Consider the following 72,089-nt stretch of genomic DNA (forward strand, 5'->3'; position numbering starts at 1 on the left):
TGTCTCTCTGTGTCCCTTTAAAAAAAATCCCACGAAAGACTGTTAACTGTGAGTGGATGACCCAATTAAGCATTACACTTGTTCTCAAGGGGAGGCGTACTATCATCCGAGGTGCGCTGCGGGTCGGGAGAGGGTTGCGGTTAGGTTTAGGTGTCTGCCCCGGGGGAGGTTAGGGTTAGGGTGAGGGAGGAGGTAGGTTGTCAACAGAACAGGAATTCATCATAAAGGAAGCAAAAAGGGAAAAGAAACATACAGTGAGGGGAAAAGGGGGGGGGGATTCAGATTTTACGGGAGCCAGTTTCGAATTGCAGCCGTCCGTAGTAGATGCCCTTTGAGAGCGGTTTTGAAAGAGTCAAGGGATTCACATGTCTTAATGACTGTTGGTAGGGCGTTCCACATTTTGGTGGCATAGGAGCGAAAAGAATTTAGTCCCTTGTTTGTGCCGAATTATTGTACATGGTTTGTTGCACTCCCTCTGGTGTTGTGGGTGTGGACGTTAACATTAAGGAAGTATTTAGACAGGTAGGGCTTACATGGGTATCTTGGTGGTGTATCGATTCATCGAACCAGACCCATTGCAAGATGCTGTACTCTGTCGTCGTGATCTGCATGCGCTCAGCTCAGCAGGGAAACTCTTTGTTTTCCGTCCTTGGGAACTTTGCATAGATAACATATCTGCGCTTCCGGATCTGTTTTTATTAGGCCTACAGCCTACTGCCATGCCTATAGTCTACAATGCAAGTGAACTTTTACTTCCTTCTACACTCCAATAGAGGAACTGACTGTCGTGCCGTAGCCTACTGCAGTACTGCTGCTTCATGCTGGAACTAGGCTACTGTTTATTTGAAAACTCTTCAAACATGCATCATTGACACCATCCCGTGAGGAGCCTGAGCAGATGACCAATAATTTACGTTCAATAGGGTAAGTATTTATTTTTATATAGGCTATGTAATTTGCCTGTCAGTTGTATTTGATACATTTAATGTGATGTGTAACAAAGACTGCCTGTTGTGTTGTTACACATGTTGTATAGCCTAAGTGACAAGGGGGGAAATCCGCTTTTTGTTGGCAGGCTATCTGTTGAGCTACAGTGAGCGTCAGTTTGGTGTTGAATATCCCATTGTTTATGTAGTGCTATGCAGCTGTATGGTATACCCGGTGTTGTAATTTTAATTTAGATATGTTAGGCTATATCATAGCGTAGTATTGAAACAAAATACTCATAATTAAGAGTCTTTTCAATGAAGCTTACCACCAAGATGATTCTATTCATATCTATACTAAATTCCAGTAATCTTCCATTTGGCATTGACTAAACCATCATTTGCATAGTAGTTTGTGACAGAATGATCATACCATACCCAACTGAGTTTGACTAGAAATTCTGGTTCCACTTAATTACCCGGTCCTGGCCCACAAACTGCAGAGCAAGGAAATAAGTCATATAGGACATACTGATCCAGGGTAGGCGATTGGGGTTGATTAAGCATTTGAATGTCTAATACATTTTTTTTAATACAATGTAAACAATAACATGTGTATCTTGCACTTAATTGTTTTCTTGCATTCCTAAGTGCATGTGCCATGGGCGTCAGTTCGTTGCCGGTAGCCTATAATATGAGGAAGCAGTATAAATCATATATGACATATGCTGGCTTACCGTACAGGAGAGAGATGAACTGGGTTGGTGATTTACTGTATGTCTAAGTAACTTATTAACTTCCCTTTAGAGTGATCTTCTATATTTTTACACATGAGACATTTTTTAAATTTGTAACTATAAAGAACTATATAGACTCCTTATAAAACATCTGTTAAGTAAGTCAATAATGTGGTATTTCCAGCATCATGTTTCTAGAGTGCTTTCTATTACGGTATATGTATGAGGAATAATCCAATGTTACTTTTATTTTTGAACTATAACAATTCATTACTGACCGAGCCAAACGGTCCTCAGCCGCAAGACCCTTCTAAAAGTGAAACACTCAAAGATGTGGGTCCCTCTGCTATACAGTTACAATAACTTATTATGGCTGTAAATGGTGCATTTTTATAGCGCTTTTATCCAAAGAGCTTTACATAGATTGTGCATTACATTCACACACATTCATATACTGTACACTGATAGCAGAGGAAACCATGCAAGGCACCAACCAGCACATCGGGAGCAATTAGTGGTCCAGTGTCTTTCTCAAGGACACTTTGACACCAACTCTGGGGGAGCCCGGGATCGAACAGGCAACCTTGCGGTTACCATCCAGCCACTCTACCCCTGAGCCACCGTCGCCCGTATCTTTTTTTAAATCGCTATATTATCGGTATAATCGTGAATATCCACACATATCCTCAGTGTGAATGCGTGTCTTGAAGAGTTTAGTGCCAGTGGGCACATTATAACACCACAACTAAAGCCAGAAAAGTGATGTTTTTGCACCTCTGACTATATGAATTAAGCTTATACTTTTTACAGAAAAATGCCACAGTGCTGTTTCCTTCTTTGGTCTACTCCACAAGACCCAATAGAGTGCAGTTTTGAGTGTAAAGTCGATCAAATTAAGAGATTCTCCAGGACCGGATCGGCTCGCTCCAAATGGATCGACATTAAAAGCGTATATATCTCGTGAACCACTCAGCGGATTGACCCAACTGCCCAACCATTGACTTCCCACTTGACACTGACTGCACACTGCATGACACTGCATGACACTGCATGACACTGCATGACACTGCATGACACTGCATGACAGCCATGTGTGAAACTAGAATAGTCGTAACGCCACGCATTCCGTGTTGTTTTATATTAGGGATGTCCCGATCACATTTTTTTGCTCCCGATCCGATTCCGATCATTTGATTTTGAGCATCTGCCGATACCGATTTAGTACAGTACAATATCCCAAATCACAGACAATTTCCAGTCTAATATCATGATGATATGGATTGGATATAATATTGATACTAGGGATGACCCCATCATGTTTTTTGGCTCCCGATGTGAAAATGACATGATCGGCACCGATTTCCGATTACCCGATCTGATCGGGACAACCATACTTTAAATATATAGCACATATGTGGGCGATGGTCCGTCCCTAAAGTTTTACTCAAAAAACGATGACTAGAACTAAATCAAAATATGCTGGCAAAATCAACACTGCCTCCTCCTCATTCTCTGTCTGTCTCCCTCCCTCTCTCCCTGTACCGTCTCCTCCTGCAGCAGAGGTAATGGCGTCTCGCGTCCAGCAGGGGGAGATGACGGAGTACAAGAAGAGCCTGATCAAGCGGGACCTGGAGATGGGCATCGTCATGACGGTGTTCCTCCAGAAGGTGGAGCGCCTCACCGTGCAGGTCATCATGGAGACGCGGCAGGTGGCGTGGACGCGCACCGCGGACAAGACCGACGGCGTCAGTGAGTGAAATACACACACGCACCCAGTTATACGCGACAATGGGCGGTAAAAAGGCCGCGAGCAGCAGGAGTCTCTTCATGGTTTTTTGACAGCTAGCTGGTAGATGGAAATGAAGCTCCACCCCCGCTGCAACTTGGCCGACGCAGCCCCCTGGTGCCCAAGAGCCCCTGGGAACGTGCCCAAAGTGCCCCATATAGTAGATCCGGCCCAGAACTCGACTATTGTAACTCCCTCCTTACTGGCCTACAAGCATGCGCACTTAAGCCTCTCCAGCGGATCCAAAATGCTGCAGCTCGCTTGGTCTTCAACCAGCCAAAATTCTCACATGTCTCCCCCCTGCTCCGCTCCCTCCACTGGCTCCCGGTCGCTGCCCGCACAGAATATAAAACTCTGATGCTGGCATTCAAAGCAACCAAAGGTATGGCTCCCCCATATCTTGCAAGTATGATTGAACCCTACAAACCCTCCCGCGCACTCAGATCAGCCAACGCAGGGAAGCTGGAAGTACCCTCACTAAAAACGCCGGGACGACGCTCCACACGTCCCAGACTCTTCTCCCTTCTGGCTCCAAAACTGTGGAATGCACTTCCCATTGCAGTCAGAACTGCAGCATCACTCCCAATCTTCCGCCGTAGTCTGAAAACCCACCTTTTCAGACTCCATCATGGCCCATAGCACTTACTCTACCCCCTTAGATAGCACTTCCGTAGACTTAGATAGCATTTGATACAGACTTATAGCATGTTATGTAGACAGCACTATAATTGCATTGTATATAGTCATAGCACGCCATAGTACATATGTATAGCATAGTAGTATATATGTATAGTTTCATTATATAGATATTCCACTGTTACTTTCTTAGCTTACGCATGTTTCATGATAAATGCTTTTATGTGATGTATTCCCATGCTTTTGTTCTTGCTTAATGTAAGTCGCTCTGGATTAAGAGCGTCTGCTAATTGCCTAAATTGTAATTGTAATTGCTCACACGTTGCCCCCATCCATAGTATCAGTCTGGACTTCGATCTATAGGCAGAGAGTATGAGACATCAGAAAATGATCGGGGCCAATCAGTGACTGCGTTTCAACTGCTGACCGTAAAAAAGCGAAAAGCAGAAAAAAAATTCTGATTTACTATACTATACTCTCTGCCTATAGGCCAAAGTCCAGACTGGTAGCGTGGGGCACCGTGTGAGTGAATCCACGTTATCATCAGTCAGGCTAATGACAGCTAGGCTACGAATGTACAATTCTTTACACTCTGTTAGATTGGTGGTGGTACTGGTAATGAGATGCGAAGCACCTCATGCACTTGTAGAAGTCACTTTATTGTGCTAATTGAAGGTGAACTTGCGAGAAACTCCATAAAGATGAAGTCAAAAATGTGTCAATGGGTCTCTAAAGTTCAAATGTGCTCAGTGAGTCGCTGAAGATAAATGAAACCACTGAAATCTTCAGAACTCTTTGAGAAGCAAAGTGAAAATGAAAATAACTGCCCCCAACCTGACTTCCTCGTGTGAGTCAGACCATGTGTCCCAACAAACAGGCAGCAAAGCCACATGGCTACTGAACTGAACTCATATTGAACATTGTTGACAATGCAAACTGACCTTATTGCCTTTTTACTCAAAACTGTTTTAGCTTCATTCATATATAGGACACTGTGTTATAATTATAATTCCCTTACATTTTGAACAAGTTGCCTGATGCCTGTCATATTGTACCCTGGTCTTGACATTTATTCAAACGTTTAGAGCTTCAAATCAGCCCACTGGTCGTGCACAGGCATTTTGGGAGGAAGAAAAATAAGGGCACCCCTCTCATAATTATTTGCAAATGAATTGTGTTACAGACAGTAAGTTTTACTTACTTAAAAATGTATTTATTTCAATAGCCCTACACTTAATGCAGATGCTCTTAACACAACTTCAGATTGCATTCCACCTCTTGCACTACATAAACCACTCAGACAATTTGTGTAGTAAGGATTCCGGAACCAAAGTCCTGGACAAGGGGTACACCTTGTTCTTTACTCTAAATGTATCAAAACGCTGATACTAATTTCTGACTTCAGCAAGCATCTCGTTTGGAATATAAACGCTTCTAGAGAGAGTTTAGATGTGACAGGGCGACATAATAATGGATTATACCTCCCGGTTTTGGGGGGTAATGGAAGGCGGGGCTTTTCAGAGTAAAATCTGCCTCATCTGCTTGGCACTCTAGCGCCGTATGAAAGTGTTTTGTGTTTTGAAGAAATGATGAAACTGTTGACAGCCTAATAATTGATGACGGGGCGGCAGTGGCTCAGGGGTAGAGTGGCCGGTAGAGCAGCCTTATGTATGGGAACTGCAAGGTCCCCATTCGATCCCCGGGCTCCCCCAGAGTTAGTGTCGAGGTGTCCTTGAGCAAGACGCTGAACCCCTATAGTTGCTCCTGGTGTGCAGGTCGGTGCCTTGCATGGTTTCCACCGCCATCGGTGTGTGAATGGGTGAATGTAATGCACATCTATGCATCTATGTAAATCGCTTTGGATTTGAAAAAAAGCACTATATACATGCACCATTTACTAAGGGGAGGAGCTCATTGTTGATTTTGCAGAAGTTGGGTTTTAGATGTTTAGGCGTAGTTAAGTACACCACTCAACTAGTGAGGCAACACAGGAGATCAGACCCGTCATTTGAGTCGTGCGATGCTGTCACACATAGTTGTTCAGATAAACGTCCCAAACAGCATGCTGTCTAAGCAATGCACATTCTGTATGCTATTGTTAAACACATTTTAGGGCATTTATTCCATTTTACAAATGCAATCATGTATCTTTTTCAGTGGACCTGTTTGAGATCAGGGAGGTCCGTCGAGGTAGAAACTCGAAAGACTTTGAACGCTTCCACTTCAAGGACAGACATGAAAATGAAAATACCTGTTTCACAATCTTCTACGGCTCCCAGTTTGTACTGAACACACTGAGTCTCGGAGGTGGGTATATGTTGTGTACTGTATGCAGACACAGTGATAATACTGTATGTTATTTCACACCGCACAATAATGGCTTCTAGTATAGGATATTTGATGAAGAAATAAAGAGAGTTTGAAATGTTCCTAAATTAATGACTGAGACGAAATGAAATGAAATGCTGGTTAAATGTCTGGATTCCCCAGCTGATTCAGTGGAGGATGCAGACAAATGGCTGATAGGACTGGAGTTACTGAGACAAGAGACACTGGCAGCCTCTACTCCAGACATCATAGAGAGGTACTGAGTCATACACGCTAATGCAGAAACCAACATGCCATGAATGATATTATGTTCATCTTACACTTGTTATTTCTGTACTTCTAGTTGGTTGAGGAAACAGATGTATTCTATCAATCAGACCAAAAAGAACAGGTAAAGTATTAAACCTCTTGCTTGTCTCAGCCTTGCGTCACCTATTTTGAACCGTATATTCATATAATTCGTCCTCAGTAATGCTCGATTCCCTTCTACTCTAAGTACTCAAAGTCTCATAGGCTTTGAACGGTTCAGAAACACCATTACCAATGACATCATCGATGGAAAGTCAGCATGCTAAAATAGAACCCATTGCTCTTGCGTTAATAAAATATAAATGAATTGAAAAAAAAAAAAGACCAAACCTGCCTACCGATTATAATTTGTATTTATGGAATTTAATAGGTTTCTTCTGTTTCTCTCCCACTGTCCTACAGCATCAGCTTGAAGGAGCTGAAATCCCTCTTACCTCAGCTTAACTACAAGGCCCCAAACACAAAGGCCCTCAAAGAGAAGCTCTCGGTACTGTGTCTTATTCATGTATCTTTACCTTACCTCATTTACAATGCATTTTAATGCACTTATAAGGCATTATAACACATTTATCTTTACCTTGTCCTCACTGCATGTATGGCACAATGTTTCACTTTTGATTCAGGGAAGCTGTATATTGTAATTTCTATTTCCTTGGGGACCGCTGCTATATGGCATAGAAAGCCCATTCATTATTCCCGCAGAGATTTCCCAAAATATAGTTACAAGTTATTTGAATCCTGCCATCCATCCTGCCATCCAACCAAGCCACCCAGGCTCCTGGTGAAACATAACCATAAAACAATTGAAGAAAATATTTGAATATTTAATTATACTATATTTATACCCTATAGATATAGATACCCTTTGTTTGTCTTCTTTTTCTCAGAATCAAATGTTTTATGGTCATGATTCACCAGGTAGCCTGGATGGTTTGCTTCCAGGCTTAAAATAATTAATATAAATATTCTTGGACATCTCTATGGGGAAAAACATGTATGTCGTATGCTGCATTCACACGGGCAGATGCAAAGATACACTCGGATGCAAAGATGCATCTGACGTTTGTAGCTCTGCAAAAGCTACAAACCTACAAATTGAAGCTGAGCTGGGTTCAACTTCCAGATGCAAAGCTACTTAAACTAAAGCTACAACTGTAGCTGCGATGACACGCGTCACTACGGACACACACTTGATGAAGTCACGACTAGGGATGGAGCTCGTTAATTTTTATTGATAACGATCACCTTATCGATCAGGCTTATCGAGCCGGGTTCTTATCGAGCCCACTATCGAGCATTTTCTATTATTTTGTGGAAAGACAGGAGACAATAAATTCAGAACAGAACCAGTATCTTTTACTAGGGCCATCAAATACAGTACATTTCTAACAGACAATTGACCTTTTTACCAATAAAATAATATTAAAGAAACTGTTAAACCCTGACAGCGCTGTTTGGCAGGTATCAATACACTTTTAGACCGACATGTTTGTGCCAGCATGGATGATTACATTTATTTCTTGATCGCCTCTTGCCATGATTGTTTGAACATGACGTCATGCTCAATAACAGGCTTGAGCCCAAAGCTTATTGATAACGGGTACTCAATAATAATAATAATAATAATGGATTTTATTTATAATGCACTTTACATTCTAGTGAACCTCAAAGTGCTACAATGAAATTAAAACAAAACAAAAATCAATAAAAGGAAAACATAACATATAGGCTAAGGCAGAGGGCAGTTAACAACAAATTTATGGAAAAGCTTTACTAAAAAGGTGAGTTTTAAGTCCTCTCTTAAAAGTGTCTGTAGACTGTGGTGCTCTGAGCTGTTCCGGAAGAGCATTCCATAGGTCAGGGGCCACTGAACAAAAGGCCCGGTCGCCCATGGTTCGCAATTTGGTTTTGACGGGTTTGAGGAGGTTGGTGTTCGAAGAGCGGAGGTTGCGTGATGATGACTGAAGGGATATGAGTTCTTTGAGGTAGGGGGGGGCGGTACCATGGATGCACTGATGTGTCAGCAGGGAAATCTTGTACTCGGTCCGGGATGCGATGGGGAGCCAGTGAAGTGATTTGAGGATGGGTGTGATGTGTTCTCTCTTACGCACCCTCATCAGGATCCTGGCAGCGCTGTTTTGTATGTATTGGAGCTTGTTATCGGATTTTATCGGGTATCGGTTATCGAGCTCCATCTCTAGTCACGACTGTGTGAACAACAGATTTTACCAAACAACAATGCAACAAATTATGCTGTGATCTTTGCATCTTTGCATCTTTTGCATCTGCCCGTGTGAACGCAGCCTTATGAGACAAGACCACACTTACCTGTACAAGCAGGCAGATGTCGCACTTTATTCTATATTAAAGGTGAAATAAATTGTGCATTGTAAATGTTTCTGAATTGACCCACTGAATGTGCTATGAATCAAATCAAATCAAATCAAACTTTATTTATATAGCACTTTTAAAACAACAGAAGCTGACCAAAGTGCTGTACAGGTTAAAACTAAAACAGAACATCAACAGCGCCCATCAGCGCACAAACAAGTAGGGAAGCATGAAGCATGACAGCATTTTGTTTCCCCCTGTTCCTCTTTCACAGGAAGTGGGAGCAAAAAAAGACCAGTTGGACTTCGAGCAGTTTCATAAATTGTACAACAACATAATGTTTGAACAGAAAGAAGTGAGTCTGAAATGACTATTATTAATCATGTTGTTGTTTTTAGGAAAGCACTGAACATTCATTCTAGTGGTTGTTATTGTATAATTCATGCTATCCTTATCCAATGTTAGATCCTTGAGGAGTTTAAATCAGAATCGTGTGCTTTCATCATGGGGTAAGCATCCTATTTCTTTGTGTGATATTTACGGATTTCTCCTAGCTGTGGCTTTGAATTGGATAGAGTGTTTAATAGCCTTAGAATTATTTAAATTACATTGTGCTTAAACATCATGGTCTGGGGCTTGCTAGATATTGCGATAGCTGACTTGAAAGTGCTCTGTTGAATGTCTTAAGGCTGCAAGTGCAACATACTCCAACGGAACAAGAGTTATTTTCCGGTTTCGGAAGGGCTTGTATTTTCTACATTGCAGATCTGATACTTTTACTTAAGTAAAATGTAGTACTTTTTCCACCATTGGTACGGAGTTGTGAGACTAGTACCTAACATTCCTAACCTCATCGGACATCGTCTCTTCAAATCTGTCGGTTGGAGTTTTCTGCACCATCTGCTTCATGTCTGTCTACATGCTAAATAAAGCAATAAAGAACAGAGAAATCACCTGTGTGAAGTGAGGGGCACATGTATTTATATTGGCCATATATGGGGTCTTACATCGTCATTTACTGGCCTAAACAAAGTCCATAGACTTGGCTGCCATATGACGTAGTCTTCAATAGCCTGTAGTGGAGGGGCTAAAACAGTGCTAGTAAGTGATATCAATATGTTATTGACTTTCACTGTACCTATCATTCTGCTGTTGTTGTGGCATTGGAGGACAGATTAGACAGATTCATGTGACAGTGTATTGGGTCTTTTCTATCTTGTAGGTGCACAGATAAGGCTCATTCCTCAGAGGTTCTGCTCCATGACTTCCAACAATTTCTCCTCCACCAGCAGCAGGTACCGTACATGCATTGTTATAACTAGACCTGTACGTGCCACTGGCACCAGCGGCTACTGGCCTACTTGAGAACGATGCTACTTGGGAACCTAATAATACCCGTTGTCAACTTATCATATAGCACCCGTTTTAACTGTCTGTCTGTGTCCCAAATGGAGACTGACTGATTGTGAAAAGTGGACTGGTTAAGTAGGCTAATCAATTGTCAAGTGTGGGGTTGCCATGGCAATCAATTGGCTGAGGCGGAGGCTGGAAATTGCACAGGTGAGGGGCTGATTAGGCCCACTGGCAGAGCCTGAGCAGAGCCTTTTGTGGGGGGGGGGGGGAACGTGTGTGTCGAATATGAAGTAGGTGGGGCAAACGGTTCTCGAGTTTCAATACCAAAAACACCAAAACAGCCCTACACTCACTTACACGTTACTACTGCCCTTTCTCTCTTTATCCCACTGTCTCCATCTCTCTTTATCCCACTGTCTCCATCTCTCTTTCTCCCACTGTCTCCATCTCTCTTCCTCACCGTGTCCGTCTCCCTCCTCCTCTCATCGTCCAGGAGTGGTGGGCCACTGATCAGAACAAGGTCAGAGAGCTGATGACCACCTTCATCGATGACACCATGCGGAAAACCAATGAACCCAAGTTCACCGTCAGCGAGGTGCTGTTGTATTTGTATTATTCGTATTATTTATGTGTCTTAAATTCAAAGAGCTTGTGTGTGTGTGTGTGTGTGTGTGTGAGTGTGTGAGTGCGTGCGTGCGCGCATGCGTGCGTGAGAATTTTCAAATATTCGACTATCAAGTGCATTAACAGAATACCGGTATTCAAATATTCGACTATCAAAACGCTATTCGACACTGTAAATTAAAATCTGATTATTCGCTAATAACTAAGTACTAATCCACACGCCATTTCGCCTGCCGAGTACTTTTCATTGCGCACACACACATGCACACGCACACACACACACACACACACACACACACACACACACACACAGGAATAGCCGTGCAGCCTATACACGGCGCCAGCGACACAGGACGTTATAATCTTGAGTTTAATTAAATAACTGTCTTTCTCCGCACGTGCACGTGCGCACACAACATTATTCAACTGAAATGCGTAACGCCAATATTGGGTTAATATAGGTAATATGCTACCAATATGTGGGTAGCCTACAACCAGGGATTTACCCACGGAATGAATATATATATAAAATCATCTATACCAGGGCTGCCCACACTTTTTTTACTTCAGAGCTACTTTCAAAACGACCAGCAAAATAAAACTATCATCCCATTGGTTTTTATTTTTGGTATTTGACTTTGCTACTGATGATTGTACGCAACAACAAGTATTGCATTGTGTGTTTGAGCTGACAGGCCCTTTTTGATGTCAATCAATCAAGTCATCTCAGGTCATCTCAAGTGGCAGATGCAAAAATCGTTTTTTATATTAAAATTATATATATTTTTAGGGCCATGTCATGTGGTCTACCTACAAAACCTTTGTGATCTATACTGGTAGATCCTGATCTACCTTTTGGGCACCGCTTAACGTCAGATCAGCCGTTTTGTCGGTCAGCGCCAACAATGCTCCCCGACAGCATAATCGGAGCAAATACCGGGCAGTGTGTATGAGCCATAAAGTGTTGACTACACTACACTAATAAGGACACATAATAATAACTAATAACCCATCCGTTACTACATGTGGAGTCAACTCCCGCAATTTCCTTCTTCCCATAGTGCGCGGCAAGGTAACTCTGGGATGAGCGGCCGCAAAGCGGCCGCGAAATTCTAGTATATAATATAAGCCTATACTGTACGTGGGTTTTGCCATCGCCGCCCGTCACTCAATGTAGGTTGAATCCAGTCTTCTCTTCTCATTCACAGTTTTTAAGTTTCCTGTTTTCTAAGGAGAACGGAATCTGGGATGAGAAGTTCTCAGAGATCAGCAACCTGGAAATGAACAACCCCCTGTCTCACTACTGGATCAACTCTTCACACAACACGTCAGTAGTACGCACGCACGCACGCATGCACGCACACACACAGTATATATTGTGTGTGTGCATGGGGCACGTGTGTGTTAGCAGCAGCCACCAGGCTTTGCCAACTGTCACTGCCTCTCTGTATAAGTACTTAATAATTGTAATTTACCGACGGCACGGGTGGGCGGCTGTGGGCCCCAAATGCCTCTGGGGCCGTTGTCTGCGTCACGGTACTTACGCGCCTGCTTCACAGGTGTTACCGATGATACTAATGAGGACTCTGTTCCATTCTGCTCAAACAGAGTCAGGGTGCTGCTATTGTGCATGTAGGCTCACTGGAAACAGTCTGCTAACACCATTGGGTCTCAACGTGTCCTTGAGTGGGTTCCAAATGGCCCCGTACGGGTTTGTAACTCTGTGCTCCTATACGCTGCGCAGCCTGTGTGTGTTGCCCTTAACTCTTCCATCCATCTTCAACCGCTTATCCGTAGTCGGGTCGCGGGGGAACAGCTCCACCAGAGAGCTCCAGACTTCCCTCTCCAGAGCAACATTAGTGACTTCCTCCTGGGGGATTCCGAGACGTTCCAAGGCCAGTGAGTCGATGTGTTTCCTCCAACTGCGCCTTGGTCTGCGCCACGGGGTCTCCTCCCAGTGGGACGTGCGTCGAGGACCTCCCTAGGGAGGTGCCCGAGAGGCATCCTAACCAGATGCCCGAACCACCTCAGCAGACTCCTTTCCAGGCGAAGGAGCAGCGGTTCTACTCCGAGTCTCTCTCGTGTGACTGAACTTAACTCTTCCTTAACTCTTCCTGAAATTAAATAGCTTGAGAACCACTGCAAGCTAAACGGAACAGAGCCTTATAGTATCATCGGTAACACCTGTGAAGGAAGTAGGGAAGCGGCCCGGAAGTAGGCAGAGTTAAGGGCAACACGTAGCGTAGCAGCACAGTATCGACGTGCCCATATAAAGCACCAGCAGGCCGTGTGGCTGCCACGTTTGTAGTAACAAAATAAAAACATGTATCACCGCGCGGCAACGCCTGGAAATAGAACAGTGGCGCATCGGAGCGCCGGGCGAGGCGTGATACGGTGGTTAGGTTATCCGGTGTGGGATAGGTTCATTGAAATGAATGGAGGTGGCTGTTTTGATGCGCAGCGTTTGCAGCCTGTGTGTTTCCCTTCATTCTGTGTGCACATAGAGCCCATGTCACATGTTCCCTGTGTTCCATCCAGGTATCTGACAGGCGACCAGCTTCGCAGCGAGTCCTCCCCAGAAGCCTACATACGCTGCCTGCGTCTTGGATGTCGCTGCGTTGAATGTCAGTGGGAATGGTTCAAATTCAAACGTTAAAACAAATGGTTCAACCAATCAGATTGCGTGATTTAACCTATAAAGTACCTGTTGCATTCTTCCAGTGGATTGCTGGGATGGCCCCGATCGGGAGCCGATCATCTACCACGGATGGACCAGGACGACTAAAATCAAGTTTGACGATGTGGTTAAGGCCATCAACGAGCATGCCTTCGTCACCTCAGAGTTAGTGTCGGAATAATCATCTCTAAATGTATTGTTATTGGCAGCACCCATCATCACACACACAAACACACACACACACACACACACGCACACACGCACACACGCACAGGTGACTTATTGCTGCTATTCTTCTGTTGTTTCAGTTACCCACTGATCCTGTCCATAGAGGAGCATTGCAAACTTGAGCAGCAGCGTCACATGGCTCGTGTCTTTAAGGAGGTGTTTGGGGACAAACTGCTGACAGTATCTGTTGAAGAGATGGCTGAACAACTTCCCTCTCCAGCACAACTCAAGGGCAAGATTATACTCAAGGTACAGTCTCTCTCTCCTACTCAGTCTCTCACTGTCTTTACTTCACTAGTCAATCTATACCCGAAATATACTTCTGGTGATATTATTACTTCGTAATTACATGTACGTGGATATTAGCCTCGCAGTGGCCAGACGCGTATCTGCCGGTGCAAAACAAACGTTGCCCTCGCCGGATATTAGTATGGCCAAGTCAGGCTACGTGGATATATATATACTGTATATATAGGCTATCAACACGGAACACTGTTTGAGGCAAATTACAGTATACACAGTCTCAGCCAGCCTATATAACAGCATTTGCTAATTATAACTACTATTGAATATTTATTAATCTTATCTATTAGCAGTGAAATATTTACAGCAAAAATCAGGCATCTGTTTTTTGGTATACATCCCAGTCGTCGGTGTGCAAAAGTGTGCCAGAGTGAAGCAGAAGTCATTAACCCATTTTGGGGGCGGGAACCCCATTTGCACTATGTTATGCTTTAGCTATTGAAAAATAGCAGATCTACAAGCTCATAGCGCGCCACCGAGTGTGCACACTATGAGCTTGTAGGTCTGCTATTTTTGAAAAATCGAAGAACGACTGCCATAGAAACATAGCTTTTTCAGAAAACTGTCAGGATGTAGAAGACATTTTTTAGAATCTGATCTCAGGTCAGAATGGGTTAAGAACAGCACGGAACGTGTAGGGTCTTGGCTGAGCTTGATGACTCCTAGAGCACAAAGTTTTGACGGAGCCCAGGATCACATTCAATTAAATAATTAAATAATTGACACAGGGGTGAAAAATGGGTTACAAAATCGTAAAAAAAAAGAACGCTATGGGACTTTCGAGCCTGTGCACACGTCACAGGCTGCACTAGCCCCTGAAAAAATATATAAAAGTACACGTTTCGCTACTCAACAAAAAACGTCTAAAATAAAGTTTTGGGCAAAAAATTTAAAATAATCCTACCTGGAGCAGGTAGACCAAGGCCACATTCACACCAATATATATTTGCCTGATAAGCCAAACCTCAGGCGGTCAAGGGAGTCACTGACCTGCATGGTGTCCTCTTGCAGCACAAGACGCTAAGCATGGACACTGGGATCGTAAGGAAGGAGTTCAAGAAGGGAGACAAAATGGGCGACCTGGAGATCTGGGACCCCGTAGACCAGGTACAGTTACCCCGTAGACCAGGTACTGTAAAGTTGTGATCTTTATTAACAACCTCTGAACCTCCCCAAAGTGCCTCGAGGGATGTAGGAACACCTAGTGCAGCACATTAGTGACACAATCGTTCACTTTGTTTTTCAAGCATCAAATTTGGCATGAATAATGAACATTTTAATGATCTAGTTATCAAAATGTATGTATTTTGTCAAATACAAATTCAATATGGCTTTTAGATTTCAAGATGGCAGCCATTTTTTACTAAAAATTAATAGTTTTCTGCCGTAATCATATAAGAAATTAAGTTTCCACCAGATTAGATAGAGTTGTCCAAGGTCTATAATGTTCAGACTACCGGTAATTGAGAAACCTGTGTGAACATTCCCACTTCAGAAGATCACACTTCTTGAGAAAGCTTTGCCTTTCTTTCATCCTATCATGACTCCTGCTCAGTCATCTCTGGTGATGGACGCATTGTGAAATGCATTGCGAGCTTGCATCAGTCAATAAGTCTCATGCATCAGCTATACATCAGTCTGTTGTGAAGGTGTGAGTCAGGCCTTACTGTGACAGACTGGGACTCAAATGGCCTGGTCAAATTATTTTATTCAAACTTGCAGTGGTGCACAGTCTCAGTATACTGTAAGTACACATGATGAGTACTGTACGTGAAGGAGTCATTTTCTATTAATTACACACCCCATAAAGCCTTGAATTCATCCTTTTACCACCTTCAAACTTGCAGTGGTGGACAGTCAGTCACAGCTGAAACAATTATAACACTTTATTGAAAGGGAATTTTGTTGAAAATGTTGATTGTATACAAACATTACTTTAGACTAGAGAGGAATGAAACGAGTGAGGTTTCTGTATTTTAATCTGTGTTGGATTTCCTCCGCAGCGGTGGAATAAGCACTACTGTCACATCTCAAACGGCAAACTGTATTATGCAGAGGAGAATGAGGACGAGGAGCAGGACCCCGGAGAGGTAAAGCAGTGGCCAGAATGCCTGAGTGCATCTCATCACAGTTATCAGTTGTTCACAGATAAAGAATATAGTATTTGTTTAATTCTTCGTTTAATGGTTGCACACTGGACATTTCTTCGCTCACCAACACTCCACTAGACCCCACTGGACAGCTGCGGAAAACGGAACAATTCAAACCCCGTCAAAAAAAATAGAAAACCTTATACGGACGAAATATTCTATGGCAGTGTGCAAACATGATTGACATAAAGAGATCAATTATTATTATTTTTTTTTTACAACCTCCGAAATTCGTTCTGCTATTCGTCTGGGGTAAAATAACTCACCAGAGTGAAAACACCTTTACAGTAGTTAAAGTAACTGTGTTCCATGCTTGTCTATGATGTTCTCTCCAGTCACAGATGATCTGTCCTTCACTAAAGCCTTCTTCGTCCACTCATCTGTTATTCTGTTCTACATATCCCTTTCCCTTCTTTTCACCCCTCCTCCTGTTCACGCGTGTAGCAACTCATAATGTAATAACTGCTCATAATGTAATAAGGGCTCATAATTGCTATGTGTTCGTTCATAATGTAACAAGTTATTACATTATTACATTATAGAAAAATCTGTTATTACGTTATGCACTGATTATTACATTATGAGTTTTTATTACCTTTAAATTATTACATTATGAGCCCTGAGTTGCTACAGGGTCCCCAGTTGAAAATGTTGAGGACCACTGCTCTACATCAATGGTTCTCAAACCTTTTAATTTCATTTCAAGCAGCCCCATCCAACAAAAGGAACCAAATGGACCTGTTTTAAGTTAAATTGAACCGTCCATTTGCGCGCACTCAGAGTTACAGAACTGTCACGGTCCATTTGGAACCCCCCCAAGGAACCCTGTTCCTCAAGGTCCCTGGACTCGCCTCCACTTTGAGAACCGCTGGTATACATAATAACTTTGCTATAAACTGCTATTAGTTAGATATGAACATATCTAAGATGGAAAATTAACACTAGAAGAATGAAAAACAACTGAAAAGAAATCTGTGGTGATCACTTATTATTTTACTTCAAAGAGCTGCAATATGGATGTTCAATTGACTCAATAGTTTATTGCTATGTCAAGCAAGATAGTTTAGGATATTCACTGTACTGGAAGTACATTCAAGAACCCACAGTAAATACCCTTTTGGCAGATGTATATTATTTCACTCTACACAAATTGATTAGACAAAAATAGCGCATTGTGAGCTTGTAGATGCAAATTGTTGGCAAAACGTTTGCCCCAGAATAGGGATAATTAAGTTTTAAGCATATTATGATTATTATTTTTGCCACAATAATTTAAAACAATATGATTGTTGTAACTGTATGAATAGAGCCCTGCACAGCATAATCAGATTTCTCAACTGGCTACCCCAAAGATCAGTTTAATATGGAATATCAGGAAAATGTCAGTCGCCCGCGGAAGATGGCTGTAAGTGAGAAAGTAATATAACACTTCTTTCTTGGCCAACGTCTGGTGCAATGTCCCCTCTCTCTCTCAGAGGCTTAATAGGGTAATTAGAGCTCTTCTTCCCCCTCCAACTTTGAGAGCTGAGTCACCGGTTCAGCCTGTCAAGAGGTGCAGGTTTGTCCTTTCCCTGATGCTTGTTGGATAAGTGTTGAGTGTGAGAGAGGTGGCACCTGTGTGCATGTGAACGGTGAAGTGAAACGTATCTGTCAAACGTGTGCAGCTTCTCTTGAAAACACATTACCGTATTCACAGCAATGAAGGTCAGCCGCCAGCTGTGTTGAGTTCATCGACTAAAACTGTGACGAGAAATGTTTGTCGACTACCTTTTTTCACTGACAAACTACATGAAAAATAAATTCAAACGAAGCTGTGATGACTTAGACTAAATATTGACAATTTTGACAACAAATATAAACTAGACTAAAATGTTAGGGACGCTGTAGCAACTCATAATGTAATAATTTAAATGTAATGAAAACTCAATGTAATAATCAGCGCATAACGTAATAACATACTTTTCTATAATGTAATAATGTGTTACATTATGAATTAACACATTTACGCAATTATGAGCCCTTATTACATTATGAGCAGTTATTACATTATGAGTTGCTACAACTCGCCCTACCATTCGTCACCTCCGACCCTCCATTTTACTCAATTTCGGTCCCACTCCCACACTAACTCAGTGGTTTCCAAACCTTTCAAGTCTGGACCCGAAAGAGAGATTCAGGACTCAGACTAGTGAAAATAGCATATCTACAAGCTCACTTGTAGATCGGCTATTTTCACTACACATTATTAATATTTATTTATGGACTTTCTTAGTGTTTCTTTTATTGTTTTTCTTTAATTTATTTAAAATGTATTTATTAACCCATTTTGGGCGGGAACCCCTTTTGGTGTTAGCATTATGTTATGCTTTAGCTATTGAAAAATAGCAGATCTACAAGCTCATAGCGCCCTACGAGCTTGTAGGTCTGCTATTTTTTTTAAATCGGCTTTTTCAGAAAACTGTCAGGATGTAGAAGACATTTTTTTTAATCTGATCTCAGGTCAGAATGGGTGAGTGACACATAAAACATGTTCTGTGAGTGACCCACAAATGGGACCCACAGTTATCGGAAACGGTGCTCTAACTCGTCTCCCTCTTTCTCCCTCATCTCTGCCTGGATCCCTCCGTCCTGATTGGCCTCTGCCTCCATCCCTCCATCCTGATTGGCCTCTGTCTTCACGCCTCCAGCTCCTGGTCTCGGAGCCGTGGTTCCACGGCCGCATGCCGGAGGGCCGACAGATGGCCGAGAGGCTCCTCCAGGAGTTCTGCGCCGAGTCCGGAGGCAGAGACGGCACCTTCCTGGTCCGGGAGAGTGACAGATTTGTCTCAGACTACACTCTCACCTTCTGGTATACTATGTCCAGTTGATTCATATTATGTTAGAGAGAGCACAACTCCACCTGGACATTTGAGTGATTGATATGGGAAAACTTTAGTTGAGTCAGGGCAGATGGGACTCAGATGGGGATCAGAATAAATTATGTCCTGTTTCAAACTGCTTTGGGGTTGCCAACCCTTTCCATGCCAAGGACCCCAAATAGCCATTGCCTCTGGATAGCGGATTTGAGTGTTATCAACCCATATCAACCGGTAGCTTACTTATCAAGCCCATTTAATGGAGCCAGTAGGCTCTACTGGAGCGGAGACATTGTTGTTGTTGTTGTCAGCCATCTTGAAAACATTGTCGTGTCTGACTATTACTAACCCTAAATCGAATCCCTAATCCTAACCCTTAACCGCCCAAGTAAATCCTCTAACCCTCTTTGTAATAATAATACTCAAAATCTACAAAGTCACTAGAGTAATTAAGTTTTCAAATAGTCGTAGTGGAGTAAAAGTACAATAATTGGATCCCAAAAGTTAAAGTATTGGAAATCGGAAACAGCCAAGTAAAGTACAAACACCTAAAAACTGTACTTACAGCACTGCAGCTTTGAATTGTAACTGTCATCTGGGTCCAATAATACCTGTACTGTACCTACACTAGGCGCGGCGGGCGAGTCCTACACTGTCGCATCCGCTCCGATACCGACGGAGAGAACTCGTACTACTACCTGACGCCTCAGTTCCACTTCCCCAACGTCTACACCCTGATCCAGCACTACAGAGACAGCCCGCTGCGCTGCCAGGAGTTTGAGCTGCGGCTCACGGACTCCGTGCCTCAGCCCGATCCACACCTGCAGCAGGGGTCCGTCTTATTATTATTATTATGTGTATTATATGCCACATGGACTGATCGTTATTATTGTGTTCTAGTCCTGTCACCATTACACATTTAACCCATTTTGACCTGAGATCAGATTCTAAAAATATCTTCCACATCCTGACAGTTTTCTGAAAAAGCTATGTTTCTATGTCAGTGCAGGTTCTTCGATTTTTCAAAAATAGCATGAGCTTGTAGATCTGCTGTTTTTCAATAGCTAAAGCATAGCATAATGCTAACACCAAAAGGGGTTACCGCCCAGAATAGGTTAAGTTTGACGATTTTATTGTCACACAAATAACTGCGATTAACGATTTCAATTGTGTTTCTTTTGCATTGAACATTGGAACGTTACAATTTGTATCTCTGGTTGCCATTCAGGCTTCGTAATCACAAATTGCACAGGGCAAAATGTGACAAATAACTTAAATGTATAAAATTTCCAATTATTTTTTGCAAAATAGCGGAAATAGTTGATTTACATTAGATCTGCTGTTTTTTTATTTCTTTTGGAAAATAATTGCGATTATCTCAAATAATTGCGATTATCTCAAATAATTGCGATTATCTCAAATAATTGCGATTAGACAATGTTGTAATCGTTGTGACAGGCCTATCTACATACATAGCAGATATACAAGCTCACGAGCTTGTAGGTCTGCTATTTTTGAAAAATCGAAGAACCACTGACATAGGATGTAGAAGACATTTTTAGAATCTGATCTCAGGTCAAAATGGGTTAATTATCACAACAAGATAACAAGAGACATATATATATATATATATATATAAAACCCTAATATTAGACTTGCGTGTGTGGTTTCTCAGTTGGTTCTACAGTAATCTGAGCAGAGGCCAGGCAGAGGACTACCTGATGAGAATCCCCAGAGATGGAGCTTTCCTCATCAGACAGAGGGAGGGAGAGCCTGACTCCTTCGCCATCACGTTCAGGTACAGTGAGTTGACATTGACTTTACATCATGACACAATCCATTCGTCATTGAATCTGACATTAAGACAACAACACACAAAATGGGTTCCCGTTCAGAATGGGTTAAGTAGGGATAGCATGAAAACATACTGTATAGTCACAAACAAGAAATACCGGGCAAAATACCATAGGATATGGAAAGAACATGGCATTGTGTGTAAACACAGATGAAATATCCATCAATCGCTACACATGGTCAATCGATAAATGTGTGTATTCTCCACATGTGTCCATAATGTGTTCAAATATAATGTCCATGTAATTGCCAGAGAATCACATTTTCCATATTCATACATTTCCTTTAAAAAACCTGCACTATCCAGTTTCATACAGATTTAATGTCTTACTTACTGTTAGTTATACTGTTTCGATTTTAAATCATTGAATTGTATCGTATCGCCATAAACTAACCAATATCGTCCATGTATCGTATCGTCAACCATGTGTCGTGATACGTATCGTATCGCTGTTAAAATGTATCGTTACAAAAATGTCTGTACTTCAGTTAATTTACAACAACGTGTTGGGAAAGTTTGAGAGCAAGAGTGTCTGTCCTGTTGTCTTTGTTTTGTTTGTCTGTTCACATTTGTCATTTTTTAACTGTTTTTAGTTTTTTCGTGTTTATCACATTTATATATCATTTTTTATTATGTATTGTATGTGGAATTTACATTACCTGTCATTATTATTTTTCATTTTATATAACTGAATTACTCATTATCATTGTCAATAATATTCTGAAGTTGTCATATACAAAAAAATGCCTAATAAAAACAGTATTAAAAAAACACCTCTAATGTTGTCCCTCAGAGGAGACGGCATGGTGAAGCACTGTCGCATCCAGAGAGAGGGCAGCATGTACCTCCTGGGCACCACCACGGAGTTCGAGAGTCTGGTGGAGCTGGTCAGCTATTTCAGGAAGAAGCCCCTGTACCGCAAAATCAAACTACGCTATCCGGTCACGCCGGAGCTGGTGGAGCGCTTCAGTGAGGTGAGTGACGACGACGCAGCGTTGTTTTTGGCAGCAATTCTTTAATTTTCGTTTTATTCATAGTCTTTTGAATAGTTTTCCTTTAGTTTTAGTCACATTTTAGTCACCAGGAATGTCTAGTTTTAGTCGACTAAATATCATAAGATTTTAGCCCACTAAATCCACGGCTGATTTAGTCGACTAAAATGTATTTTGGCGGGCCTTGATGCCGTCGTAACGACTGATTTTACACTTGCTGAAAATAGCAGATCTACAAGCACACACGCGTTGTGATGAGCTTGTAGATCTGCTATTTTCAGCATGCAACCAAGTGTAAAATGAATTATACTAGATCTCCTGTTCACTAGTCCCTTCCTAACATTTTAGTCTAGTTTTTATTTGTTGACAAAATTGTCAATATATTATTTAGTCTTAGTTTTAGTCATCGTATAGCTTAGTTTTAATGTAGTTTCCATTTAGTTTTCGTCAGTGAAAAAAGGTAGTCGACGAACATTTTTCGTCTTAGTTTTAGTCGACGAAAACAACACTGGTGACGAGCAGGTCCTGCCAGAGTGTGTCACTGAGCAAATGTGAGAAAGCCTGCAATGTGTTGGTGGTGTGGATCTCTGTGTATGGCTGCTCGTGTGCTCCACACACAGTGAAAGTGTTGACTTATTTCTACTTTTACCTCTGTCTGTCTCTGTATAGGAGAAAGACTGTGCTTCCCATTATGACATCAAAACATATGTGGAACCCAATGAGATCGAGCCACCAATGGTATGTATACACACAGCAATGTAGTCAGACTATAACTATAACTAAAAAAACATTGCATGGATGCACCTGGGACCTATCCTCAGTGATGTATCCCAAGAAGGTCATTGGGGGTTTCGGGTCTCTCGAACATCATAACTCTCACTCGGGTGACCCAGCCGGGGTGATCAAGTCCCGACTTACGTCCCAGTAGCTTAGCTACCCTCGATCAGTCCCATTAGGGAAAAACAAGGGCCACACAATCCGTTGCTCCGGAACTACGTGGAAGGACTATAGGCTCTGTGGGTTGGCTCCTGTCCGGGCCCCTCCTATACGTCTCACCAGGTCCACTCCTGCTCTCACCAGGCCTATAGGACCCGTGCGTTGCACCAGACTCCCAGCACCGGTCACTTCATTCAGGAGTGGTGGATTATTTATAATGGACCTCCTAAAGGCCTCACCGAGGGTTTTTTGGGGCTTCCTCCTCACGGAGGACACAGGCTGGGGGCGCCAACCCATACTGCTCTCCCGGTACATTGTACTGCACCGTTCACTTAATGACGCACAATTATTCCACTCTATGCTTTCGCTAATGATATGTGTGTGTGTGTGTGTGTGTGTGTGTGTGTGTGTGTGTGTGTGTGTGTGTGTGTGTGTGTGTGTGTGTGTGTGTGTGTGTGTGTGTGTGTGTGTGTGTGTTGGGTGTGCGTGTGCGTGTGGTCTAGCCTCAGAGTACTGTTCGAGCCCTGTATGTCTACCAGGCCATGAGGCCAGATGAGCTCAGCTTCAGTACAGGATCTCTGATACACAACGTGGTTAAAGAGCCAGAAGGAGCCTGTGCATTCTCCGGCTGGTGAGGCCACACACACACACACACACACGCACGCACACACACACACACACACGCACACACGCACACACACACACACACACACACACACACACACACACACACACACACACACACACACACACACACACACGCTGGGTCTTTTAATAGGCTAAATTGCTTAACAACTTGAAAGCACATCATTCTGAAAGTATAGTAAAGCTATCCACAAGCTAGTACTACTATAGCTTAGCTATCTATTTGTAGCGAAGCGAGCGCTCAACATTGATTAGTAGTTTTGAATAGTGATTGAATAGTTAGTTAGTTAGTTTCATTTATTGTCCACGTGTGGAAATTCGTCTTCGGTCTCAACAGTAAAAAACAAACGGTTACAACAGCAACAACACAATTATTTTCTCATGGCAAAAAAGTGCAGGACAACAGTGGCAAATACATTGAAAAAAACAAACAAATCTAGCGAGACATGGTATCATTTAGTGCCTTCGTCACATTGCTCTGTACTCTCCTGCAGGTGGAAAGGGGACTATGGTGGAAAGCTGCAGCTGTATTTTCCATCGAATTATGTTGAGGAAGTGTCCAACAATGCCCAGCCTGAGACAAAACAGAAGGTACAGTATTTTAGTTGAAAAAACTCCAGGTCTCGAGTATAGAGCGTCGCAGGCCCGCCCCCTTTCAGAACGACGAGTGGCCCAGGAAATGATTCTCCATTCATTTTCTCCATAGGCTTTTCAAAAAGTATTTATATAAAGACTGTTACGCCGCGGACAAAGCCAACTCGGATCGTGACAAATCATGACAACACAACACAATATTTTGTGCCGATCAAATAATTTGAAGGAAGAAAATAAAGGCAGGATACAACACTATTTGTTTAGTTTTTCTTCTTATAAATTATTTGATCGGCCCAAGACATTGTAATTATTGTCATGATTTGTCACGATCCGAGTTGGCTTTGCCCGCGGCGTAACCGTCTTTAAATAAATTATTTTTGAAAAGCCTATGGAGAAAATGAATGGAGAATCATTTCCTGGGCCACTCGTCGTTCTGAAAGGGGGCGGGACTGCGACGTTCTATACTGCCTCTCCCTGGTCTGCCGGGGCGCCTGATGAAGGGGGAAACTCCTCCCCCCTGTCAAGTGATAAGAAGGCGGCCTGCTCACTACTCATGCATTGAAGTCAGCATGAGCTCAGTTCGGGGCTCTCCCCAGGTTGGCAGAGGGAGAGTAGCCCCCAGGATTACAGCTTAGGCAATTGGCACCGGGTGAAAAATGGATTACAAATGGTGGGATAAAAAAATAATATATATATGTATTAATTATATATATAATTAGAACGAAAATACATTGCTTGGATGCACCTGGGACGTATCCTCAATTCCTCACTCCTCAGTGATGTATCCCAAGAAGGTCATCGGGGTTTCGGGTCTCGCGAACATCATACCCCTCACTCGGGTGACCCAGCCGGGGTGATTAAGTCCCGACTTACGTCCCAGTAGCTACCCTCGATCAGACCCACTAGGGAAAGACCAGGGCCACACAATCCGCTGGAACCACTCCAGAACTACTCTGCCCGGGACTGGGAGGTACACTTCTGGCATGTGGACTGGAGGGACTAGGCTCTGTGGGTTGCCTCCTGTCCGGGCCCCTCCTACGCCTCACCAGGTCCACTCCTGCTCTCACCAGGAGTATAGCGAGGACCTGTGCGTTGCACCAGACTCCCAGCACCAGACACTTCATTCAGGAGTGGTGGTTTCTTGAGCCGCAATGGTTCTGCAGGCTCCACCGCTGGGCAACGGTGGTACTGCGGGCTCCACTTGCGGTCTCGAATGGCCCTCCTATAGGCCTCATTGAAGGTTTTGAATTAAATGAATTAATTAATATTAATTAATTAATTAATTAATTGATTGATTTCCACACAATCATTAAGACTAATGTGTAGTAGAATAGCATAGATCACTGCAAGCCTTTATTTGATGTATTTGGGCTGTGACACAGGAAGAAGACAACCCATTGGGCGAGCTGTGTAAAGGTGTGGTGGACATCTCTAAGTGTACGATCAAACACGTGACGCCCACGCCCAGCTGTGAGTATATATCGCTAGGAATTCACTTATTTTTTTTGCTAGCTTCTTATTAGAAATGCAATTATTATATGTATAGGCTATACATCAAAACATAAATATAAATATAAATAATAAATAAATATAAATCGAATCCAAACTCGGATGTGTGTAACCCCTGAATGTGTACTGTATGTATGTGTGTGAGCATGAGTGCATATGTAAAATGCGTATTATGTTTATATTTGTCTGACTGCGCACACTGCCGTGTGTGCACGCAATTGCGTGTGCTTACATCTATGCCAGAGTTCAGAGTTTGGGGTAATTCCTATCAGGTCACATTGAAAATGTCTTATTAAATGTCTTATTAAATGTCTTATTAGGTTCATTAGGTCTGGACGGCGTCACCGGTTCGCCACCGGTTCGTTTTTTTGTCCAAACGCAATTATGCAAAGCGACACTGCATGTACTCAGTGGAGCCCCAGCCTTATGCAGTATTACCCCCCCCCCCTCCCTTAACTCCCTAACTTCTCCTTCCTGCCTAACCCCCCCCTCTCTCTCTCTCTCTCTCTCTCTCTCTCTCTCTCTCCCTCTATCTCTCCAGTAAAGGACGGGAAGAATGGGAAGCCCCACGTGATGACTCTACAGGACGTGGAGAACGAGAGTCTGCAGTTTGACTTGGCGACGGAGCCCGTGGAGGATTTCCATGAATGGTACCAGGCGGCCTGGTCCCATTCCCACACCACACAGATACATATACATGAGGCTAGTATCCAAGTAGCCTGCATGGGCACCATTTCATTTAGGGTATATGATCCTTTCGGGAGTGGATGACATCGTTACGTCATGTTGTAGTATTGTTTTGTAGTCGACAGGCAGGAACAACGGGGCGGCAACTTCCTTTTCCCTCAAACCGATTTTTCTCAATAAAAGCTACAGGCTACGACAGCTTTTATTGAGAAAAATCGGTTTGAGGGAAAAGGAAGTTGCTGCCCCGATGTTGCGTCATCCCGGACCTCAAATTCCGCTCCCTCGTGCCATTGAGTTATAACGGTTGGGAGTCTCTTCCGGGTGCTTCGAAACGCCGCTGAGCAACTTCCATTGAAATTAAAAGCTCCGGTCCTCCCTCTATCCTTTCATAAATTCATACCTCTATGCTAGTATCTAATGGTGTGCAAACAATAACAATTTGGCAGCGACATTTTAATTAACGGTTAACGGTTGTTTTCAAACATGAATAGGGTCATTGATGGATGTATTAGCGGCAGTATGTTAACAGATTAAATGCTTCTGAGCATATAATAAGCTTTTTGTTGACGCTTTACAAATTAGTTTACATTCTCTGTGAATGAAGCAAGTGCTGTGATTGGTCGAAAAGATATCGTATCTGGGGGTAATACATCTGACGGACGTTCTGGCCCGACACTTCCGCAGATGCACTCTCTGCCTTAGGTTGTGACCAGGCTTTTCTCTCTGCCTTAGGTTGTGACCAGGCTTTTCTCTCTGCCTTAGGTTGTGACCATACTTTTCTCTCTGCCTTAGGTTGTGACCAGGCTTTTCTCTCTGCCTTAGGTTGTGACCAGGCTTTTCTCTCTGCCTTAGGTTGTGACCATACTTTTCTCTCTGCCTTAGGTTGTGACCAGGCTTTTCTCTCTGCCTTAGGTTGTGACCAGGCTTTTCTCTCTGCCTTAGGTTGTGACCAGGCTTTTCTCTCTGCCTTAGGTTGTGACCAGGCTTTTCTCTCTGCCTTAGGTTGTGACCAGGCTTTTCTCTCTGCCTTAGGTTGTGACCAGGCTTTTCTCTCTGCCTTAGGTTGTGACCAGGCTTTTCTCTCTGCCTTAGGTTGTGACCAGGCTTTTCTCTCTCTCTGCCTTAGGTTGTGACCAGGCTTTTCTCTCTCTCTGCCTTAGGTTGTGACCAGGCTTTTCTCTCTGCCTTAGGTTGTGACCAGGCTTTTCTCTCTGCCTTAGGTTGTGACCAGGCTTTTCTCTCTCTCTGCCTTAGGTTGTGACCAGGCTTTTCTCTCTGCCTTAGGTTGTGACCAGGCTTTTCTCTCTGCCTTAGGTTGTGACCAGGCTTTTCTCTCTCTCTGCCTTAGGTTGTGACCAGGCTTTTCTCTCTATGCCTTAGGTTGTGACCAGGCTTTTCTCTCTGCCTTAGGTTGTGACCAGGCTTTTCTCTCTCTCTGCCTTAGGTTGTGACCAGGCTTTTCTCTCTGCCTTAGGTTGTGACCAGGCTTTTCTCTCTGCCTTAGGTTGTGACCAGGCTTTTCTCTCTGCCTTAGGTTGTGACCAGGCTTTTCTCTCTGCCTTAGGTTGTGACCAGGCTTTTCTCTCTCTCTGCCTTAGGTTGTGACCAGGCTTTTCTCTCTCTCTGCCTTAGGTTGTGACCAGGCTTTTCTCTCTGCCTTAGGTTGTGACCAGGCTTTTCTCTCTGCCTTAGGTTGTGACCAGGCTTTTCTCTCTGCCTTAGGTTGTGACCAGGCTTTTCTCTCTGCCTGAGGTTGTGACCAGGCTTTTCTCTTGAGTAAGGGCCGATTCATACTCCTATTTTAGAGCCGAATAAAAGTCGGTTCGGCGCTGTAGAGCCTACAATGTGATGTCATTTGAGGTTCGGGGGGGGGGGCGGGTACCGTCCTAAAGTCGTCTCTTCGGTGCTACTGAAAATTTCTGACGAGCCGAAATCATTTTGGCACTATAGCGCCGAAACAGCGGTAAATATATGAATCGGCCCTAAGACTGGGACCAAGTTCTGCTTAGATCTGATTGTATATGTATCGTTGGAGGATATTGTTACTCCCCCCCCCCCCCCCCCCCACGTCGCTTATAACCACATACTGTAAGAAAATGAATGGACAGAGTCACCTGTGACATTGGTCTGTGTGAAGTTGTGTTTTAATTTTTAAAGCCTTGACTTTGTTAAATTGATCGTTGCCATGTTGGATATACTGTATCTGTGGAGATTTAAACTGGTGAAACAGATGCAGGGATTTGCGCTGGTGAAATAGATTTGCGATTCGAGCTGGTGAAATATATTAGCGATTTGAGCTGGTGAAATAGATTAGCGATTTCTGCATTTATCTGTCGGCTAGTGTGCAATATAGGCCTACAGTTTTATTGTCTGTAATGTAGTCAAATCTGTAATGTAATTCACAATACATTTTTACAATTTTGCTTTTTATTTCCCCATGTATCAATATATTCATGCATCTAGGATTCAAGGTCCCCAAAAGCTTTGAATAATGTATTATGAATCATAATCTATCATTTGTGGCGATGCTCCGCTAATCGCCACCATTTGTAAGAACATCAACCAGAGAAAGATAGACTTAATATCATAACCTGTCTTTTTTTCTGTCCAATTCCAGGCCAAGTTGCAAGAGGAAGTGAAGAAGAGGCCCGAGGTTGCCATGGAGATGTCGGACCTGGTGGTCTATTGTCAGCCTCGCAGCAAGGACAAAGACAGCTTTGGTATAGCGCCCATGCACGCACGCACACACGCACGCATACATATTTACTGTATATATATATATATACACTGTACAGACCCTATATACCACCACCAAACTACAAACAAAATACTCAAATCCAAAACTATCCTCAACTATAGCCTCATCCATAAGTAAAACGACCAATTTCAGCAAATCATATTGCATTTTTAATGTATGCATTATGCATGTATGCATACAGCCCTTACATCAGCCTACGTTTTGTAAATGCAGCGTGCAGATTAGTCATATACAGTATTATGCACGTACTTTATGCTCTTCTCTCTATCTTTCTTAACTGCAATGATGAGCCTGCAACAACCAAGAATTTCACCCACCTGCGATGTGACACTAAAGATTGATTCTGATTCTGATTCTAATTCTGATCCCTGGCCTGTACACAGACTCTTACACTTACAAAGAGGTCCGCTCCTTCGTGGAGAACAAGATTCCAGAGACGAACCGGATCCCAGCCTTCTTAGAGTACAACCGCAAGGGTCTGAGTCGGATCTACCCCAAAGGCCAGCGCGTGGACTCCTCCAACTATGACCCGTACCCTCTGTGGGCGGTCGGTTGTCACATGGCGGCGCTCAACTTCCAGACTCCAGGTCAGTGTGGGCTGTCGGTTGTCACATGGCGGCGCTCAACTTCCAGACTCCAGGTCAGTGGGGCCGGTCTGAGCACGCACTAATGAACATGAACTTAGTGCGTGCAGAAAGCCTGTCACATAAGTGTTATGTTTTGCCATGCAAGAGACAAACCAATTTGAGTTTAGCCATGCGTACCATAATAGTGGCAGCGGTGGCCGAACGATTTGCGGAGCGGTCTTGATATCGGAAGGTCGCTAGTTCGTATCCCCGGACCGGCACGTTACAATTACCACCGCTGAAGTGCCCTTGAGCAGGGCCTGGCTGTAAACAAGTTCTTGAGCTTAGTCCAGTTACCCTGGGTAAACATAGTACCTTTCTTTCTTTCTTTCTTACCACCTAATAGCCGCTTCACCTCCCAATGTATGAATGAATGAACCACTGTAAAGCGCTTTGAGTACTTAGAAAAGCGCTATAAAAAAATGCAATTCATTATACTGTATAATATTAGAAGTGTTCAGTCAAATTCTCTCTGTTATTATTATCTTCTCTGAAACATTTATAAATCTATTTGGCTTGTTTTTGCATTTAGTAAGTAGGATCAGGAGGTGAAATTTAAAAGCTGCACCAAATTCAAAGTAAGACTTGCCAAGCCATGTGGCCCATAGGACAGGAGTCTTATCTCCTGCTTCTGTAGCGTGAGGCGGGACGCTAGTATTTCACAGGGACTTATACCCAACCCAACCCTTCATTGCTGCTGAGTGCCAAACAGGGAGGCACAATTTTTATAGTCTTTGTTATGACTTGTCTCCAGTGTTGAATTGACTGCAACGTTTACATTTGGTTAATGGATTCCTAATAATAGCAGCATCATTTTAATGTCTGCACAGACAAATACACACAGCTGAACAGCGCCCTCTTCGGTTTGAATGGATGTACGGGATACGTCCTGCAGCCGGAGTTGATGCGCACGGATGGCTACGACCCTCAACTGGACAAGAAGAAGGTCAAGTTCAACATCACTGTCAGGGTAGGTGTCCACAGGAACATGCACACAGTGGTCATTATGACCATTTCATACTCCTCTCATTCATTCAACTTAACCCATTTAGACCTCAGGACGCATCTGTGTCACCTTATAGCTTTTTAACCACTTATAGCAGATCTACAAGCGCTATGAGCTTGCAGATCTGCTATTTTTGAAAAATCATTGAAAATGTGGCACAAATCTTTGAATATATATTCTTTCACAGCGAACGCTTTTGCTTCTGGGGGGGGGGGGGGGTTCCTGGAACAACATATTTTCAGATGGGGGTCGGCGGCCAAATACAGATCATTCGGGGGTCTTTGACATGAAATAGTTTGAGAACCACTGATATAGAAACATAGGGTTTTTCAGAAAACTGTCATGATTTAGAAGACGTTTTGTAGAATCAGGTCTCAGGTCTCAAATTGGTTAAGCGAATCAGAGTTATCTTTTGCGGTGCATTTCTCCGGTTTGGCATGTCAAATGACAACCTTGGTGAACATTCTGTGACGGCCATTCAGTGTTTGTTGTCTGCTGCCCATTGCAGGTGATCGGAGCCAGGCACCTTCCTAAGCCATGCCGCAACATCGCCAGCCCGTTCGTAGAGATTGAACTGTGTGGACACACCGAGGAGTGCAAGTTCAAGACTGTTGTCTTTCGTGAGTCGAGGGGTTGTTGGATAAATGGGGTGTTAACGGGGAGGAAAAGAGTGGGATATGGACAGCTCTGTGGCCAATCCTCCTTTTACACGTCCTACCTGGGTCGCTGTTGTTTTGTTTTATTTCCCATTCTGAATTCCCATAGACTTTTCTTATATCGTGTCAATTAAGAACCATCCATCCATCCATCCATCTTCAACCGATTATCCGTAGTCGGGTCACTCCACCAGAGTGTTCCAGACGTCCCTCTCCAGAGCAACATTAGTGACTTCCTCCTGGGGGATCCCGAGACGTTCCAAGGCCAGTGAGTCGATGTGTTTCCTCCAACTGTGCCTTGGTCTGCCCTGGGGTCTCCTCCCAGTGGGACGTGCCTCGAGGACCTCCCTATAGGGAGACGCCTGAGAGGCATCCTAACCAGATGCAAGAACCACCTAAGCTGTCTCCTTTCCAGGCGAAGGAGCAGCGACTCTACTCCGAGTCTCTCTCGTGTGACTGAACTTCTCACCCTATCTCTAAGGGAGATGCCAGCCACCCGTCGAACAAAACTAATTTCGACCGCTTGTATTCGCAACCTTATTCTGACCCACACTTCATGACCATAGGTCAGAGTAGGAATGAAGATTGCTCGGTAGACAGCGAGAGCTTTGCCTTCTGGCTCAACTCTCTTTTCATCACAACAGTGTGGTACAGCGACTACGAGCTTGTAGGTCTGCTATTTTTGAGAACCACTGACATAGAAACATAGGCTTTTTCAGAAAACTGTCAGGATGTAGAAGACATTTTCAGAATCTGATCTCAGGTCAGAATGGGTTCAAGGTGATAACCAGGTGTTTATTCCCAGGTGACAACGGTCTGAACCCAACGTGGAAGGCTCCTGCAGCTCCGGTGACCTTTCCCGTGTACGAACCAGAGCTGACCTTCCTACGCTTTGTGGTCAGTGAAGAGGACATGTTCTCAGACCCCAACTTCCTGGCTCAGGCCACGCTTCCTTTCAAAGGCATCCGCCAAGGTAGGAGACCTGCGTATAGTATACGCATGCACTCATACACGCACGCACGCACACACGCACTCACTTCTTCTTCACCCGACAGTGACGATATACACCTGTGTGTGTGTGCATGCTTGCATACATACATACATACATACACGTCTGTACAGTACGGTACAGGTTGGTTTAGTGTTTTGCATGTTTTGACAGGTTATCGGTCGGTATCCCTGAAGAATGGCTACAGTGAGAACTTGGAGCTCGCCTCTCTCCTGGTCCACATCAAGATAGAACAAGTGCAGGTGAGGAGCAGACACACGTGCTCTAGCTGGCTCATACATACATTCTGCAAAATTTTCAAAAATAGCAGATGTGCTACTTTGTTGTGTGCTGTGAGCTTCTAGATCTGATATGTTTGTATAAAATATGCATAAAGCGGTTAAGATTACTGTGATACTATATTACACATACACAGATATATTTTAAATCACATAATGTGGAACTGTGTTCCAAAATAAAAACGCGTCTGGCGATTCTGTCAGGGAGGTGGCTGTATCTGCATGATGTTTTGTTATAGCCAATACAGTCTGTTATACCAGAAGTAGTGTTGGAAAACCACAGTAGGAAATCACGTGGTTCACTGTGCCCAAAACATTCCTGAGATTTCTTAGATTTGTTATAGTTATAGTTACTAGTCCTTACCCGTTCTGAATATATGAACAGCAAATGATATTCACTTATTCAGTGTGGGTAATGCGATGTAATAGATCACATTACTGATAGGCAGGGAATAGTTTACAGATGATCTTGGGAAGTTGGGTTATAGGCACAAAAGTATAGGCTAATATGGATGGATGGATGGATGGATGGATGGATAGATAATGTTGCTGGTGTCAACCGATAACCCTAACGGCTACCCTAACCCTAACCGATAACCCTAAGGGCTGCTGGTGAACCGAGCAAATGAAAACAAAAGCCTACGGGGCACCCGCACTCTTATAACTTCTTCCCCGTTATGAGCCTACACTCCTGAGGGGGGGGGGGGGGGGGGGGGCAAGTGGACTGTAGGACATAATGTTATAGTTGTAGATTTTCCTATGCAAGTCAATGGGAAAAATGTATTCACTAATAGATGCTGTAGTACAATCATAAGTACACCATTGATGTGTGATGTATATTTGTTGGTAATATTCTGCATAGAAATAAAGCTATTGAATATTTTCACTTTCGGTGTTGCACTTTGTAGACGGTCCCTAACCGCTCAGCTGACCGTCTGCTGCCCATAGAGATGCATATAATCTACTGTATTAAAGTCGGAGGTTGGCTTTTTGGGCTTCAAATCAAGTTGCAGTTTTTTGTGCTTTATCTAATCAGGATAAGAATGAGAATGTGATTTAGGAATGTTTCGTTCCTGAGTACTGAAGTGGTGTCGACAGGGCAGCCAAACGTTAGTCATTGCATTTGTCTGTATGTATTTTATCATTGTATTTTACGGGATGTGTGTTTCCCTTCCTTCGAGTGGTGGCTTAAATTATTGATATGTTCTGATCCAACAGAGCCACCCCGATAGATAATCATTCCGTTGTGATCGTGGCCGTGCTGTTCAATGTTTCACATTAGGTGCAGGAAAGATGAGATCTGTAACTGCGCGACGCGCATCGTCAGTGACCTGCAGGCGTGTCACCCGCGTTTGGTTTGAAGTTATAATATGAAGTGACGTTCAAACATTGCATTGCAAAGTGGTTAAATAACCTTAGTAGGCTATGCGCCGTGTGTAACAGCTGCCTGTCTGCCACAATGGTGCCTGCGCTGTTTTTACCTGTGTGTGGTTTGAATCGTCAATCGCCTGTCTGTGCAAAGGGGGATCCCGGTCACTGTGAAGGCCGTAGTACTGTAAATATGACATGAATATGAATGCAAAGTAGTGGTTCAAGGTTGATGTGTGGACAGGCTTAGCTGTTGCTGCTGTGCATGGTGAGATGTGTGCAAACGGTGTGGATGGCTGGCCTGTGTGCTGGTGGAGAAGTGTGACGATTATGACGTCACAGCAACTTTGCCCGTAGTACAGCGGCTAACAGCCATATTGTGAGAGAACCTTTCACTTGGAGATACAAGCGTGAAATTTGGCATGAACATGCCTCTGGGTCACCTCATTAACTTTTTTAACCGAGCCAGCGAAAAATCCAATATGGCGGTAATTTTTTTCAAATAAAAAAGGCCTTTTGTGGCGGTTCTGGACAACCATGGGTGCGGCCGACTCGAGACCGGGCACTGCACTCCCTGTGGGTGTGTGGAACGTGTGTGTCGAATTTTAAGTCGGTGGGGCGAACGGTTCTCGGGTTACGTGGATTACAGATGTACACACGCACACAAAATTCGTGCAATATAGCAGATCATTGGAACGGTTGTTCGCTTGGTGATACAAGCGTGAAATTTGGCATTAACATGCCTCTGGGTCACCTCTTTAACTTTTTTAACCGAGCCATCCAAGAATCCAATATGGTGGTGCTATTTCAAGATGGCCGCCACATCTAAATGTTAGCCTATGTCTACATTTCTTACAAATTTTAGGAAAATTTTCACCATTATAGATAGATAGATAGATAGATTTATTTAAAAAAAGATATTTTGTTTTTTTATTCTTTATTTTTTTTTTTTTTTTCTTTGTAATTTTTATAGCATGCTAATGCTACCATTTTCTAATGCTAATTATCATGTTAGCATTAGCATGCTACCATGTTAGCATTAAGTTAGCATTAGCATGCTACCATTTTCAGTATGAAAACTAAAAATAATAACAAAGAAATAAAAAAATTATATAAAGAATATAAAAAAAATAAAAAAAATAAAAAAACTATCTATCTATCTATAATGGTGATATTTTTCCTAAATTTGGAAGAAATGTAGACATAGGCTAACAATTAGATGTGGCGGCCATCTTGAAATAGCACCGCCATATTGGATTCTTGGATGGCTCGGTTAAAAAAGTTAAAGAGTTGACCCAAAGGAAGGTTCATGACAAATGTCACGCTTGTATCACCAAGCGAACAACCGTTCCAATGATCTGCTATATTGCACGAATTTTGTGTGCGTGTGTACATCTGTAATCCACGTAACTCGAGAACCGTTCGCCCCACCGACTTCAAATTCGACACACACGTTCCACACACCCACAGGGAGTGCAGTGCCCGGTCTCGAGTCGGCCGCACCCATGGTTGTCCAGAACCGCCACAAAAGGCCTTTTTTATTTGGCGGCCATCTTGACAAATGACCGCCATATTGGATTTTTCGTTGGCTCGGTTAAAAAAGTTAAAGAGGTGACCCAGAGGCATGTTCATGCCAAATTTCACGCTTGTATCACCAAGTGAAAGATCGTTTCTATTATCTGCTGTACTATAAAAACAATATCTGTACAGTAAATATGACAGTAGCGTCGGTAAAATGAAGCTTAGCTGGATTCTGGGAGAGTGCAGATTTTTTTTGGCATGGAGAGATGTGTGCTAATAGTGTGGCTCGGTCGGAGATAGACCACGGACAAATAAACTGGTTTTTATTCACTAATAAATTCATTATTAATCTTATTGAAAAAATGGCTCCGTTAAGATTATTATTATTATTATTATTATTATGGTCAATGCCTGTGTGGGAGCGATTGGTGCAGGCAATGAGGAGATACGCCGGTGTTAGTGACATTCATTCATTGTTAGAATTATAGTATGATGATGATGATGATAGTTTGTTTGATGAAAGAACTGAGACATGATGTGACGCTCGGAGTCCTGCCTCAAAGCAGACCAGAGGTAGAAAACTGTCGTTCCCTGATGTCATCGCTAGGTACACATTAAGCAGGAACTGGGGATGGCAATGAAGGCCCGGAAAGTCTGGCATGGAATTGTGATGATTTGTGCCGGTGGTGTAATGAGAGATGTAATAATTTCTAACTAAGCCTGAAAATTGTTGTCGATTTCTTTTCTTTCGTTTTTTTTTCTCACAATTCTTATATTATGTGATCTTAAACCATTTTGGGGCGGGAACCCCTTTTGGTGTTTTAAACATTATTTTATAATTTAGCTATTGAAAAATAGCAGATCTACAAGCTCATAGCGAGCCACCGCGCTACGAGCTTGTAGGTCTGCTATTTTTGAAAAATCGGGAAAATATTTATTTAAAAAAACTGGAGGATTTAGAAGATTTAGAATACTTTTATGCTAGGTTTTATTTTATTTCCCCTCCAGTTTGAATTATGTGATTGTGATCCTAACTTGCTGCTCCGCTCACTCAGAAAGTGGCGGAGGAACTCTACTCGTCTTCTAGCGAACTGCGGAAAAGGCAAGAGCCTAACGAACCTTTCCTGTACGGCACAAACACCCGCCCTGTCCCTCCTCAACACCACAATGACCTCAACAGAGTGCCCAGCGGCAGTGAGAGACAGAAGTAAGTTCTTAGCGCGTCCCAGTGGTGGAAAGCAACTAAGTACATTTACTGAAGTACAATTTTGAGAAGTGTTTCCAATTTCCAATACTTTGACTTCTACTTCATTACATCTCGGATCCAAATGTTGTACTTTTTCCTCCACTACATTTATTTGAACATTAAATGTTCTCTACAAAGTAACTAGTAACAAAAAAAATTAGTTACTAGTTACTTTGTAGATTTGTATTATCATTACAAAACATACATTAACCACTTCAGTTATGTCGTAAACATTTCGGCTTTTTGAAAATAGCCGATCTGCTAGTTTCAAAATATTTGTATACGTTTGAAAACTTTTGACAACTTGACATTGGACATTTACTCAAGTAAATGTTTGATTGCGGACTCTCTTGTAACAGAGTATTTCTACATTGCAGTAATGATACTTTTCCTTAAGTAAACAGTAATTGTAGTACTTTTTCCACCATTGACACATCTATTGAACATGAATCTTCTACAGCAATACATACAGTAATAAGCATTGACTAGCATTCCATCCTTGGGTTGTGTTTGAGTCCTTCAATATAACATGTGCTGTCCTCTTGTGTTTTAGAATGAGTCCTTCAATATAACATGTGCTGTCCTCTTGTGTTTTAGAATGAGTCCTTCAATATAACATGTGCTGTCCTCTTGTGTTTTAGAATGAGTCCTTCAATATAACATGTGCTGTCCTCTTGTGTTTTAGAATGAGTCCTTCAATATAACATGTGCTGTCCTCTTGTGTTTTAGAATGAGTCCTTCAATATAACATGTGCTGTCCTCTTGTGTTTTAGAATGAGTCCTTCAATATAACATGTGCTGTCCTCTTGTGTTTTAGAATGAGTCCTTCAATATAACATGTGCTGTCCTCTTGTGTTTTAGAATGAGTCCTTCAATATAACATGTGCTGTCCTCTTGTGTTTTAGAATGAGTCCTTCAATATAACATGTGCTGTCCTCTTGTGTTTTAGAATGAGTCCTTCAATATAACATGGGCTGTCCTCTTGTGTTTTAGAATGAGTCCTTCAATATAACATGTGCTGTCCTCTTGTGTTTTAGAATGAGTCCTTCAATATAACATGTGCTGTCCTCTTGTGTTTTAGAATGAAAGAGAAGAAAATAAACAACAGTAAATTCTATCCATGAGGTCATCACCTATACCCACATCCGGCTCCATCTGAGGCCTTCCTTCCCTGCATGAGGGTGAAATGCTGTGGTTACTGTATTGCTATCCTATAGACTAGAGACATTTTACTCAGAGTATAAAAAGGAGCATCACACTCTGAGTTAAAGCTACAATATGTAACTTTAATGTTCTTCTACCCCAGATTTGAACACGGGTCCCTGGCCACCCATACAAGTACTGACATTTTTACCACTGTGCCAATAGAGCCTGCCTGCTTGCTCAGGGGAGAAATTTATATATTTATCAATAGAAGAGCAGGGAGACCAAATAGCACCACCCCATTTGTGTAATACAAAAGTAATAAAAAAAAGTGTAGCTACTTTATAGCTACTGTATAAAGTACATTTCAAGCACATTTCAAGTAAGCCACATGGTGACTTGCTGTCAATCAATGTTTGATTCTTAGTCTATGGTCCTACTTATGCCAACTGGTATTGGGAAGTACGGACGGAGAAAAAAAAAAATATATATTTTATGTTCTGTTTATTGAATTATTTTACATGTTTTGGAGAAATACATGGAGAAATACAAATATTGATATAAACATGGCTTCAAAGTAGGCTATGTAGTGAAAGTTTATTATTATTATTATTATTATGTTGTTTGGCCTGCCATGTATTCTTCATTATATTTCTTTTGTTATGAATTGAGTCAATAAAGTACTGTATGCTTGTGATAATGTTTGTGTTGCATTGTTTCATTGTTTCCCAAAGAAACCTCGGCAAAGTCATACAATCTGATCTTCTGACAATCTATGTAGTATGTATGATGAAGCCTTCACAAAGAGTAATAATCTTTAAAATGTGTTCATTCCCTTTCCTTGCACTCTATGGACACAGGCGCACCAAGAAATTATCAAGACATCCTTAGCATTGGGTTATGTCTCATGTTTAAAACCCATTTTGGGCGGGAACCCCTTTTGGTGTTTTAACCCATCCTGACCGGGCACCCATTTTGGTGACGGCATCATGTTATGCTTTAGCTATTGAAAAATAGCAGATCTACAAGCTCATATCGCGCCACCGATTGGCGCGATACGAGCTTGTAGGTCTGCTATTTTTGAAAAATCGAAGAGCGACTGACATTTCTAGAATCTGATCTCAGGTCAGAATGGGTTAATCAGACCAGTGTGTGTCCATGTGGAAACCTCGTATGAATCTGATCTCAGGTCAGAATGGGTTAAACATTATGTTATAATTTAGCTATTGAGAAATAGCATTTCTACAAGCTCATAGCGCCCCACTGAGTGGCGCGCTACGAGCTTGTAGGTCTGCTATTTTTGAACAATCGTGAAAATATGTATTTCAGAAAAATGGAGGATTTAGAAGTTTTTTTTTCTTTTTGGAGGTCAGGCCTAAATGGGTTAAAAGTTGCAAACTGGAAGAATATGTACAGGCCGTCCGAATATTTGACCAATTGCTGAGAGTCATCCTCTTTAACAATGGAAAGCATCAGGGGTAAATTTGATATTTTCAAAGAGGTTTGGAGTTGGAATATGTTGAGCAAAATGATGTGGGTGGTATATTGGCCAATGAGGTTAGCGCAGAGACAGACAGACAGCGCAGGCACACCTGAACTTCCATGTACGGCCAAAAGCCGCTGTCTGCCGGCATCTCTTCCTGGTTTTTGTGCTTACACCCCATGTGCGTCCCGCAGGATTGGACTTCTGTATAGATGTTGTTTTGTATTTGTTTGCAGTGTGTTTTTGTTTTGTTGTTTGTTGCTGTTATTGTCTTGTGTTTCTTTGTTTTGAATGTGTAGTCTATTTTTAAGTTTCTTGGGTGATGGAGAGGATATTGACGGATCTCTGTTTGCCCTTATTTGTCCTTTGGACAATGGTTGTGTGATGCTTTGTCCTCTCAGAATGATAGAGAAATTAAATAAGCATAATGGTTGCTCCAAGTAGCCTACACATACTATACACATACCAGCTGATTCACTGTTCTGCACCTGCATCATAGGACATAACTCTTCTTTAAGTTCTTACCATAATACTGGGTGAATATATGGATGTAATGGAAATACAGAAGCAGGCTGCAAGTGTCCACCTGATGTTTGGCACCACAGTGTGGTTTGCATTTAGCATATTGAGAAAGAATCCATACAAAAGCAACAATTTATCCACCCTAACATTGTGATGTTAGGAACCGAATGCAAAACTCAAGGTCAGTAAGCTAAGCACATTCCTCTGGAATGCAATGATGTTGGAATGCAAGTTGTAATCCGAGAAAGTTAATAATTAATAATTCAAGTGAAATCATGTGGACCCAGGCAGTAACCTTACAGAACTGGACAAATAATGTTGAATACCAATTGGCTGGCCTTTACACAGCTCTAACTTTTGTTTACAACATGCTACAGCCTCAAACTTTGGTACATGGACGTAGACCAATATGGATATAATATTGATACTAGGGATGTCCCTTGTCAACACAACACGTACACTTTGAACATACTTTTCCTGGATTTATAACACATTACAAACTTGTGAAACTGCGTGCTGTCGTTTAAATTAGCATTGTAGTTCTAAACTTGCAAAAGCCTCTCCAACACGGAACTAACAGAATTACCTATATCCAAAGGATATGTTTGTCACCGATTAACATTGGTTTATTGGCTAGGCTTCAATGCCAAGGTGCAGACAGAGTCAGGAATCACCCAGCAGTCGATCAGTTGGCAAGGATGTTCAATTTTTAAGAGCTGGCGTTGTGGAAAGGTCTTGGTTTAATATTTGTTTAATTAATGTCCTTGATTTTATTATCCCTTTCTCTATTCTCTATAGGGAACTATTCCTATGCATGGTGAGATGGAAGAACATCGTGTTACAGAATCGCTGTCCTCTCTGGAGCTCCAAGATGAAACTGATCTAAGTTTGTCCTTCAGTGGTTTGAGGATGGAAGAATCCCCCTCTCTGCCTCGTTCTCACAGCTTACCCTCACTGATCCAAATCCCATGTTTAGAGAACAAGACAGGTTTCAGAGCAAAACGCTCCCACAGTGTAAATGATGTTACACTACTGGACAAAACGCAGACATTCACACCTGATATCATTGTTGTGGAAAACAAGGAAAGCTACAGGTTCCACTGCACCCACGCAGGACTGTTCCGATGCAGCGTGACCGGCCTGGGGTTTAAGATGGAGAAAGATGGAGAGGTGACTTACAAGACAGTCCCCTGGGGCCGGGGGCTTCTATCCCAGCTGAGCAAGAAGCCTGCGGGACCACTGTTTGACATCAAAGCTTCTCAGGGGTCTGTGTGTCAGCTACACATTCCACACTGTGAGATCCTCTCCACGGGTGGAGGCAAGTCCTTGTCTGTTGTCCATGTGGTGGATGATGATGGCTTTGAGCTGATCAAACCCTGTGTGATCACAGAAACTCATGTTATCATAGATGTAACTGGGTTGTCTTTATTTGGTATCGTCATGGAGATGCTGACAGCATTGCTGTATGGGCCCAGTCCTGTCCAGGCATTGGTGCCAGTGTTTTATAAACCACCGATTGACGATGATCATCCCAGTTCAACTCTGAAAGTGTTGCTGCTGCCTCGGAACGTCGTGCTGGACGAAGTGAAGAACAAAAGGAGGGAGCTAGTTGGAGAAGAGATTTACATTGAAAAGCCTCCCTGTAAACTAGTCCCAAATCAAGAATATACACTCTCCACTTCACCTGAAGATGATTCCATTATAATTGAACCAGTTAGAGCTGTATTTGAAGTCGACGAATGTTCCTATCACAATTACGTCCCGACATTTGTCATTTATTTAGAGCGACGTTTAAGCCACGTTAGGCTGCTTCTAAGCAGCAGTAACACCTCCAAATGTGCATGGGAAGGTTATGTAAACCTTTCAACCTTTCAACATGTTCAGCACACACCAAGTCATGCAGCGACAGACAGACTGCTGTCTGTGCGCAGCAGCTTCATCAACAGCATTTCACATCCCATTCTCAACCAGATCCTGGACAAACTGTTTGAGAAGAGGGTGATAATCAAAGAAGAGTATGATGAAGCCTGTGCGAAGAAAGGGATCCATGAAAAGGCACGTCTTGTCATAGACACAGTGAGGAGCAAAGGAACCCCTGCAAGTTTAAAACTGATATTCATTCTACGAGAAACCGACCCATTCCTCTCCGAGGATCTTGGGTTGATGTGAAACTAAATGAGCAATGCCAGGTGCAGTGCCTTGCTCAAGAGCACATCTACAGGGAGGGTGCCTATCCTACCAGGACCTTTTATACCGCTGTTTTTCTATCCTACCAGGACCTAAACTGTATAGTTAGTACTGCTGGTTTATAAATAATAAATCCTTTGTAATACATTTGTTGGTTGTCTGATGAAAAATGCCCCATTCAAAGTCAATGGGGAAACGCGTGGAAAAACAGAAAACGACACGTTACATGTACCCTTGCAGGGTATGAAAGGCTAAATGTCATCAAATGGTGGTCCGTGGCTCAAATGATGCACAGACTTGGCGAGCTGCAGGCAGCCAGTAAAATTTCTTGAAATGTAGTTTCTAGTTTATCTTAGAAATTGTTAATCATTTGACGATGAGTTTGCCCATTTGTCCAGCCAGCTCTTTTGTTTAAAAAATGTTCAAAAAATCCACCTGTTGGTAGTAGGAACGTCTGTGAAAGATTTCACGTAAATTGCACGCTGCGTTCATGATTTGAGGCTTTTTGTTCAAATCGGGCCAATCCTGCAAATTTTTAAAGCCACTGCATTATGGAATATGCAATATCGGACAGATCTGTCTTGATCACATGACTATAGAGATACTGTGTAATGATTTGCGGGATTTTTTCACAAAATATGGAGGAGTAATATAATTTATTTTTATTTTTACAAAAGGCCAACGGTGCCGGACATTAGCTGGTAACGGACAGACAGAAGGAAGGACGGACACACGCACGCGCACACACACACACACACACACACACACACACACACACACACACACACACACACACACACACACACACACACACACACACAGAAGGAGTGCAAAACATACTCTCTCCCCATGCCTTCGGCCTGGTGGAGACAATGATTGCAATACAGCACCCAAATATACCCCTGAGTTATTTACACTGCCAGAATACAAAGGAGCATCATTTGAAGACCCGAGAATGGCCACATGAGGGCAGTATATCCACTGTTTGTCAGATGCCTGCATGTAGAAGTAAAATACAGAGGACTAGAATGTGTGGATGTTGGGCTATGACCAGATAATGACTTTTACATTCGAGTGCTGCTGATATACTGGCATAAACCTTATTTACTTTCACCTTGGATATGATAGTAGTAGCAATTATACAAAAAGAACAGCTTAATTTAAACAATGCAAAGACAATGAAACAATGATAATAAAATACAATTAAATAATAATTGTAAATGAATAGCCTATACAGCAGTGTCCTTTCTCTTCTTATCTCGGTACCCTCCTCGTTTTCCTAAAGAACAGATTAAAAATCGCAACTCGTATGGTTTTAGTGCCGATTCCATAGAGCAGCGGATTGGTAACTGCTGGTATTATGATGAAATATATAGAGAGCATTATCATCACTTCTGCAGGCGTGGTTAAAGTACATGCTAAACACATTTTGCAGGAACTCCCCTGAACCACCTCAGGTTTCCTATGGTCAAGTTCAAGACAGAAGGCCTTGAACTTTAGTCTACTACTCTAACTACTCTATTCAATCTATTCAATACACAACAGGGGGTGTTACTGTGTATTGAACAGATGAGTTTACTAGTATCAATAGAGTGCTAGTGCTGTCATGTGGCCCACATTTACATAACTAATGGTGTATCGGTTCATTATGTAAATCAGTAACAGTGGCCGACAATGGATCACTAGTAATTACTAAACAGTAGGCTAATAATGATCTTCTCTAAATTCGGTTCAGTCGTCTCAGCTGTTGTGTGTGACGGTCTGCCATCAGTTGAACAGTACCACTCAAAAAAAAACGTCATAGCCCCCTAGTAGTAGCCGGCGGGTCAAAACTATACGGTAAAACGAGCGCACCCTTGGAAAGGGTCTCCTATGAATACAATATTAGCTAGCGGTAGCCTAGCCTGCTACGACAACCGCAGATCTGCAAACTCACAACGGGCTGCAGGTGTGACGCACTGTGAGCTTGTACGTCTGTTCTCCCTCTCGTCCGGTCTCGTACGTTCTCGCGAAATGTCGGTTTCTGAATTTGACTGACCAATCAGAGCGGGGTCGAGCGTCGAGAGCGCCGCTTATCGAATGGAAACGCGAGTTCATATTCAAAAGAGCCAACCAGCGGCAGGTGTCTGATATGACGTTAATGTAATATCAAACTGTCTTCATTGAATCTCTTCACTCACTGACTGACCTTCTAACTGATCGGACGTTTGTTGAGACTTTCTTCTGACACAACCACAAAGAGACAGTTAACTTCTTCAACTTCACAACGTAGAATCAACTAGTATCAACGTACAACGTTACCTGAGGACATGGAGATGGTATGTTAACATTTAATAATATATGTACCGGTACTGTAAACTTGTAATAATGTAATTTTTTTTAGAGAACGGGTATTTTAGACGAGTGCAGTACTTTCATCCGACGGAGCATTGGTCCGAACGACAACCTACCTCCTCCCTCACCCTAACCCTAACCTCCCCCGGGGCAGACACCTAAACCTAACCGCAACCCTCTCCCGACCCGCAGGGCACCTAATGCTCTGTCGGATGATAGTATGCCTCCCAGTTTAGACAGACGGTCGGTTTGTTTAGGCCCTGATTTGAAATGGTTAATGTGTAGCATTGTTTTCTTTCGATGTCGTTTGTTTAGAATTGATTATTTTGAGTTAGTAAGTTTGCACTTGCACTGTGCCTGTGGATACTGGTCCGTGTATTTTTCGGCCATTTGAAATGTATACTTGATAAATGAAATTTTGAAAACCGTCCGTTTCTAAATGCATACAATTACACGGTGAATTGTAATAATGGGACATGGGAGTCGTTTTTAAATTGTACTGCGGACCGAACAATTAACAAGTTGCTCTACTCGTGTTAATTTAACTCTGATATTGTACACATTTAGCCAACTGGACCGGTTCAAATATAAGGTACCCAAATGTTAACGGTTTGCTGACTCTCATATAGCCTAGTAGCAATGGTTTCAACCGGGGTTGTAGGCCTACCAGCCAGTGCGGCCACTATTTGTTACCGTTAGGTCCTCATCATCAGATAGTATGACTATGTCCAATTCAACGACCCCCAGATTAATATGCATTTGGCTATGTCGTGTCGCTACGACACCCACGCGAAAATATTGTCGGGTAGATCCCAGATTTCCCATATTTTACAATATTTGTGTTAAAATGTTTTTCTCAAGATTTGTTGAAAATGGCAGATCCACATGCTCACAAAACGCCTCGCATGATTCGTGACACATTGTGAGCTTGTAAGTACATCGGCTGTTTTTAATAAGCTGATGTTAACTTAAAAGAACTGATTTATTTTATATTATATTGTGCTGGAGCAGTGGGGACCGTTCAGAGTTACAAACGGACAAATGAACACTGTCTGATGATGTTTACTGTGTAAGAACTAACCATCTGCATAATCTTTTTATACATCTTCAACCACTTGAGTTTGGTTCAGGGGCAACAGTTCCAGCAGAGAGTTCCAGACTTCCCTTTGCCTGGCAGCATTAATAGCCACTTAATCCATTCCTGGGGGTTCCCATCCAATTTAAGGCCATCCAGGGGATATGGATCCAAGCACCCATGAGATGACTAGAGGAAGTGTCAGCTGTACTGGATGCATGCCATGAAGCTCTTCCACGTTAAGGAGCAGTGGCTCCTTGCTAAGTGTCATTTATATATTTTTCAAATCAATTGTTAAAAAAAATCATATATAGATATATATCTACTATTTTTGAAACTTTTGAATCCTCAATTATATTTTCACGTCACTCTCTCTAGGTCGTCCTCAGACGAGCCCACCATCGTCGCCTCCAGTCATCCCGGTTCTCCATACATCCGGCCAGCTCGTTGGTGCTTTGCGCTCGTGCATCTTTCTTGAGTATATCCACATATGTTAGTATGGGGCGTCCTCGTGACCGGTGCCCATGTGTTGGTTCCCACAGCACCAGTCTGCTGGCTGGGAGCTCTTGATGCCTCTGGCAGTGTCCTGCATGCGAGTCACAATAGTATCTAAAATAACAGATCTGCAAGTGCGTTTCGAGCTTGTAGATCTGCTATTTTTGAAACTTTTGAATCTTCAATTAAATTACCGATTCAATATTTCTTGCACTTCAATGTATGAAGGAAATTAGCTTAACTAACAAATGTCTCCCACAGGATGCTGCAGCTGCCAGCTTCACCTGGACTTCGGCTCTGATCCAGGACCCCAACAACCCCCAGGGAATCAGGATGGTTCTGAAGAGGACCGAGCACCTTCAAGTACCGGTATGTACATTTTTGTTTCTCACTTTACTTTAGTGTGTCCATTTTTCAATAGCTTAATACTTCTGCTCCACTGCACAGCCAGATATTTTTACTCCACTACAATTATTTGAATATTTTAGTGACTGCTTTGTAGATATGTATTATTTAAAAAAAATATGCATTAACTCTATTCTATACTTTGTATATTCAAACAATAGCCGATCTACAATCTCACAGTGAGTGTGAGCTTACTGCCTATTTTGGGAAGTCTACATAACTACATAATTTTGTCTATAAGAAAATTCAAAGGACTTCAATTTCCTGTAGTTACATTTATTGAAGGAAATTATCCCAAGTTACAATTGTCTACATTTCCTCACACAGGACCTGGACCTAGACAACTGGACCTGGAAATGCATTGATGACCCCAAGAATTCCAGGGTGATACTGAAGGGGGTGCCAGTGAAGGCCTCACGGGGAGAAGCACAGGTGAGTTGGTTTCCGTGTTTGACAGACGACTCAGACACGGAAACTGACTCCCCTGTAGCTCCTCCCCCTAGGAAAGCCTTGGTACCGAGGCTACCCCCTAGGCAACTCACCACCACCACCAGGAAGAGGGACACCGTGACCGTGGCCAAGACGGAAGGAACTGGATCTTCTCCTTTGTTCAAGTATGTATTCATCTTGGTCACTTGTTCTCATGGTTTTGTGTTTATACATTTCTTTTTCTTGACCACAAATGTTGAAGAATGTTTTTTAGACATATAGATTCATTGTTTACCTGGAATCCTAGTTTCTTTGAGGCATACATTGCTCTCTCTGCACTCTTGATGTTCATGCTTAATCTCCTTATTCCCATCTCACTCTTTTGCAGGAGTATGCGGCACGTCCTCCAGCAGAAGATCTCGCAAAGTACGGCTGCCAATTTTAGGCCCAAATTGAGTGTCTGCGAGGGAAGGAGAGGAAAACCGTGCCATGGTGAATGCGGCCAAGGAGTAGCCTGCCAAGGTCAAAGGCCACCACCAGCCAAACACCACTTCATGGTAAGTGCACCTTTACTACAGATACAGATCTGTACAATAGAGAAATTAGACTAAGCTCACATTCAACAAACCTTTAACTATTTAAGCCCTATGTTGTTGACTGGAGTTGGCTGTACTTTCCCCTCTCCTTTTCCCCCTCTGCGAACTCTTAGCCAAAATTGACGAATCTACAAGTTCCCAAAGCGACTTTAGAATTTCTATTTTTGCCGAATCCTTGACCTATTTTGTTTATGAATTTAGTTAATGTGCTTATGCTGCAAACAGAGACATGGGGGGGGGGGGGGGAAGGAGTTTGTAATTGTGAAAAAGTTAAATTGAGGTGATTGACCAGAGATATGAACAATATCACTGGTAAGTGTACACACATTATGGTACTATGTGTGTACACTAACCTCCAATTAAAACGATTACGTTTATTTAGTTTAATTTATGAAGGAAATCGGCTTGAATTACAAATCACTGCATTTTCTCCAACAGATTGATTTCGTCCACTTCGCCAACAGCAGGGAGTCCAAGGTCATCAAAGCCATGGACACAGCTCCAAACAGCCGCAAGAGGAAGGTGAGTTGGCAAAACGTTCATATAGTAAGTTGCTAGTTACACAAATGATGTATTCCAACAATGTAAATCAGAAAATGTTCTCAAAATTTTAATTGCAAAATATTATTGTGGCCAAGACTTCTTAGGTATGAAGCCGAGAGTGCTCTGTGGGCAGAATAGCATCTCGAGGGTCGGACTGAGTCGTAGCGGTGTTAGTATAGTAGTATCACCAATGTCAATCTTAATCTGCCTTGTGGCCGACCTAGGTGTCTTATTTATCTTGTTGCTTCCTGTTGTCATGACAACAATTATCCTTATTGTAATTTCATTTCATTAAGGAGGGAGCTTACCGACGTATAAACAGTGTGATGGCCATATCAGATATCACATGATGAGTATTATAGTTGTGTAACTATCAAGTCTTATGTACAATATGTACATATTGGTATGCTCCCTCCTTGATGAAATTAAAATAAATAAAAACAAGAATACAATGTTGAGTTGTAGTTGAATAAATTAATAATTATTTTTGAACATTTTGTGACTTTTTATATTGTTTGAATACGTATCTTTAGGTATGGTGAGACATAACTTACCCTATGCGTTATTCCTGTGGTTTTAATTGGCAAGGTATTGTAGTTGAGAAAGGCTGGACAATGGACATGATACTAACACATGTTTCCTCTCAGAGACCTGCACAGGGACCATCGTCTGCCTGCATCAGTGCCAAGAGACTTCGACCCTACCAACGAATCGCCGCTCTCCAGCATCATTGGCATTGATGGACAGTATTCTGGAAGTTTTACTCGTGCACTCATTTTTTGAATATTTATTTTAATTTATTCGTCATTTAATTTTTTTTGTTCTTATCGGACGACAGACACCACTACGAGATGGGTCCTAGTATTATTTATTTATTTTACAGTAATGCTTTAATATTTCGTAAGGGGAGCTGATTCTGGACAGTGGTGAGCTGCTGAGTCCCATCTTCTAAGAGGAGCACCCTGGCTGGCTAGTTGAGTTGAGGCTTGCTGGAGTTTTCCTCATTGATGTCCTGCGGGCTTGTAGGGTCTGAGGTCAGCGTGTCATGATAGGATTGGGTTGGCGAACACCAGGGCTTGTCCACACACCGGTGGGCCTGCGCACCTCGCCTCTGGGGCCCAATGCTGCTAAATTTAAGTTGGCTTAACAACATATTTTCAAATGGGGGCGGAGGCATATTACATATAATTTCTGGGGTCCTTGACATGAAATATTGAGCACCACTGATACAGAAACATAATGGTTTTTCAGAGAACTGACAGGATTTTGAAGACGTCAGGCCTAAATGGCTTAAACAGGTAAGTAAGAACCTACATACAGACACTTGTACGTCTGTCTATCGTGGACCACGCAGGTGTTTCCCCCGACTGGAGGCTTAGGTCCCCCCAGTCGAAGTCGGTCAGTCGAGCCTCACTCCTGATTGCTCCTGGTGCACGTGGACACGCTTCCAGAAAGGTTTGTTTAAATAACCTGAGGTAAAACATTTACTTTAGTTTGTTACTTTATATGGTTTAAACGTTTTAACATGTCTGGCTGTTGTGTACCACAGGAGTTTCCCGGCACTGGAGGCGGAAGCCTCAGTCGATGTTGGTCAGTCGAGCCTTGCTCCTGATCGCTCCTGGTGCGCGTGGATGTGGGGTGAAAGGGGGGTGACTAATGCAAACAAGGAAAAAATATTCTGTCTGTCTGTCTCACACAGGAGTTTCCCCAAACTGGAGGTGGAGGTCCCCCCAGTCGAGCTTTGCTCCTGATCGCTCCTGGTGCGCGTGGATGTGCTTCCAGAAAAGGGGGTGACTAATGCAAACAAGGAAAAGATATTCCGTCTGTCTCACACAGGGGTTTTCCCAAACTGGAGGTGGAGGTCCCCCCAGTCGATGTTGGTCAGTCGAGACTTGCTCCTGAACGCTCCTGGTGCGCGTAGATGTGCTTCCAGAAAGGGGGGTGACTAATGCAAACGACAACGAAAAAATATATACTGTCTGTCTGTACCACACAGGAGTTTCCCTGAACTGGAGGTGGCGGTCCCCCCGGTCGAGATGTCAGTCGAGCCTGGCTCCTGATCGCTCCTGGTGCACGTGGATGTGCTTTCAGAAAGGGGGGTGACTAATGCAAACCACAACGAAAGAATATATACTGTCTGTACCACACAGGAGTTTCCCCAAACTGGAGGTGGAGGTCCCCCCAGTCGATGTTGGTCAGTCGAGCTTTGCTCCTGATCGCTCCTGGTGCGCGTGGACGCGCTTCCAGAAAGGGGGACGACTACTGTAGGCATAGGCCTACTGTGTTTGTTTTAAATAACCTGAGGTAAGCAGTAAAGCACATTACTTTCTTCTGTTACTTTATAGAGTTTAACATCAAATTGTCATTAGCAGCATGGTAGTAAAAGATTATGTAATGGTACAATGTAAAAAAACAAAATATATATACCTAAATCAATTTCCTTATGTCTATACTGTATATCTATAGTGTGTGTGTGTGTGTGTGTGTTTGTGTGTATACAGTATTCATATACGGTATATCACGCAGACACAACATTCTGGGGCGTCTGGGTGTGGTGAGGCAAAACGCTTCCCCACCACCGCACATGCCTGGGTTCAATACCCAGTAGCGGCAGCGGTGCATTCAGCTTGGCTGGGCGCTCCAACAAACACAATTGGCCGTGTTTGCGGGTGGGAAGCTGGTGAGGATCAAGTGATCATGTCCTTTTTGCTGCACTGCAGATGCATATCAAGGTTATTATAGTTCTGAATACTTTAATTGGTTTGTATTTACTTTTCACTTTTCAGTTTAGTTTTTTTTTTTAAGTGGGTTTGCTAGATTCTTTTTTTTAATGCTGACTGGATAACGCTGCCTTGTTGATGACTCGGTTTAGTTTTACATACTTACTTGGTTTGTATTTAGTTTTAATTACAACTAAACTTTTCAGTTTAGTTGTAATTAGTTTTTAAAGTGGGTTTGCTAGATTATTATTTTTTTTTTTAATGCTGACTGGATAACGCTGCCTTGTTGATGACTCTGTTTAGTTTTAATTCGTTTTTAATGTTGGCTTGCTAGTTTTTAATTTGTTTTATGCCGACTGTCGACTGACTACCGGTAGCTGCCTTTGCTAGTTCTTACTGAGGCCTATATATCTACAGGGTAACACTGTACATATAGGCCGTTACATTGCCGCTCGCTAGCGAGCCTGGGTCTTTACCCGACTGATAACATACACACCTACGACCCCAGAAATCCTGGGATCGTATTTGTCAGGGCTGAGAGATGAAAGGGTTCTAGTTTTGTTCTTTTGCTCATTTCATTTACCTTGATGCATGTAGTAGTCCACATGTGAGTGGAGGTGGCAGAAACAGGGACTCTAGGAGACTTGGGGGCAATTGGGAATTTGCAAAGACTAAATTGGGTCTCCTCTCATGATTGTCACCTTGCCGTGGTGGAGGAGCTTGTGTTATTCCTGTGACCCAGAGGGCTAAACTGGCATGGTCCAACCATGCCAGACGGCTCACAAGGGTAGGAATACAGACTAAGGACAATCAACAATTCATATCCCTCCTTATTGAGGGTTGGGCAAGACGTTAACAACTGTCCCATTATTTTAAATGAGCGGGTTACAGAAATCATCACAAAATCAAAGTACTCCAGTCCAGACATCCAAGGAGATGCCAGCCACAACAACACAACCATGCTAGTATCCCCACCTAGGAAGCCTTGAGCATGAAATGGAACCTCCTGGACCCAAAAGAAACCATCAAAGATTGAGCATTGAATGTAAGGACTATTATTTAAACTCATGTCATTCAAAATAAGTTTTGAATAGTTCAACTAGCTGGCTATTGGCTATTTTAACTATTCAAATGTGTTTTTCAAAATAGTAAAATAAGGCAAAGTAGTTTAGGGATAAGGGGTTTAGCATGGAAGAAAATTGAGCCCCTTGTGCCTTGGAATTCTGCACTTCTAGTCTAGCAGTAGGCCTACTGATGAGATTTTTGTCATACTCTCTATATCTATACTATGCTGCAAATTTAATTTTAGTTTTAGTCATAGTCTCTTCAATAGTTTTCATTTAGTTTTAGTCACCTGGAATGTTTTGGTGTTAGTTTAGTTTTAGTCGACTAAATCTACAGTTGATTTAGTAGACAAAAGAAAAATATATATATTAAAGTATTTTGGCGGGCCTTGATGCAGTCTTTACACTTGCGTTGTGAGCTTGTAGGTCTGCTATTTTCAGCATGCAACTAATTGTCTCGATTTTTGTTGACGATTGTCAGTATATTTAGTCTTGGTCATCATAGCTTAGTTTTGATTTAGTTTTCGTCAGTGGAAAAAGCTAGTTGACGAACATTTTTCATCTTAGTTTTAGTCGATGAAAAAAACACTGCACTTAACCATACTTTTTTTTCTTCCTCTGTCTGTTGTGCTCCAATGTCCAGGCTCCTCCCAGTTCTCTCAAGGTTGATGGCTGAAAGAGTGTGCTGAGAGCTCATCTGGACGGAGAGATCCCACACCTACCAGACATCATCATCATCACACACTGACTTGGTGACTACACTGGGTATCTTCTGTAGAGTCCTACTAGTAGACGGAGGTCATCACACATGTTGCTCAGCCAACTGCAAAATTAGGCTTCGTCTCATTCAATGTGCCGTGATTTATGGCTGTTTTCATGGTCGTCGTTCTATGGTGTCAGTCAGGAAAATGTGTGATGTGGCTACTGGCCAATCACAGCACGTCTTGCACAAGTGCACTGGCCATTGTGGCGCTAATCACAGCGAGTCCTTACTCAAAAGGGGGAGGATTCCATGCTGCTTTCTGCTGGGAGCCTGGGAGGAGGCGGAGGGCGGTTGACAGGAAAACCTGACACAAATAGTTTCGTCTTCTCCGTTTCAGATAGTAAACTACTGTAGTCCCCGGTGTAAAAGCCTAAAAGGGCATGCTTTGGATGCTTTGCACTCTTCCCATTTGCCGCTGTGCTTGTGTTTGTTTTCCGGCTGCTGGAGCAGCATGGTTGCTCGTGTGCGATGCCGTCTCAGAACCCGAATCCGAGGCAGAAACCATATTAGCGTCTCTCACAGCCTAGGCACCGTACGGGTACTAAGGTTTTAGTTCTGACATAGTGGAGTGGGAAGAGTTTAAAGCATTGCGGACTGGCACTGCTGCTGCCCAACATGAACACCGTGTCTCGACATACTGTCCCTTATTATCGTAAAGTCTGGTAGTGTACACTGTTTATTTTTGCCCCGAGGAGCCATGTGTGTCTGACTGTCTGACTACGTACGTCAACTCAGCTAAAAACAAAAGGTGTATGCTTCGCCGTACGATGTGTCGCATGTTAAAAAGCTGATCTGCAAGCTCACAACGTGTCGCAACACATTGTGAGCTAGTAGATCGGTTATTTTAATACAAAATAATAAAAAATCTAAATATTGCTTTGATGCTCATATTATCCTTAGGAAGTATTTAGTTTTTATTATAATATGCATTCCATAGGGCTGGACCACACATGGACCTAGATTTTAGCAAATTTAGATTTTTTTAATAATGGGATGAATGTACAACAAGAGCCATTCTAGGGCTAAATCTAGAGTTGCAATACCCTCCATTGACTCCCCACTCATCCAATAAGCAATAAATATTGTTTTGCTATAAGTTATTCATCCCTCTTTTATCCATCCGGTGAGACGGGTCGCCGCATTTTAGGAGCACCAAGAAACTCCTCCAGGTGCTCCTCTGAGTACTAGACCAAAAAAGTTGTGTGCAGCCCTGCTTATAATGATCTCGTTGTGTGCGTGTCATTTTACAGGTAGAGGCTGAACTCCAGAAAAAGGGAAGACGAATGATGGAAGGAACTGAGTGAAACGCTGATGTGAAGTCTGTGGACATGAAGGTGGACATGAAGCCGAGGTATCAGTTCGGTCTGGAGGCATCGGGAACATTTCGCTCCATCAGAGGAGGTAAGGTGATGGAAGGACATTTTCCCAAGGCCAGCGTCAGACGAGCATTTTTGCCCTTCCCCCAGCTCGCCCACTGGTAATGTTGAGAGAAGAATGTTTCCTGTCATTACTACATACGCTTCATTTTCTGGTACGAAGTAGATTTTGCATGTTCTCCCCAGCATGTTCACTTTGGGTTTCCTCACACCAAACGACATACAGTGTGCAGTGGACAGAATCTGGAGGAGTAATATCAAAAAATGTGTTTTTCAAAAGTCTGCCTCCTGGTGGCGCTATAACAGGCCGTTCTGGAACATTTGGGGCAGAGGTTCATCTTTGGCATCCAGGGAGTGTGTGTGCAAAATTTGGCATCGACCGGTTTAACAGTGGCGGTGGCCGAAGATTAGCTGGTTTGAGTTGAAAACATTAGCTCTGAAAGAATATATATTCAAAGATTAGCGCCACATTTTCACGATTTAAAAAAAATAGCAGACCTACAAGCTCATAGTGCTGCGCTATGAGCTTGTAGATCTGCTATTTTTCAACAGCTAAAGCATAACATAATGCTTGAAACACCAAAATGGGTTCCCGCCCAGAATGGGTTAAGACATTTCAAGCCACCTAGGAATGTGGTTCAAATCTGATCACAAAAAAATTATTTCCATGAGGATTTACACCGTTGACACTTTATAAAGCAACTCTGATTGGTTTAGGACAATTATCTGATTTGGACTGACGGTGTGAACATGGTCGAAATAGAAAACTACAACATGATGTAGCAGAGTTTTTTTTAGTTTTATGCAAGCAGTCTTTTTAATAGTGTTTTGTAATTGTTTTACTAGGCTTCTGTGGAGAGACGCATGCAACTATCTCATGGAGTTGCCGTTCCTTGATTACGCCATGGTTCACTACAGGCCCTCTGAGGTCGCTGCTGCTCCCTCTACCTCTCTCAGCTGCTGCTGGGTGGCCTGCCATGGGTGAGTTGAATAGAATCATATGTTGGCTTATTATTACAGATAGATAGCTTGACATTTTATCTTTTGATTTGAGTAAGTTTTCCATGGCTTGCAGACTACTATGTTAACAGAGACAGATTGCACCGCACATGATGATCCTAATGATTGTTTTTCATGTGTTGCAGACTCCTACAGACCAGCATTTCACGACATATGATGAGGCTCACCTGAAACCAATAATGCAGCACATCGCCAAGAATGTCGTTGTCAGCGAGGGGAATACAAATGTCCAGGTTAGTTGGCACACAAAGGCACTTTAGGGTTGGGGACGTTAGTATAAATGCACCGTAGGTTAGATGGCATGTTGTTCAGACAGATGCTAGGTTAATTTGTTTACCAGGCATTCTATAGTTTCTATGTACAGATCTTTTATTTTATTTTTATATTATAATGTTCAGACCCATGATCCTATTGAGACACTAGCTCTCTGCATGTGGTGTATGCTTTTACCGTATAATTGCTTACTTTAGCTTGTTGCTCTGGACAAAGGGCATCTGCTAAAAGCCTAAATTGTAAATTGGAGTGTAATGCAGTAAGATGGGGATGTTTACATGGATGAATATTGAATACTAAAATGTTTATTCTCCACTAGGTTTAGTATAATGTAGTAGCATGTAATGGAGGCGTTAGATAGGGATGTTTAAATACATGAGTCCCTCTACACTAGGGTTAGTGTTAGTATAATATAATGGTGTAAGATGTGTTTACATACATTAATTCTAATGCTTTTTTCCCCCTCTCCACTAGGCCGTCAAGATGAAGTACTCGGGGAGCAAGCTGGATGTCACTCACCTTTCTGAGCTGCAGTCATCTACTGTGAAGAGCCTAGCTGCTCCCCTGCTTGGCAATCCCTGAGGTTGAATCAGACATGCTGCCTTTCTTTGAAATGTTTAATTATACTTTTTTGACTTGTTTTTGATGGGGGCTATCCCCTCCTATGCCCAGCTTTGCGAACACAAACACTATGATTTGATTGGCTGATCACCCCATAGCGATGATTTGATTGGCTGAGCAAAGTACATATTGAGGATAAAAAGTGAAGACAACTAAAGTGATTGGCCGGAATGACATTTGTGATGATTTGATTGACTGAGCACGGAATGTGATTATAAGAGCCCCCTCACTCACACAAGTGTGATTTATTTGTATTTTTTATGGGAGTGAGAGCCTACTCCAAATGAAAGAGTGATGCAGTTTGGATGCGTGTGACGCAGGATCCATGAAGGAAGTTTTGTAAAATGTGTCTGCTCCTTCAAAGTTGTCGGCATTGTGCAGCTGAAATGTAATCCAATCATTCTCACTTTAAAGTTTACTTCAAAGTACTTTTTGTCAACAAAATCAGTTTACTTGTTGATCCTGACAATCTCACAGACCAAGCAATAGTATTAGCCTTTATATCAGAACTGTACACGTCTCCTGTATACTGCTACTGCTAGTGTTCTTTGCACTTTGCACTAATGGATATTTAATCCCTCGTGGAAGCACACGACAGCCAGACATTCAGCAGTTCTTTTCTCTTTTACGTTTTTAAATCACTAATTCTACTTATTCTGTGTGTCAATCTACAAGCTCATGTGTTGAGAAGACCTTGTAGACAGCTTGTTTGTCTCTGTACTACTTGTTTGTTGTGAAAATGACAATGTAACATTATGATGATCTGTGTACCGTCAAATATGTATATATGTAAATGGCAAACTATAGCAAAGGTCTCATGTACATTTTGTAAATACCTATGAATTGTGTAAATATGAATTTTGTAAATATCCATTAACCCATTCTGACCCGAGATCAGATTCTAAAAATGTCTATTACATCCTGACAGTTTCATTATTAACCCATTCTGACCTGAGATCAGATTTTAAAAGTGTCTTGATTTTTCAAAAATAGCAGACCTACAAGCTCGTATCACGCCACTCGGTGGCACGATATGAGCTTGTAGATCTGCTATTTTTCAATAGCTAAAGCATAACATGATGCCAACACCAAAATGGGTGCCCGGTCAGAATGGGTTAATATAATAAAATGATAATTTTGGGTCTGACTCTTGAATTTGAGGTATAATCTTTGTGTAATTCCCATTGAATCCACACGGTTTACTAATGTTTCTGTGTAGTGTACAATACTTACAATGAATCTAAAATGTACCTTTGCATACTTCATATTCTATAGAAACAATGTATTCATATATATTATATTCCTATAATATTAGTTCAACAGTGAAAGTTAACTATTCTATTGCAATATTTTGGCTCTGAAGAGAAAACACTTGATTTTGATCTCAAGTGGTCCCTGGACCACTGGTTGAAAACCACTGCTCTAGTGAGAACAGAAATAGAATATGTTTGCAGCTGATGTGGACATGAAACGAAACATGAAATATGACCTTATAGGCTTACATCAACTAAAAACAAAAAATAGTAACATCAATCCCCATTCCCCATACCTTCTCTTTAAATATAACATTATTGCCACCTCTTGGACATGTGCGGTTACTGCAGCATGAAACCAGTCTCAAGTTTCTATGTCAATGGTGCTCAAACCTTTTTCCTGTTAAGGACCCCCAGAATTATCTGTATTAGGCCGCGGACCCCCATCTGAAAATATGTTGCTCCATATATATATATATTAGTCTCCCACCCTGAATGAATGTAAAAGAAAATACAGGTTATAAAGGAGGGGGTCCTGTATTACCTGTATTTTCTTTTACACTCTTAATAAAATGTTTTGTCTTTGACCATACTTTTGTAATCTCTTGTCTATATTGCAGTGGTGGATAAATTACTCTACTAAATTGAGTCTTTTATACTGAGGTAATGAACTGGAGTACTGGTACTAAAAAAAAGTGTTCCGGATCCAATATTCTAATTAATTGAAGTAAATAAGGAGACCATGTAAAAACTATACCAAGAGTAATTTACAAATTCAAACTGTCAGTGTAATCAGGGAGGCCTATTAATATATCCTTAAGTGATTGTTAAAATGTAGGCTACATTTGCACTTAAATGTCCTGTTAAATGAAATATAGGCTACAGGAATGCTATTTTGAACAGACTAAAAGATGAATGTCTTGAGGGACAATGGGGGTTAAGTGGTTTAATGTATTCATAATGTACTTTTTCCTTTCTAGAAATGTAGTGGAGTCAAAAGTACTATATTTGTCTTTGATATATTGTCTATAGTGGAGTGAAAAATATATAAAAATAAAATGTGTGTGTGTGTGTGTGTGTGTGTGTGTGTGTGTGTGTGTGTGACTGAATACCGGATATGGGCTAGAAATAATTAAAATAAAAACAATCCATTCTGTTATATTTCTCTTTTAGCACCAGAGAGAAGATGCTGCAGAGAAGAATCCCAAAGAGACTGCAGCAAAGACAATGCCACAAGCAGAGGAGCACATTGACATGTTGGTGTTCCTAGCACAAAATATGACACTAAACTAGTCATTTTGTTGCATATTGAAATTAGAAAATGCATTAGATTGCATTGTTGCACTGTTTTGTTTTGTTGCATTTTTTTTTATTTTCAATTGTCCTAAAGTGCCTGTTCAACTTCAATATAACTGCTTGTCTGCTTCTATTACTTAATGCACAAATTAAATTATTGCATTATTTTGCAGTTGCAAAGTTGCACATACTGTACTGTTTATGTATAAGAAATAATAGAACTTCCAGACAGTTGATAATTTCAGGGTTCAGAGTTTGTACTTTATTTGTAGAACTTCGAGTTTGTATTGTGTACTCTACCTCAGATGCAGTGTTGAACTGTTAAACAAGTGACCATAGTTTGCATTGTTGATTGTTCTCGTTGTAATGTTCATATTCTATATTTCTAGGTATGAAAATGCATAAGATTGCAAAGCTTTTATTTGTACTTTGTACGTTAAAACCTCAGAGAGGATTTTCAAAAAGCATTACCTCAAGTTCTGTATTGTATTTGAAATAAAATTCTTATTTTGCACAAAAATCGCCGTGGTTGTGTGGTATCGAAAATGGTATCGAAATATCAATACTTTTCAGAATATCGTATTGAAGTGTAAAATCCAGTATCGTGACAACACTAGCAATAGTATGCCGTACGGTAGGGGCTATAGCCCATGTTCAAAAATGATGAAAAACGAGGTTAAACAAAATAATCAAAAATTCAAAAAACGATGGGCTATAACCCATGTTTTTTTAATAAAAAATAAATAATCAAATCCTCAAAAATGATGAAAAACGGCGTGCTATAGTATGCCGTACGGTAGGGGCTATAGCCCATGTTCAAAAAAGATGAAAAACAAGGTAAAAGAAATTATTCAAAAATTCAAAAAACGATGGGCTATAACCCATGTTTTTTTTTTCTTCATTTTTTTCAAATCCTCAAAAATGATGAAAAACGGCGTGCTATAGTATGCCGTACGGTAGGGGCTATAGCCCATGTTAAAAAATGATGAAAAACGAGGAAAAAAATTCACAAATTCAAAAAACGATGGGCTATAACCCATGTTTTTTTTTTCTTCGTTTTTTTCAAATCCTCAAAAATGATGAAAAACGGCGTGCTATAGTATGCCGTACGGTAGGGGCTATAGCCCATGTTCAAAAATGATGAAAAACGAGCTTTAAAAAAAATCAAAAATTCAAAAAACGATGGGCTATAACCCATGTTTTTTTTATTTTAGATTTTTTTTCAAATCCTCAAAAATGATGAAAAACGGCGTGCTATAGTATGCCGTACGGTAGGGGCTATAGCCCATGTTCAAAAATGATGAAAAACGAGGTAAAAAATTTTAAAAATAAAAAAAACGATGGGCTATAACCCATGTTTTTTTTTTCTTCGTTTTTTTCAAATCCTCAAAAATGATGAAAAACGGCGTGCTATAGTATGCCGTACGGTAGGGGCTATAGCCCATGTTCAAAAATGTTGAAAAACGAGCTTTAAAAAAAAATCAAAAATTCAAAAAACGATGGGCTATAACCCATGTTTTTTTAATTTTAGATTTTTCAAATCCTCAAAAATGATGAAAAACGGCGTGCTATAGTATGCCGTACGGTAGGGGCTATAGCCCATGTTCAAAAATGATGAAAAACGAGGTAAAAAAAATAATTCAAAAATTCAAAAAACGATGGGCTATAACCCATGTTTTTTTTTTTCCATTTTTTTCCAATCCTCAAAAATGATGAAAAACGGCGTGCTATAGTATGCCGTACGGTAGGGGCTATAGCCCATGTTAAAAAATGATGAAAAACGAGCTTTTAAAAAAAAATCAAAAATTCAAAAAACGATGGGCTATAACCCATGTTTTTTAATTTTAGATTTTTTTCAAATCCTCAAAAATGATGAAAAACGGCGTGCTATAGTATGCCGTACGGTAGGGGCTATAGCCCATGTTCAAAAATGATGAAAAACGAGCTTTAAAAAAAATTCAAAAATTCAAAAAACGATGGGCTATAACCCATGTTTTTTAATTTTAGATTTTTTTTCAAATCCTCAAAAATGATGAAAAACGGCGTGCTATAGTATGCCGTACGGTAGGGGCTATAGCCCATGTTCAAAAATGATGAAAAACGAGGTAAAAAAAATAATTCAAAAATCCGAAAAACGATGGGCTATAACCCATGTTTTTTTTTTTTCTTCGTTTTTTTCAAATCCTCAAAAATGATGAAAAACGGCGTGCTATAGTATGCCGTACGGTAGGGGCTATAGCCCATGTTCAAAAATGATGAAAAACGAGCTTTAAAAAAAATCAAAAATTCAAAAAACGATGGGCTATAACCCATGTTTTTTTAATTTTAGATTTTTTTTCAAATCCTCAAAAATGATGAAAAACGGCGTGCTATAGTATGCCGTACGGTAGGGGCTATAGCCCATGTTCAAAAATGATGAAAAACGAGGTAAAAAATTTTAAAAATAAAAAAAACGATGGGCTATAACCCATGTTTTTTTTTTTTCGTTTTTTTCAAATCCTCAAAAATGATGAAAAACGGCGTGCTATAGTATGCCGTACGGTAGGGGCTATAGCCCATGTTCAAAAATGTTGAAAAACGAGCTTTAAAAAAAAATCAAAAATTCAAAAAACGATGGGCTATAACCCATGTTTTTTTAATTTTAGATTTTTTTTCAAATCCTCAAAAATGATGAAAAACGGCGTGCTATAGTATGCCGTACGGTAGGGGCTATAGCCCATGTTCAAAAATGATGAAAAACGAGGTAAAAAAAATAATTCAAAAATTCAAAAAACGATGGGCTATAACCCATGTTTTTTTTTTTCCATTTTTTTCAAATCCTCAAAAATGATGAAAAACGGCGTGCTATAGTATGCCGTACGGTAGGGGCTATAGCCCATGTTAAAAAATGATGAAAAACGAGCTTTTAAAAAAAAATCAAAAATTCAAAAAACGATGGGCTATAACCCATGTTTTTTTAATTTTAGATTTTTTTCAAATCCTCAAAAATGATGAAAAACGGCGTGCTATAGTATGCCGTACGGTAGGGGCTATAGCCCATGTTCAAAAATGATGAAAAACGAGGTTTAAAAAAAATTCAAAAATTCAAAAAACGATGGGCTATAACCCATGTTTTTTAATTTTAGATTTTTTTTCAAATCCTCAAAAATGATGAAAAACTGCGTGCTATAGTATGCCGTACGGTAGGGGCTATAGCCCATGTTCAAAAATGATGAAAAACGAGGTAAAAAAAATAATTCAAAAATCCGAAAAACGATGGGCTATAACCCATGTTTTTTTTTTTTCTTCATTTTTTTCAAATCCTCAAAAATGATGAAAAACGGCGTGCTATAGTATGCCGTACGGTAGGGGCTATAGCCCATGTTCAAAAATGATGAAAAACGAGGTAAAACAAATAATTCAAAAATTCAAAAAACGATGGGCTATAACCCATGTTTTTTTTTTTTCTTCATTTTTTTCAAATCCTCAAAAATGATGAAAAACGGCGTGCTATAGTATGCCGTACGGTAGGGGCTATAGCCCATGTTCAAAAATGATGAAAAACGAGGTAAAAATAATAATAAAAAAATGAAATGAACTAAGCTATAACCCATGTTTTTTTTTTCTTCATTTTTTTCAAATCCTCAAAAATGATGAAAAATGGCGTGCTATAGTATGCCGTACGGTAGGGGCTATAGCCCATGTTCAAAAATGATGAAAAACGAGCTTTAAAAAGAATTCAAAAATTCAAAAAACTATGGGCTATAACCCATGTTTTTTTTTCTTCAATTTGTTCAAATCCTCAAAAATGATGAAAAACGGCGTTCTATAGTATGCCGTACGGTAGGGGCTATAGCCCATGTTCAAAAATGATGAAAAACGAGCTTTAAAAAAAAATTCAAAAATTCAAAAAACGATGGGCTATAACCCATGTTTTTTTCATTTTAGATTTCTTTTCAAATCCTCAAAAATGATGAAAAACGGCATGCTATAGTATGCCGTACGGTAGGGGCTATAGCCCATGTTCAAAAATGATGAAAAACTAGGTAAAAAAAATAATTCAAAAATTCAAAAAACGATGGGCTATAACCCATGTTTTTTCAATTTTAGACTTTTTTTTTAAATCCTCAAAAATGATGAAAAACGGCGTGCTATAGTATGCCGTACGGTAGGGGCTATAGCCCATGTTCAAAAATGATGAAAAACGAGGTAAAAGAAATAATTCAAAAATTCAAAAAACGATGGGCTATAACCCATGTTTTTTTTTTCTTAATTTTTTTCAAATCCTCAAAAATGATGAAAAACGGCGTGCTATAGTATGCCGTACGGTAGGGGCTATAGCCCATGTTCAAAAATGATGAAAAACGAGCTTTAAAAAAAATTCAAAAATTCAAAAAACGATGGGCTATAACCCATGTTTTTTTTATTTTAGATTTAAAAAAATCTAAAGATTGAAAAATCTAAATGCCCTCCGAGACCATGGACTATAGCCTTTCGCTTTTCCGCGATTTTCACTTTTTTTTTCAAATCCTCCGAAATTGTAAAAAACGACATACAGACCTTGACAAGTATAGATGACTTTGACCAGTATAAATTACCTTGACAAGTATAAATGACCTTGACCATGCAGTATAAATGAACTTCACCAGTATAAATGACCTTGACCAGTATAAATTACCTTGAACCGTATAAATGACCTTGAACAGTATGCGGGCAGTGACCATGGACTATAGCCTTTCGCGATTTTCACCTTTTTTAAATCCTCAACAATGATGAAGAATCGCGCACTATAGCGCGCCGCTCAATGACCTCTGAGACCATAGACCAATGCACCATGTAAATACAACACATTGAGCAGGGCACTGCAGGGAGTTGAACCCCGTTCAATGAACCATGTAAATACAACACATTGAGCAGGGCACTGCAGGGAGTTGAACCCCGTTCCGGTAAACCAGAAGTACGACACCAGTGCCTTAGTTTTTGAGTTGTCATTTACAGGTCCTTTCGTTGAAATGTAAATTTTACATTTCAACAGTAAAGTAATGTATAAAGAAGAGAAACACAAAAGCACAAAAATAACATTTTCGAATTACCGGTATTTGCTTTTTCTTGCCGACCTCCCACATTTAATTCGATGATTAACAAAAAACAGTGTTGAATCTGTAAGGACTAAGGATCCATTTGGTTACACGTGCGTGCGTGTGTGCGTGCGTGTGTGTGTGTGTGTGTGTGTGTGTGTTTGATAACTTTATTATTATTATTATTATAATGATTTAATTACTTATTTTTACACCGAAACATAATGTGTGACTTATAGCATCATATAGCATCATTTAAATGCGTAATTTGTAGTTTTAATGTGCAAACTTTTTTTCAATAATCTAGAGGGTACTCTAGAGAGATCTGCTCACTAGACGCTGCCAGATCTGCTCACTAGACGCTGCCGTCAACGATCGCTGCAGCTGCTTGAACCATGTAAGTTTACCGGTCCGTTCGATAATTATTTAGTAAATGGTCTAGTTGGTTCATATAGTGTATTATATACCTAACGCTTAAATCATTTAGCAGAGGTTTATGCTGAACCATGGTGAAAATCCAATATGTAGTGCAGTCTCATTGGAAGTTTGCGAACAGCTAGTTTGATAACCGTTACTATTTTAGGATGGCAGTCAGCGCCTTTCGGATTGTAAACCCTTGTTGGTTTTTGGACTAACACTAAAACAAAACTAATTTAACTGGTCTATGGAGCGATATTTCAAGTTCAATTTGCGGGAGGATAGATCTAAAGTAAAACTAGGATGATTGCACAATTATGTTTGACCAGCGACACTGTCATACTGCGGATGATAATGCTTGTTGGCATACTTGATGCCGTATGCCGAAGAAGTCCTATATACTTAAGTTTGTTAGTTGACTAAAGTCTCAAGGTATTGTTATATGGGGTGTCTACAGTTCCTGAAAACATATATGATATTGCTTAGAATTTAGTAGGCCTACATAATTTATCGGTATTGGGTCAGATGCATAGAACGAAATCGGCATGTGCACTGCAAGGTATGAATCCATAAGGTTTGTTTATCTTCTAGACTATCGGGTCACTTGTCATGCTGAATTTTCCTTTTACACCTCCACTGGTGAATATGATCTTACTAGTTCACGTCATGGTTACTGAGTTTTATTCTGTTAATCAGTGTCGTTTATTGGATCTTGGTGCTTTTTTAACCACTAGCAAAAATTGATGATCTTAAAGCTGTTGCACTGCAATGCATTATGAGTTTGCACTGTTAGATCGGCAATATTTGAGAATGTTTTAGAATTTTCGCCACAATGATAGGCCTATTCCCAAAATTGACAAATCATAATGTGTTTTCCTCTCTATTATATTTCAGTAGGTAAAACACCAGAAACCCTGAGACAGTTGGTTCACCAACTTCAAGATGGATGTCCACAATGTTAACTAGAAAAAGTGCCCTTCTGGGCACAGGTCTCCACCAGGATTCTTCCTCAGCCTAGTGGGAATATGCGTGCACAGTTTCATCGCAATGGGACGCTGCGTTGAGGAGTTGTGGCGATTTGTATAAAGCGGGCTACTCCTGAAAACTGTAGGAGCCAATCGTGGCCAATCAGGATGGAATATGAGAAATCAAACAAACCTGTCTTGATCACATGACTATGGAGATCATTAGTACCGATTTGCGTGATTTTTTGATAAAATCTGAAGGAGTAATAATAGAAAATGTGTTTTACATATGTCGGCCTCCTGGTGGCGCTATAAAGAGCAGATGTGAAAAATTCCAGACAAAGGTTTTTCCTTGGCCTCTAGGGAGTTGGCATACAAAGTTATCCACAGATCCGTGCAGTTAGAGGTAAAAACACTTTTCGGCCAGTTATAGCGCCACCTTGAGGCTGAGTTGAAATTGTTCATGTGGCATTTCGTCCTCGGCCTAGTGGGAATGTGGGTGCACAATTTCACGGAAATCACGCGATGTGTTCATGATTTGCAGCATTTTGTTTGAAACTGAGCACTCCTGTGAACTTTGGAAGCCAATCTTAACCAATCAGGATGGAGTGTGAGAAATCTGAAAGACCGGTTTGGTTGAATGGCTCTAGAGAGACTGTGTACCAATTTGCGTGATGTTTGGACAAAATCTGTAGGTGTACTGTGCAAAAACTTGTTTTGCACAAAGCGGCCTCCTGGTGGCGCTATAACAGGCCCTTCTGGAAAGTTTGGGGCAGAGGTTCATCGTTGGCATCCAGGGAGTGTGTGTGCAAAATTTGGCATCGACCGGGTTAACGGTGGCCGAGATTAGCTGCTCACGGACACACGGACGGACACACACACACACACACACACACACACACACACACACACACACACACACACACACACACACACACACACGGACGGACGGACGGACGGACGGACGGACGGACGGAGTGCAAAACATACTCTCCCCCCATGCCTTCGGCCTGGTGGAGACAAAAATTATTTGGAGGGAGGATGAAATAAGGATGAAATAAGTTTCGGAGAGAGCTAATTATTTTAGTAGGTATATAGTCAATTTACATAGAGAATGTGCTACAGGTTCAGAATATTATTTACATCAATATAATTTAGAATAATCAATTGTTGATTCCAAATGAATCACCGAAGCTGAGCTGAACTCCGGAACTGAACTGAACTGAACTCCTCTTCACAGTATTGTTCCAGGCTAAATACTGCAGATCACGTCAGATTGGTTGATATCAAGTTCATTGGCTGGAGATGTTTCATGTCCGCAATGTCAGATGACAAAACCAGTGTTGGCGCTCCCTCATTAGTCCAACGCCTAGATGATGAGGATGGCGCTCATGTCCTCTGTCCCGCACAGGGATGCCCATTGAAGCCTGGAGAGCGGCAGCGCCTAGGCAGGCGTTACCAGGCAACCTGTAGATAACTTCTTTCCCTGCACCAAGTTACTAGGCCAAGGTCAAACTAGACTGATAACACAGCAGCTGCATATCAAATTAAAAACAGCGCCTACAGTATTGAAAGTTTGTGGCTGAAGGCAACAAGATATTAAATGGGACAGATGAAAACATATTTTGACCATAAACATATGAATGACATGACATATATAGATGATAAGGAGAACAACAGGCAGTAGGTTAAGAGTAAAATGATGATCTGGAGCATAAGGTGACAATTATGAATCCGGCCTGGGTCAAAGTTCAGGAGAATATGAGACCTTGACCATTGGACATTAGTTTGTAAACAAATAAGACGCTTTTTATCTATCAACATTGAAAAATATATTCTGGATGTGACACTTACAAGCCGAAATAGCGCAGTTGGTAAGAGCATTAGACTGAATATTTAAAGGTCCCTGGTTCAATCCAGGCTTTCGGCAGTTGAAATGCTGTACAGAAAATCCTATGACTCTTAGGCTGATCTCACATAAAACAAACAAAAAAGCAGTGTGAATTGTCTGGACCCAGTGGCTCAGTGTGTTAGAATGCTGCCACATGATCGGGAGATGGTGAGTTCAAACCCCAATTCCAAATATTGCCAGAATGTAGATCTGGGAAGGCCGGATTCTGTAACTACCGGTAGATCATCAACCAATTTACCTAAGAGAGTATTCTTTTCATAAGGGGCCCAATGTAAGAATTCCTTTATTAACCCAATCCTTCAATAAAAAGTAAGTTTTGTTAACCCTATAGAACACTAACCTTATATTTGTGTAATTTTCATAATGTTGCTGTTGTCTGAGGTGATGTCTGGTTGTTGGCTGATCCAAGATTTGGGTCACACTCACAAGGTGGCGGTAATGCACCAACAACTGGATGCCAACTGCCGTAAAACAAGAAGAAGAAGAAGAAGAAGAAGAAGAAGCCATTTTGACAGAATGGTGTTCACTGTTCACTGTTCACCAAGCATGGTAGGCCAAAATGTTTGTTGCAGCTGATGCTGCCACTGGCTTTTGGTTGTTTTAGCACTTTATTCTGTGTCAACATTAATGTCTTCAAATGAGTTGACCACAAATGAAGTGCTCTGCTGCTGTGTCTATAGAGACGTGGAGATACCGGTAAAAAGCATACATGTGTTGTACATTCTACCTGTATCTGTGTATTTAAATGCACTTTTAGTTTTGTAATATCACTGTCTTTTCTTGTAGCTGTGGTGCTGTTGATGTCCCCGGCCTTGCCCTCACATTGATTGTGCTGTAGTATCACTGCAAATCAAAGTAGTTTTTGTTCTTTTAATAATGATTTGAATGCAGTGTTTGCTTATACCAGGGCTGGCAACTAATGTGTTTTTCCGTTTCCTTAACCCATTTAGACCTGAGAACAGATTTTACAAATGTCTTCTAAATCATGACAGATTTCTGAAAAAACTGTTTCTATGTCAGTGGTGCTCAAACTATTTCATGTCAAGGACCCCCAGAATTATCTGTATTTGGCTGTGGACCACCACCTCAATATATGGTGTTCCAGGGACACCTCCCCCCAGAACGATATATTTGAGTTAAAAATGTTCACTGTGAAAGAATATATATAAGATTTGCACACATTTTCAAGATTTTTCAAAAATCGAAGACCTACAAGCTCGTAGAGCGGAGGTTGTAGATCTATTTTTCAACAGTTAAAGTTTAAAATAATGGTTAAAGTGGTTAAAAGCTATAAGGCGACACCGATGCGACCCCATGGTCTAAATGGGTTGAGGGGACCAGTCTTTTTATGTTGTTAAATTGAGTTATCCATTTAGTTTGTATAGGCAGTTACTGTAGACATTTGAGTTGTTTTCTATACTGGCACGTTTTAATTGTTTTCTCTAATCTGTAACAATCTGTTACCTTGTTCACGGCCGGGTCCGCCCTGCTGCACACGACTTTCCTCTGTTGTTGGGACCTTTGGGTGTTTATTGGTGTGTATGTTTACCTCCACTGCCTTGACTATACCATAACTATTGTATTGTTGGATAAACCTGAAGCCAATCCCTAAATAGGCTATTTAAAGTTTAAGTCACGCACTAGAGGGTTTACAGGAGGTATAATACATTGAGTTGTCCCCTTTTCTTTCCCCAATATAATTTCGGTATAATAGTTGGTGTCCTCGGTCCGACCCGCCCTTTCATAGGAGAGCTAATTATAAACTTGTCACCTTATTATCTTATCTTGCCTGCCATTTTTTATATACTGTGTAGCCACATTGAAGTAGATTTGTTATATTGTGCACGCACGCGCACGCACACACACACACACAGTCACACACACACACACACACACACATTACTGCTTGTTTGGGATTTTGCTGTGGTTACTAATTTACTTTGTTATCATCAGTATATCTTTTAACTTTTTTACCCACTGCGCAGACAGAGAACCAAGGACCCACTGCGCAGACAGAGCACCAAGGACCCACTGCGCAGACAGAGCACCAAGGACCCACTGCGCAGACAGAGCACCAAGGACCCACTGCGCAGACAGAGCACCATGGACCCACTGCGCAGACAGAGCACCAAGGACCCACTGCGCAGACAGGATGGACATCACAGTGAGTACCACTCGGCACCCCCTGCTCTCTCTCTAACCGTGCACAAACACCCAGCATCATATTTTATATTCAGTGGTGGAAGAATTAAGTACAAGGATGATTTACTTGACCCATTCAGGACGGGAACCCGCTACGAGCTTGTAGACCTGCTATTTGTTTTGAATGGTGAAAATGTGGTGCAAATCTTTGAATATATATATATATTATTTCATATATATTCTTTGACGTTTTTAACCAATTAGTACTTTAAGTATATTTTGGTGCCAATACTTTTGTACTTTTACTCGAGTAATTACATACATTGAACTGCGTATTACAAGATTACAAAAGGCATAATACATAAGCAGTGTAATATTAAAAATAAGAACAGCAGCATGAAATGTGTTAGCCTATATAAAGTAAAAACAAGCATAGAACGGTGTGAAAACAATACTGTCATCTCATTTTAAACGGTAACAAATGAAAACAAGATTAGCTTGCAAGTTTATAAATTGCCCCATGCAATGACATCATGGAGTCCATTATTGAAGTCTATTGTAATTGATTCCAGGTAAATGGAGCGCTAAAACCGAAGGCTGTTTCACGGCTGGCTGGCTGGCTGGCAATTAAAGCAGACGGGAAACCCTGGGCCGTTCCAATCATTATCAAAAAGGTTTTATATTTATTTGGCTTGCTATACTAGGGATACTATACTGTAAGAAGCTTGGGGGCTCTTTTGGGTCAAACAACAGTAGTGTGTTGCTGCTAGAGGCCCATTGGCTCTGTGTCTCTCCAATTGATGATGTTTGGTTGTAACCCCAATCCTTGTGTTGGGAATTGAAGTCTCCTGTATATATGGCAGCTGCAAATACCAGCAGGGGTGAAGGAATTCACATTATCATGTCTTCTGCAGATGAACTTCCACCAACTTCTTCTAATACCACCACCTTCTAATACCACCTCTTTCTGACACGTCCTAACACCACCTCTTTCCATGTTGGTGGAAGCTGATCTACAGAAGAGTATAGATGTGACCAGATTTGACTGAGGGACTGCCATCGCGCAGCCTCCAACTTTTCACCAGAGGAGAAAAACTGAAATGATTTATGTTGTATCCAAAATGAGATAATACCTTTTTTAAGAGTTTAGGTAGGTGGTTCCACAATTAAATACATTTAAATTGAAATTTTAACTTTATGTTGAATTATTGGGAGTAATCGAAATCTAAACGCAATATTCTTTGTAAAATGTATAAAGTTGATTATATTGATTTGAAATCAATATAATCAACTTTATACATTTTACAAAGAATATTGCATTATTGGTAGTTGACATTACACATACACCAAACCAATCATGATCTTAATATATTGGTTGTTAACTCACTATCTTTGACTTTAGACAATCAAAGACAGTGGGGTTGTAACCCCAATCCTTGTGTTGGGAATTGAAGTCCCCTGTATATATGGCAGGTGCAAATACCAGCAGGAGTGAATGAATTCACATTATCATATGTCTTCTGCAGATGAACTTCCACCACCTTCTTCTAATACCACCTAGAAGAAGATCTAGATCAGCTTCCACCAACTTCTTCTGAAAAAAATCCAAAATGAGTTAATAGCATAGGCATGCAGACTCTTCACAAGCATGTCTCAAATAAATGTGCCTGCCTTCTATAAAGGGGGACTTCAATTCCCAATACAAGGATTGGGGTTACAGCCAAACATCATCAAATGGAGTGACACAGAGCCAATGGGCCTCTAACGCCAACACACTACCGCTTCCACTCTGCACAATGGAACACCCATACCAACCCAGACCTGGCCTTTGCCATGTGTCAGCAATGTAAATGCATCAGTACCTCAGTCAAGTGCAGTATCTTGCAATTTATTACAATTTAGGCATTTAGCAGACACTCTTAATCCAGAGCGATTTACATTAAGAACGAACGAAAAGCATGGCAATACATCACACACAAAACAACACGAACACACACGAAACATGAGTAAGCTAAGAACGTAACAGTATATATCTATATAATGAAACTATACATATATGGGCCATTCTACCGAATTTGTTCAAATTCAGAGTTGGAAATTGTTGAAAAACTTTGCACCATATTTAAGGGACACATATTTAGTAAAGGCACAGTCAATTATCATATCGTATTTTAATAATGTATTGGAATATCTTTTCTCTCCCCAGATTTGTCAAAAGTCTATTATATTTTTTATTCCCCCCTGTAGACCATTTTAAGAATTTATGGGGTTCCACAATTGAATACATTTAAACTGTAAATGTATGTTGAATTATTGAGAGTAATCAAAATTTTAACGCAATATTCTTTGTAAAATGTATAAAGTTGATTATATTGATTGAAATCAATATAATCAACTTTATACATTTTACTATAAGAATATTGCATTATTGGTAGTTGACATTACACATACAACTAACCAATCGTGATCTTAATATATTGTTTGATAACTCACTAAAACCAGTGTTTCGGTAGTGACTGCACTGTTTCGCTAGTGACCACAGCATTGTCTTTACAATGCGATGCCATAGTCACTTAACTATTTTGCTAAATATTAACTCATAAGATGCTTTACATTTGCTCAAGCTACTACTAAACTACTACTGCCTGATCACTTCGGTGCTAGGTCGTGTGGAAGCCCAACCATCTCCTTTGCCTCCATTCTCACTCTGTCTCTCTCTGCCACATTTTTTACATTTTTTTTTTGGTATTTTCAAATTTGGTATTTTCAAATGTCATATTGATTCCTTGTGCAAAAAGCTTAAATTCACTCTGGGTTTCTTCTACAGATTGAAGGCTTGTTTTGCTTGTTCAGCTCGTAAAAAACTGGTCATTGGTCTCTTTCTGTCCCAATTGGATTATGGTGATACCATTTATAGGTTTGCCTGCTCCTCAACCTTGACCAAATTGGATCCCTTGTACCATGCTGCATTGAGATTCATAACAAATGCACCTTTCAGAACACATCACTGCACGTTGTTTGCTGCAGTCGGTTGGTTCTCATTGGCAGCTCGCAGGCTTCAGCATTGGC

At 41.3% G+C, this 72,089-nt stretch overlaps 1 protein-coding gene across 2 annotated transcripts; it reads left to right on the forward strand.

The window, feature by feature from the left end:
• The first annotated feature begins 802 nt into the window (after positions 1 to 802).
• plcg2 (phospholipase C, gamma 2) lies at positions 803 to 38,137 on the forward strand. Of its 2 annotated transcripts, none has more exons than XM_083763313.1 (33): positions 803 to 924; positions 3,221 to 3,412; positions 6,243 to 6,392; positions 6,576 to 6,669; positions 6,757 to 6,804; positions 7,125 to 7,209; positions 9,328 to 9,408; positions 9,519 to 9,562; positions 10,276 to 10,348; positions 10,900 to 11,001; positions 12,239 to 12,357; positions 13,569 to 13,654; positions 13,752 to 13,872; positions 14,016 to 14,184; positions 15,250 to 15,345; positions 16,242 to 16,328; positions 19,076 to 19,236; positions 19,875 to 20,075; positions 20,919 to 21,041; positions 21,892 to 22,072; positions 22,760 to 22,828; positions 23,530 to 23,657; positions 24,166 to 24,262; positions 25,648 to 25,735; positions 26,316 to 26,488; positions 29,103 to 29,181; positions 29,603 to 29,806; positions 30,676 to 30,815; positions 31,360 to 31,471; positions 32,313 to 32,480; positions 32,670 to 32,758; positions 36,739 to 36,890; positions 38,011 to 38,137. In XM_083763313.1, exons 2-33 carry the CDS (start codon positions 3,229 to 3,231, stop codon positions 38,051 to 38,053), a joined length of 3,747 nt encoding a protein of 1,248 aa, XP_083619439.1. In that variant the 5' UTR covers positions 803 to 924; positions 3,221 to 3,228; the 3' UTR covers positions 38,054 to 38,137. The 2 variants fall into 2 exon arrangements, with proteins under 2 accessions (XP_083619439.1, XP_083619440.1); XM_083763314.1 differs by having other exon boundaries at positions 832 to 924; positions 3,224 to 3,412.
• Positions 38,138 to 72,089: the final 33,952 nt, after the last annotated feature.

This window comes from Protomyctophum parallelum, assembly GCF_964188405.1.
Source record: "Protomyctophum parallelum genome assembly, chromosome: 4".
Taxonomy (NCBI): Eukaryota; Metazoa; Chordata; class Actinopteri; order Myctophiformes; family Myctophidae; genus Protomyctophum; species Protomyctophum parallelum.

Coding starts and splice junctions, on each gene's coding strand:
- plcg2 (XM_083763313.1), top strand. CDS start 3,229: ATGGCGTCTCGCGTCCAGCAGGGGGAGATGACGGAGTACAAGAAGAGC. Junction 19,237..19,874: donor GACTACACTCTCACCTTCTG/GTATACTATGTC, acceptor TACCTACACTAG/GCGCGGCGGGCGAGTCCTAC. Junction 26,489..29,102: donor TACATGAGGCTAGTATCCAA/GTAGCCTGCATG, acceptor GAGGAAGTGAAG/AAGAGGCCCGAGGTTGCCAT.